General features: G+C 32.7%; 1 protein-coding gene and 1 long non-coding RNA gene across 2 annotated transcripts; both read right to left on the bottom strand.

The window, feature by feature from the left end:
* Positions 1-9,155: 9,155 nt before the first annotated feature.
* On the bottom strand, positions 9,156-12,543 carry LOC148284805 (uncharacterized). The gene is made up of 3 exons (XR_015823805.1): positions 12,477-12,543; positions 10,806-10,922; positions 9,156-9,877 (listed from the first exon to the last, which is right to left on the bottom strand). It is a non-coding gene; the product is annotated as an uncharacterized LOC148284805 (long non-coding RNA).
* Positions 12,544-12,902: 359 nt separating this feature from the next.
* Positions 12,903-36,923, bottom strand: LOC148284804 (uncharacterized). The gene is made up of 6 exons (XM_088234363.1): positions 36,872-36,923; positions 36,341-36,590; positions 33,128-33,438; positions 30,712-30,895; positions 23,958-24,096; positions 12,903-12,977 (listed from the first exon to the last, which is right to left on the bottom strand). Exons 1-6 carry the CDS (start codon positions 36,921-36,923, stop codon positions 12,903-12,905), a joined length of 1,011 nt encoding a protein of 336 aa, XP_088090489.1.
* Positions 36,924-50,930: the final 14,007 nt, after the last annotated feature.

Below are 50,930 nucleotides of genomic sequence, written 5' to 3'. Positions count from 1 at the left end.
CAAAATAAATGAAATAGAACAAATAATTAAGAAGTGTTACGTAATAATTTAAAGAATACATTTTATTAATTAACTTTTTTATAAAAAAAAAACGTATCTGTCAAATACAAAACGTATACTAACTTACTAACTACTAACTCTAACTCTTCACTGATGACATCACCTACAAGTAAAATTGACTAACTGTTACTTGGTCAATTTTTTGGATCTTAAATTTACTAATAAAAATGACTATGTGTGTTGGTCAGTTTGACTTGTCAAGAATCTGTGAGCTTCTATCAAATGGTCTCATATTTTACAAATTAATTTTCTTTTGGAGTGTCGGATCGACTTGGCATTTTTACCAGTTATTTTTTTTTTTTTATTTATTTACAATTTTAAAAAACCCGTTAGGGTAACATTAGAAATTTAATATTGTCTAGTCATTTTATGTCTCGTCTAGTCTAGTTAGTTCAGTCATCATGTGCTTTTTCAGATTGATTTTAAATTTGTCTCCATTAAAAGTTTTCAAGTAGTAAGGTAGGTCGTTGTAGTGTTTAAGTCCATTATGTAGTATTTTTGACTGTCCTGTGTTTGTCTTTGCTTTTTCAATATGATAGTGTTTTTGTTGTCTGGTGTTATATTTATGTATGTCAGCATTTTTGACTAATATTATGTCGTCATCTTGTATGTTTCCCAGTGTTATTTTGTGCACAATTTTTAAGGTCTCAATTTTAGTCAAGTAGTTTATGTCAAACTGGTGTGTTTTTTTGTACAGTTCAGTTATGCTATTACGATGTCAATAACCTCAATTACGTCATTTTTGCAAATGGTCACTTTTACTTGTATAACCACGAAATAATCAATAGTGCACACAACATTCAGGCTCACAAATCAAAAAATGATTTTGATGTTATTATGAATTAAACTGTGAACTTTAGCACTCGCCATAGATCATAGCTATTACGCCACAGCGGATGCGCTATGATTTTTGTGTACTCTTTGGAGGGATGCATTTTTCATTTGAAAAAAATGAAATTTTAAAGCATGTCAAAGAACAATATACGAAAGATTATCATCAGAAAAACAAATTAAAAAAAAACCTTTAAGGAGATACGGAAAGTAAGGGATACTGTTTTGGTACATTATAAAAAAAACATAATTCATAAAGAAGTATCGTACATTGAAACAATATTGTACATTGGAAGGTACGAAGTATCAAATGTAGAGTAGTACTGGTTGTTTTACTAAAGCTGGCGCGTTCGCAAAAATCACACAAACGCATCTAAAATCTACAGAATGTTGATTTAAAAAAAGGTCATATTTAATTTTAACCAAATATGTTATCTTTATTGTTTATTGATTAGTAAGTATACATATTTTCTCCAATATAATATGTACTGTGCATTTTAATTACACTGTATTAATTATAATTACAATGAACACAAAATATTAAATAAAAAACATGCATGTTTTTAAATTTAAATAAATAAATATATTACATTTTCTTAAGTGATTGTTTTTCGCTCTAATCCAAAAGAGATTTTTAAAAACATTTAATATGATATCAAAATTCTTAAAATCTTGCGAAAGCGCCCTAACTAGATAATCGACCTATACATTATACATGGTTTGATAAAATGAAAATATATATTTAAATATACATCGTATGCATATTATTATATTTTTACTATTAAGAATCACAGCGAAATTCTGACGAACTCAGAAGCATCCTGTGTATATTTTATTACCATATCATTAGCAACTAACAAAGCAATAGTTGCCTATGTCACGCACATCAGCGCGTCTGAGCGCGAGAGAGACGGAGATTATTTTCATAATGCGTATGCCGTGCGATGTCATACCATGAGCTTATTCACAGATACTACGCGATGCGTTTGTGTAAGTATTGCTAACGCGCCAGCTTTAAAAAAATCTACCAGTGTGCATCATATTGAAAATAATCGTACGTTAAGAAGTATTGTGCCTAGTACCATTACTCTGACCACTCTCCTGCTGTCGTGTCGATCGCCTACGGTGTCTTTATAAATAAAAAATATCCACTCTTCGGGAACTAAAATCTGCTCAAAAGGAACAAAAATTAGGATAGAACGGACAGTTTTCATCAAATGAATATGTCGAAATGCGACTGTTTGTCTTTAAATCAAATTTAACACGGCAGATATATCTGTGAAAAATACTTTCGCGGCCTCTTGGTGTAGTGGTCAGCGCGTTTGCCTACCATGCAAGAGGTCTCGGGTTCGATTCCCGACATGGTTGACGTGATACATTTAACTGGCAAGGTGTTTTTACACCGGAATATTTCATATTCCCTGAACTGGCACCTAAGGCCCAAGACTGATCGTCTTACCTTCATGTAACAGAAATGATCAAGAAACGCTGCGATTGGTGTACCAATGCAGTGCCCTATGCACCATGGTGCGGAAAGGGAATGATGATAAAGAAAAAATACTTCAGGACATTTATGCGAAACATTTGTTGAACGCATATTTTGTTTAACCCATTAAGTTGAAACCACGAAGTGGTAATTTGAGTTTTGTAAAAAGCGTGAAGTCGGAAGGGGACATCCGGCGAATAAGATCCATGCATCGAAGTTTTAAGCATTAGAATCATTTATGATCGCGCTTAAGTAGTATGTATTATGAGTTACAGAAACAACATTAATTAATTTTTCGAGTTCTATCAAAAGCTCAAGAGGGTACTACTTGCAAACCCGACCAAATCCACAATTTAAAAAAAGTGAGATATTAATTGAAACCTATTCAGAATACAATTTATACAATAATTTTAACATTGTCAGTTAATAATACGGTTTAATTTGTAAGATATGACTTTTAAATTATCGGCTTTGTTGCAAACATGGCAACCTCTACTTGAGTATTGCAAAGTTGGTAATTAATAAAACAATTATTTTTATTTTACTACTGTTTCTTGACATAATCATGCTTATGTCATCACTGCTTACGAATAAAATATTTACTGATTTTAATTAAAAAATTCAGTTAAAAAAAGTGGAAGTTAAGTATTGTATCAGTTTTTTGTGATTTGCTCAAAATAAAGAATGATGGATTTTGCCGAGCTTGCAAGTAGTACCCTCAAATCAGACATGTATAATAAGATGGATGTGAAATATTTTTTTCTTTAATTGACTGAATTTCTTAGTTTATAAATAAACTTTTACGGACATCATGAACGGTTTAAATAACAATAATAAGTCATTCGTTGTCAGCTTTTTTAGTTATTCTTATTCGTTATAAAAATAATATACACGGTTTTTCAGGGCCAGATCGCGAAACTTCAGAGGAACATTCCTCGTGGTAAGCTTTAAAAAAATCCCAATAAACTTTTTCCAAAAAGTCATTAAAAAAAAACAATGATCTAAAAATGTAGTAAATCCTTAATTTCTCGGACAAACAGTCCCTCCACAAACCTCCACCCCTTTCCTACCCAGCCGTTTCACTTGTCCGCGTCTGGTGCGTATCGCTTCCTTAGTCAAATACGTTTTGATCTCATTTTTTTTTGTTGAGGAGGGGTGGGGTTTGCGGAAGGAATGTTGGTATGAGAAATGAAAGATTTATTCCATTTTGAAATTACATTTTTTAAAAAAATTACTTTTTGGAAAATTTTATTAAGATTTTTTTAAAGCTTCCGTAAGGAATGATCCTCTGAAGTTTCGCTGTCTGGCCCTGAAAAACCGTGTACATATATATTATAAACGTCTTTATTTTCTTAATGGTAAATAAATAAAACGATTAATTTTCGTACGAGTATTTTACAAATAACATAGAACGAAAAGATAGACTTTCTGAAAAAACTGTTTAAAGTACCTAATACATTTATATAAAAAAGCTGTCCTAAATGAATACCTACAATATTTAATTACCTACGGATTCTTTTAAAGACGAATATAAAATAATAATAATAATAAATAAAATTTAAAAAATGTTTTTGGAGGAAATGATTATCACAAAAATTTCTAAAAATAACTTACGAACTAAAACTGCTGAAACGTTTATAGTGAAAATATTTATGATGGTATAATTTATTATTTTATCAATGAAAGGGAAGTTATTTTTTTGCACAATGTTGACAAAATAACATACCTAGTCGCTCGCGGTGTTTAATGCCTTATAAAGCCGCATTATAATATTTTTTCCAGAAAAGGGTCCCAGTTGAAAAAGATTTACATGAGAGCAATATTAGTGCTCTCATATACGACTCTAAAATATTTATCATAGATATAAATTGGATTGCGTTTTTAAAAAATGGTCAATGTATTTTAACAACTTTTCGAAGACTTTGTAATAAGTTTGTGTTTAATACACATATGTATGTATAATGATAAAAACTATGAAGCCTCACCGGAAACAATTATAACACATTTTTCACTCCATAAGATTTGATGAATATTTTTTTAAATAAATATTCACGTTCTTACATTCAAGTATTTTAATTTAATTTAACTGTAATTTATAAGATTACCAATGCTAAGGCTCCGACACCAGCTTTCCCTTACAGAGGAACTTTTATACATAGTGTCATTTCAATAAAATAATGTAATTATGTATTTGTATTATTAATATTTTGTATTATTAAACTTTATGGTCAAACATTTGACTAAATGTTATTTTACCACTTACCGACTTTTCTATGTCAACCGGTTTCGACGCGTACCCGTCTCTTTGTCAGGACACCAGTTAAACCAACATGCAAAACCCTTTATACACCTTCACCACAATTGTTGCACAAAAATATAAAACCAACACTGCATGCATTTTAATAAGCACATGTTATAACTATGGTGAAGGTGTATAGTGGGTTTTGCATGTTGGTTTGCATGTTGGTTTAATTGATGTCCTGACGAAGAGATGGGTACGTCTCGAAACCGGTAGACATAGAAAAGTCGGTAAGTGGTTATTTGCAAATATTTAATAATATTTAGTAATTATATGTATTCTGGAGCTGCTGATACGTCCCTAACAAAATTAGTCTGATTGGCAAAACAGTAAACTTTTTTTTTTTTTGCGATTCATCCTATGAAGGATGATTTCTGCCATCCACGTAAATGATTTGATGTAGACTGCGGTTTTCAATGTACTATTAACATTATGTACAAAAGGATAAATAATTTTTTTTAATGGAAGCCTCCTAAAAGTTCAAACCATTCTCACTCAGAAATCTTCCTATGAGATGAATCACTTCGGGGGTAAGCGAGGATAGAAGAGAAGCGACATTTATGGGAAAATTTATGTTTGTTAAATGTTTAAAACAATTCTTAAATCCTTCAGTTATTGGGCAACCAAAAAGTGTGTGGTCAGGCGTTTCCAAGTCTTGGCCGCACTCGCACCATGGATTCTGAACTACGTTAATTTTAAACAAGTGACAACAGTAAACTTCTTATTTATTTATAATTGTAGAACATATTTTTCAACTAAAATGAATAGATTGAAAATGCATAAAAAATGTTACTAACCATGCGAAAAATATATTTTAGTAGCTGCAAAGAATTTAATTTGATCTAATTTTGTTTTATTTTAATATCAGTTTGGAATAAAGCATATTTTTTTAAGATATGAAAATTTTCTTTTGATTTTTATGCAATATTCCGATTATGCATTCTTAATTAATATTATTATATATTATTCCAAAAACAGTTGGAAGTTAGACGTCATTATCCTAGGATAGCCCACAATCACAAACAAGTCATACGACCTAGAACAGTGGTCGGCGAACTTGTCAGTCAAAAGAGCCAACGATCAGCAGTACGACAATTAAGGTTTATTTTGAGAGCCAAATTCCTTTTCATTTTAAATTGTTTCCTCTTGATAGCCAACCGACCTTATTATGCAGCGAAGATTATCAACCTAGTATGTAGGTGAAAAAAATCAATTATGTAGATGAATCTCGCCCGCATAAATAAAGGTTTCAGCTCTTTAACTTCACAAACATCAACAAATGAACAAATTAAAGGAATATGGATGTTCAAATATGGGCGGAATGGTGAATAATACACAGTGTGTAAAGTGGCCCCTCAAACCATCTAATGACAGGTCATAAGCCCTGTAGATGCCTAGACTTCTATATTACCTTCTTTAAAATGTTCTTCATCTCTGTTGTAATATGTTAATGAATCGCGTCCTTGTCTTAAAAAATTTGGACAAACTCAAAATGTTGTTTATTATTATTGAATAAAAAAAATATTTTACGAAAACCTTTGATTCTTTACGACTGTAAAAGTCAAAACTACTGAATTGAAATATGTATATTTTGTTCAATATCACTAAGAATATAATATAGAAAAGAGATTTGAAAGTTGTAGGTACGCATGGTTTTGTTATTCGTGAATTAGATCGATTATCTATTGCATTTAAAAAAATGACGTAGGAAATATGAATTTTTATCTAGAACCCTAAAGAGAAACAAACATTTTATTGACTGACCATATTTCAGTGCATAGGAGCTCAGGTAAGTGTAATTGGTAATGGGTAACTACACCATAAATAATACTACCTAAGGAAATAATGTGGACAGTTCATCCACGTACCAATTTAACTGAAAAAAATCTTATAGCACGTTTTTATTTTTGAGCTCGATAAGGTAAAATCCAATTATTGTTTATCAAAAATACTTAGGTAGATAATAATATAAAAATTAATTGGGTTAAAAAAAATTAACTACCACGGTCTAAAAGCTTTTTTCTGTGTTTATGTAAAATTGAAATGAAGAATACTTAACTGCTTTTGATGTACGCCGATTTAGAAAAATACATGTTTATAAAAAATAATATCAAAGTTATTTATACCAATATCACTTATATACTCTACAATGCATTTCATTACAATAAACCAAGTAAAAATCATCGTGACAAAAGATTCTGATAGAATCTAGATCTATCTACTCGTATATTATATTATAAACCTGAAAATACATACATGCATGTGTATTTGTTAGTTTGTTTGCTCATCATAGGAACTCTCCAAAACAGAATGTTGACACGAAATTCGGACACGTCATTCTAAATACGATGTCTTGGTCAGCCCTGCAATTTTCAAGACAATTTTTTATTGGTACTCTTTGTAAAATTAAAGTTTTTAACTGTGAATCGAAGTGACGTGAAATTTGTACCCGTGCTGTTCTAAAGCCATATGTTTCCCGGTCTTCTTTGTTAAAACTATACTTGATAATATTAAGTCGTAACGAAGCGAAATATAAACATAACATTTAAAACGGAATTTAAAGATCAATCGTGCAGTTTTCCGGACAATTTTTTTTCTCCGCCTCTTCAGTACAAAATCAACCTTGCTTTTATCACAACATTTTTTTCAGGCTTCATCAGTATAAAATCAAATTCATTGACGGTAAGTTGTAACGTGCGCAACGTGAAATTTAGAAAGAAGACAAATATTAAAAATGCTTTTTTTACATCGATTGTGTTGCTTTCAAGTCGCATTTTTATTAGGTTTCTTTGGTGTAAAATTAAACTCACCAAGTTGTAACGTGCACGCGAAATTTCAGAAATTTTTACTACTATTCAGAGACTACAATGTACACAATTACAGGACAGTATATTTTGTTTATAACCAACGACGATTGAGTTAAAATCGATTCCGAGTAAAGCTAGATAAAATCTAGTTATAATACATATTCGAATGTTAATTCTGTTATATGATTCAAACCGAGACTCGGTGAATTGTTTTTATTACCAATTTCCATTATTTATTTTGAGCCTTCATCATGTATAGCATAATAGTCGATGTAAATTTTAAATGCCATGGGACAATTTTTCAGTCTACTTACAATTAAAATAAAATAAATGTACCAATTCAGTTTTCATTACTTCATAATACATTTCATACAAAATAAGTAGAGATATAAATTCGAAAATAAATCAAACGGCTAACGAAACATTGTAGGGTTGGGCGGGAGAAAAGTGGCGTGGGTAAGAAGTGCCACCTGGTGTATTATGGATTATATACACTTTCAAACCGCATGGACACTGCCACATGCGCGGAGGCTCACGTTTTGGTTATGTCGCCATTCGTCGGCCCTAGCGTATATTTTTTTTTAGCAAAAAGTATTTTTATCTGATTGCAAAGAATTTTGGATAGATTTAAACTTTGAAAATCCCATCAAGCAAGTTTATTCAAATAACTTATTTTATTATATTAGCCAGCACTGATATGAAGACTTCAAATTAAGACTGTTTTTTTTAAAAATCTTCAGAGTCCCCTTGGGGTGAAAAGTGGCATTAGCGAATTGGCGCACCAAAATTCCTTCAATAAAATTTTGTTGGACAAATTAATTTATTTTTAATAAATTTATGTCATAAATTAGTAAGTATAGGTATACATATTTAACACCCGGGAATCAATATGAAACTAGTGAATTAGAAAATGAATACGGAGCGTCCTCTGGTTAAGATAGTCTCCATTTAACATGGTTCAGCCTGTTCTAAGATGGAGATTTTTTTATGTTTTAAAGTGTAAGTAGTTTTATATTAATATAACAATAACAAAACAGCTAAAACAACATTATTTCAGTTTTTAGCACGCCACGTACATACTAGAGGAAGACCGAGAAAAATCGGATGGGAAAGAAAATCCCTCCCAGAATGAAAGCTTTTCGCCAGCGCAGAAGATGTAAAATACTTTTGCATGTCACGCTGAATCTTACAACGAGAGTTTTCTGGGAGAAAAACGGGTCCATGTAAACAATAGGCACATAAAAAATGCATTAAAAAGGGAACTTTTACTTTCGTTTATCAAAATTGTGATTTTAATGACGATTATACGTATAATTTTATTTTACCATCACATTATTATTTTTTTCATAAATAAAAGGATTATTTCTGTTCTTAATGCGAGTTGTTTATTTATTTGTGTGAATTGGTACTTTTCACCCCGCACCCTCGAGAAAGATGTCAATATATTTTTTTATCTCAGGGAGATAAATTACTCCTTGTAAATAAAAACTATACTGCAGTAATGTAATAAGTCAGAATTCCTCTAAACGCACATGCGCTCGAATTATTTAATTCAATGTAAAAATGGCACTTTTCTCCCAACCCAAATAAAACAAAAAAAAGAAAACGTGTTTTCTTGTCACGAAAAATATCCGAAAATCAATTTTTATTGCCAGCCTTAAAAGGTTAGGTGTTTTTTTTGTTTATTTATCTTTCAACCGTGATTAATAAATATGTGATAAGGAATTTAATATTTACTAAATAGTTCATTAAAAAAAATTCAGGTAAATCAAGTAAATGAAGTAAATTCAAGTAAATGACAGAAAAAGTAGTTTTAATATTCTATTTTTTTTAAATTCAAATACCTTATGTTTTATTTTTCTTTCCCAGAAATGATAAAGAATAATACCTTTATTTTACTATTGATTATACTAGTGATTTTTAAAGAAACTTGATTCTAAAAATCCCCGCCTTCGATTTTATATTTTCACCCAATTGTTTGAAATTTTTTAAAAATTTCCAGACGGGCCTTTGTGATTGCCGAACAAATTCGTTAAAAATGAAAATATTAGTGTATTAAGGTATTTATTTTGGGGAAATTTACCATACAATTAAATGTTTAAATAGCTCATCTTTTCATTCAAAATACTTTCCTTCCCGGCATTTAAAATTTCCATCGACAATATTATGCGGCTATATTTCTTTTAAAGATAATACCTAATTGACAACAAAATCCTAGTTTTTACCTAGAAAATGCGTTGAATTATTATATGTTTTGATTTGCTTATTTATCTCTTTAAATTATGTTAATCTAATTATTAGATACAATTAAAACGAATTTCATTCTTCACATGTATCCTTTAGGGTAGACGTAGGTTGTAGACATCGAACTCGTTGGTTCTTCTTTCACAATCACTAGAAGGAAAGAAACATTATTGTATTATATTTTATATAAATAACACTTATTATAATACAGTATACAAATGATATGCTAAAAACATGTTGCGCAGATTCACTAAGCGCAACCGATGTTGGGGCATTTATTCATACATTTTTTTATTTACCTAGTTCTAATATCTACTTCATTATTTAATTATTTATAAAATATTACTATTCATCGTCATCATTCCATGTCCAAGCAATACATAAAAAGTAAAAAAAAAAAAAATGTTTCAAAACTAAAACAGAAACGTAAAGTAAACGAAGGCAAAAAAATACATGTGTTATAATAAATCACATACCAAAGCGAATTTCATACAAAATAATCATATCAGTATATTATGAACTAAAATAAATTGTCTTTACATATGAGATAAGCATGATTTTAGCACTTTGTATCCCGGAGCCGTGTAAACACGTGATTATATAACCACGCGTTGTGTCCCGGTTCCGTATTTTCACGTGGTTTACCAGCTGTCTAAAAAAGTGCATTTTATTGACATCTGGTGACTTTTATTAGTGCTTTTTCGCTGCTGGTAAACTACGTGAAAACACGGGACCGGGACACAACGCATGTTTATTATAACCACGTGTTTACACGGCTCCGGGATACAAAGCACAAAAATAGGAGTGAGGCCCGGTATATGTGCGAACATTGCAATGCGCAATGTGGCTCTCCATAAAGGCCAATGTTGGCAAAACTATCACACAAAAATGACTTATTAAATTGTTTCAAATAAATGTGAGAAGTTTCAATTGATTTAATCCAGTCTTTTTATAATTATGACACTTTTAAGAAACCCTTCACAAAGCATGAGATTTCACAAAAATGGGCCGGGCACGCGGTAAATTCTATGTGTATTGTTATTGTGTTTTACCAATATTTAAGATCTGACATACATACCCTCGGGGCAATATGTGTAGCGGGCGACATTATCAGATGACGTAACGTTGTCATGTCGACGTCCGCAGGGAGAGAAGCTACTGCTTGTACCGTATCCATTGCCGATATTTCCACTACCTAGAATGTATAAACAGGTGTAATCAGTCAGTTAAAAAAAATCGGCCAATTAAGCTAATTAAAAAATGAAAAGTTCAGTAACAGACATCTAAAAAAAAAATTTGACTTTGACTATTTAGGAAGATATGAAATAAGTGAAGACTTTAGCAATTTTCAGTTACTGTCATGAAAGAGGGCGATACGGTCGGCTGAGCCGCGTACTGCGGATGCCTCCCGAGAGCCTACACAACGCTTTCCTACTTTACAAGGCATCGGGTTGTCGACGTCGACATACTGAGTCCAAATTACAGTGGCAAGTTTACTGAGTTATCTTCAATTTTCAATAAAGTAAAATCGTTTTATATTGTTTTTATTTAAAACATATCTATTACATGTTACCAACCGATGACATTTCAATTTTTTTCAAATATGTACATTTAAGTTTGAAAAAATCCTCTTCCTCTTCCTTTCGATCTAGACCAAGGTCGTATGACCCATTTTTGATAATGTGCTGCCCTGGGATGATGACATCCAGCTGTCCTTCCGCATTTTCGGCGGCCCTTTCTGGTAATCTCCTGCTGCTAGAGTTTTCTGTCTTAGCAATTTTCGCAAGTCTAGTATCTTCCATGCGGTCCACACGGTACTTCCAGAAGCGCCTTCCGCTTCTTCCCCACATCACAACGTCTATAATATCACAGACAGACCCTATCGTTTCATTTCTGATATGATCTCCAAGAGTTCTGCCTGCGATGGAGCGTAGGGTTCTCATTGCCGCCACATTGAGGAGGATTTTTGACGATTTGTTCGATTAGCATGTGTTCGTTTCTCCGTATAGTGTCCCGCAAGCGGCCAGCCGCAGCTGTCGCTTTATTGTTTTTGCTCGTATTTAGGTAATAAATTACATCGCCGCTTCAGTTCGTTTTTGTCCAACAGACCAAAACACAAATCTGCAGAAATAGAGTTTAAAAGTTTTTTTTACAAAATAGGAATAAATAATGACCACAACTTAAGAAAAAATTCGTTAAAAACCCTCTTGAACAATTTTAAAAATACATTTTTTTCATTTGAATTTTATAAATAAAGGCTTAGTCAGAACTTCTGTACTCATAGCTCAATAAAGTTAAAAATGGTATGTTGGACAAAAACGAACTAAAGCAACGACACGACTTGCTCAATAGGTAGGCTATCATGATCAGTTTGCATCTGAGTGTCTCTTTTGATAAGCACTTTGTTTTATTGATAGGAAATTTTCTTGGGAAAGTCTAAATGAATGTAAAGTGTCCTCGGCACTGGTTTCCTCGGTGAGGACACATTATTTTAGATTTGTATTTTTAAATAAATTAATAAAGCAAGTTGTGGCGCGTCGTAATACCGCGGACTCTGGATTAGAATCTGGATCGCTCTATTACAGTTTGTTTCCCATTTTTCCAACACTGCTAGTGATGACTAACAGATAATGGCTCCAAAATTGAAATATTCTGTAAATCATTAAAACGCAGTATTTCTTCTTAAAAAGCATCTTATTATTTTGACCTTATTCAATATTGTATCAGTTTTATAAAAATATGTATTCACCTATAGAAGAAGCCAGTGGACTATAAGACGACATCTGTAACGATTGGATCGGTTGAGGGCCGGACTGAAGCTAAACAAAAAGAAAAAAAAACACATTGTTAGAGTCAGTTATAACGTGTGTTAATTATTATAAATAAAATAAATAATTGTTGTTTCGTTTACGAATTTGTTTAAACAACTCCTTTAATTTACAGTTATACGTCGACCATTTTTAAGGTAAATACCACATTGTCAGGACTTACACCAACTTAAAATTACAAATTGAAAGAGAGAATGACAGAGAGACTGATTCTCGGACCAAGCAGTTTTCTCATAAGTCGCTTGAAGAAATATGGAACGTGTTATGCCTGGAATAAGATTAAAAGATAGAAAAAGAAACTATTGGATCTGCGTCTAAAACCAAAGTATGCGATGTGGTGGAAAGGATTAGATGGCTGAAGTAGAAATGGACAGGCCATGGCGCTCGAATGTCTGATGAGATGGACCGGGGAACATGATGGCCTAAGGACGCCTACCGATGAGACGATCGGATGATATTCGGAGGTTTGCCGGAGGTCAATGGACGAGGATGGCGCAGAACCGGGAGGAGTGGAGGAGACAGGGAGAGACTTATGGCCTACAGCGGACCTACATAAGCTGGTTATGATGATAATAAGTAGATTATATATGTATATTTTAGGATAATTTATAAAGCGCCATTTTTGTGAAAATCATCTCAAGGGCGCTGTACACTAAATAAATATCCCAGCACGTCTTGCAGCTACAGAGCGCATGGACGGTTGGGATTCTAGTTCCTCGTCTCCAATTATGTCTTGCAACTACAGAGCGCATGGACAGTAAGAAATTTAGCCCCTATTTACATTTTTTAATTATTTTTTTATTTGACAGTGAAGTTTAAAGTTTAAGTGATATTTAAAAATGAAATAAAAAGTAAATTTACAGTAATAGAAGTTAGAAAACAACAAGTCTTGCAGCTACTGAGCGCATGGACGGTTGAAATTCTAGACCCCATTTACTAAATTTAGATATTTGATAGTTGATAACATTTACAAAATATGATAAATATAATATGACAGCTAACATCACAAAAAGTCCTGTAGCTTCAAAACGCATTGACAAGTGGAATTTTAACAACATAAGAATGATTTTAAAAAGTTAACAATAAAAATAATTAAAAAAACACAATTTTAAAACATCGATCAAAGAACTAGTAAGTATGGCAATTAAGTGAACATCTAACAGCACAAAAAGTAAATGATAAAAAACTAAACAAAGACAGCATTCCTTAACTTATTATTAAGGTTAACAAGATGATAGACGCTACTCGAACTCGAAGATTACTGACGAAAAGGTAGTAACATCGAAACTGGTCGTCGTATAACTGTAAATTATTATTTCAAATATTAAATGTGTTATTTACATTAAACATACATTAGTTGATTACAGAGACACAGTTTATAGTGACACAACCAGGGATTAAAGTGGTTTAAATATAATATGACTAAGTACGTATTTAGTTTGTTTAAAATAACTTTAAAAAATAATTCAATGTGCCAATCGGTTTTAGAATATGACTTTTTAAAATCACGTCAAATAACAAGTAGATACCTTAAATGCATAATCTGCTAATATATTGAGAAAATCAGATGATGGGCCTAGGGGAAAAGTAGCACGGAGGACCGTTTTTTTTTCAAGGAATATTTAAATAAAATATTTTCCCAATAATAGATTGTGCTCGAGATTACAAAAAAGGTTTTTCTATTTTTATTTTTTACTTTCAAAAAACGTTTAAATTTGGTCCTTTTATAATCATAATAATGAAAGAGCCACATGAAATATTGAAGGGGACAAGGAGGTGATATATGTAAATGATACACGACGTATGTATTTTTTTTGTATGTAACTATTTTTTACTAGTTGTGAGATATTGCACTTTTAAACATAGAACCTCCCCCAAATTGAAAATTCCAATAAAATCGCAAATTGAAATGATAAAATATCAGTTTTTGTTTTTGTCAACAAAGATTATTTGATGCCATCTCATTTTTCCAAAATTTGTAGTTACCGACTTATGCCAGAAACCCAAGGAAAAACTCATTATTTTAACGGAACGCATTAAAACACACAACATAAAAAAATGAACAAAAAAATAGTCCCATAAGTTCGGAATAAGAATTTGTGATCTTTTTATAAAAAATATTTTACCAAGGTATGTTCTAGATTTTAGATGCATTAAAAGCCAAAGCAACAGATCTGATACTTTATGTTTATTCTAATACCTTTTTTACAATGATTCAAATATGGCACTCTGTAGGTTATCCAATAATGGGCTATTTGAACTTGTAAACAAAACAATATTCTTAACTACATTGCAGCAATAAATTAAATTCACTTCAGGTTGCGTTAGAAATCAATAAAGTAACAGTAAAAAGGCTACTCTTTAGCAGCGAAAACTTAAAATGGAAATTTTTATCTAAATTTTAAGCAACAGAGAGGGAAAACATTTTTGAGAAGGGAATATGGAAGTCTAGGCATTTACAGGGCTTATGACATGTCACTGGCTGGTTTATGTGGTCACTTTACACACTGTGTAACATTCACCATTCTGCCTAAGTTTAAACATCTACATTTGCTGAACTTTTTCATCTGTTGACTTTTGTGAAGTAAATTTAGATCTAAATAGCTCCCTAGGGAGGAAATCTAGCCAGTCTGCAAACATTTGAACATACTCAAAACATTATTGAATTAGACATTTTTGTGTTTGGAATACGGCGCATCCGCTCCGTCATGATTTGTCAGAATCTGACAGCAATATGATTACTGGAGATGATTTATGGACAGTATTGCTACGGCAAAGATACGAATCCGTAGTCATAAGTCGTACTATTAAGATTATTTGGTTTAGCAACCAAACCGGCTTCTTTATTATCATAATTCTTCATGCAACTTCTCCTCTACTTGGTAAGATTTAAAATATTTAGTAGACATAAGTTTCTTTTAAGCCTTGATAAAATAACATTTGTGTTCCGAAACAGGTCAGCATTAAAAAAGTATTTTTAGTGATTTTACACGAACTTAATATTATTTAACCAGGAAAATCACCAATCAAGTGCTTCAAAAATTAATTTAATGGTTTATGTTTATTTAAGGCGTTGGTTTTACGAAACATTGGTTTTAATGATATATCCTTATTTGTAAGCATAAAAATGTAGCCTTGAAAATACCACATAGAGATTTTTTAAAATTAATATTTTTTTAATCACTCTTCATCTTTCTACCTAATTATTATATGTAAACATTATTTTTTTGTACACTCTCAATACTAAGCATACTAAACTATAGTCACTCTAAATTAAACCGCAAATATTGAAAGTGGAAAAGCGAGTATATTTATTAGGTAAAGTTGATATAATGATAATGGACAAAAAAAATTAGCACCCTATGTCAAACTTTTTATGTAACGAACATTTTATTTCGGAACAAAACTCTGCCTGTGTTTGGATGAATGAAAAATATATTTTTTTAGAGTAATTGTTGATGCATTCGTCTATCACGCTTGAGATCCACATTTCGATTCCAAGCAGTGTCAATGTGAAATATTTATTTGAAAGGTGGTTTTACACTGTAACATTTCAATATTTCGGGACTGGTACTTGGAGCGTAAGATTGATCTGCTCACATTCACGTAATAGATAATCGAGATAGGTACGCTGCATTTGGTGTTATATTGCGGCGTCCTATGCACCACTGGACGTAAATAGAGGATGGTGATTCATTTGTCATTGATTTGAACAACAGAAAAGTAAGCACACATCCTAAAAATTTAAGGCGATTTATGACATGGCATAACTATTATTTATTTATTTGTAAATAAATTTGTAACTTTATTACTGTTAATTGCGCTTTTGTACAATAAATCTGTTTTTTTGCTTCTATACTTAATGTAGGTACATTTAACATGTACTTACAAACAAAACTATTGCTATCTTGAAAAAAAAAATATCTTTGTTAACTCTTGTGTGGCGATTGTATACAAGACTTTATATATCTGTTTTAATTATTTAAATTATGAAGTTGTTACAACAACAACAAACCATCACGCCGTTTCGCCGTAGGGGTAGGCAGAGAGGATAGAACGCCATATCACTCTATCTTTGCATACAGACATCGCTTCCTCTACATTCATACATTTTCTCATGTACGCACGCCGAGTATTCCTACTCTTGACATGTCCATCTTCAAGTATTTGATGGACTTGATCGTGCCATGTCTTTCTCGTTCTTCCTCGTTTTCTGCATCCATCAACATTCGCATCGTAGATCCCTTGAGCCGTTCTTTTGCTCTCCATTCGCTCTACATGTCCAAACTAACGCAGCACCCCTTTCTTGATTCTGTCGATAATGCATGTGCACAGTTTACGGATCTCGACATTTGTGCACCTATCATACATCGTTTTACCACACATTCGCCTGAGGGATAGCCTTTCATCATTATTTTTTTCTATTCAATACTTCGCTCTCAAACATTATAGTTGGCACTAGAACTTTATTGTGAACTGCTAGTTTAGCCCCCTGCGATAAACATTTGTTTGCCAAAGTAGATTTCAGTGCACCGTTCACCCTGTTCCCGGCACTCACCCTCCTTTTAATATCTTTCTCGGTCTTTCCATCCTTGGTAAACATACTTCCCAGATACACAAATTCTTCCAACTGATTCAGAATATCTCCGTTTACACTGATCTCACATTTAGTTATATTTTCATCCCTTTCAAAAACCATCATTTTCGATTTATTAACATCCATACACTCATACACTCGTAAGCAAATCGCCTTTCTTGCATACATCATAGATTGTATTTTTTTTAAATCTTTAAATGGAGATTTTGACGTCGAATTTGGAAAGTAAAATTTGTACAAATATGCTGGAATTTAATTTTTCAAATATTAATCATTACTATGCGAAGAATAATTATACGAATGAAACTGATACCACAATAAATCTGTTTTACTGTTTAAGAAAAAGCACGAAAATAGAACTTATGACAAATAAACAGAGATGTTGTTCTGTGGCCGGTGTTTATGTTAAAGAGACAAAAAAGAAGAAATTCGTTCAATCTGTCGGTTATTGGCAGTAGGCGACAGTGCACGTTAGTTATATGATCGGCGTATTTTTTTGCTACAATAGGCCTAAATTATGGAAAAGGGATTATATAATAAAATTAAAATAAAAGTGTAAAAAAAACTACAAACTATTGCATTTATTAATTTCACATGGTAAAACCGATAATTCAGTCACTCATTATTCCCTTTCTGCTACGTAGGTACATAAGGCACCGCATTGGTACGCTAACCGCAGTGTACCTTGATCATTTTTGTTTTATGATGGTAAGATGCTCAGACTTACGCTTCAGGCGCCAGTCAAGAGACTATAACATATTATAGTGTAAAAATACATTTTAAAATACTAAATGTTATATTTGTATATAATCACTTACCGACTTTTCTGCCTATCGGTTTTGAGACGTACCTGTAGCTCAATTACAAATAACTATCGACGTGCTAATAAGCGACGTGATAACAATTTCTCACCACGGTTGTTTATCGTATTTGCGATGATAATACAACATCCGTGAACACCTATTATTAAATGTCAAAATATTTACGTTTCGCTGCGTATAATCCAGCTGCGCAATCACATATTTGAATTTCACCGGTGTAAATATGGAAAACATTTCAAAACTGCTACTTTTTTTTTCCATGCTATTTATTGCATTTAGCTGGCGGCGACGGTTAGCAAGCCAAATGTCAAGAAAAGCCGTCGCCTTAGTAATTGTTTTTTAATTTTTACTTTTTGTATTAGATACTCCTTACTATTTTGCAAATGCCATAAATTGTATTATTTTTTATATCAAACGCTGATTTTTTGCCAGTAAACTGTATTTAATTGCGAGGAAAACAAAAACAAACCGACACGAGCGTTGACTTAGAGATTACACACGCGTTGACTTATGACCGCGAAAACCTTAGCATGTTCATTGTGATCGCTCAAATGCTTGGCATGTTTTTAAGCAAGTCGGTAATTATTTGTGATTGAGCTACTGCCTCTTCGCCAGGATACCAATTAGTACACGGTAAGTGGTATATAAATATTTAATAAAATATTTGACCAAAAGTTAATGCTTTGAATATTAGTAATATTTCGAAATAAATATTTAATGTTGACACGTTGGGAATCGAACTCGACAACCTTTGTGTCTATGATTTAAAGCAAACAGGCGGCTTTTCGATGAAAATCACAAAATGGATTAAAGATTAAGTAACGTTCTATAAAAAAAATGGAACTATTTGATGTTAAGTAAAAAGTAGTACAAAAGTTTAGTACGATAAACGACAACGTTTTTTCAGTTTTTTAAACAATAACACAGTACCTAGAGATTCAAGATCAAAAACGCAGTGCACCGATGACACATTTACTGTTTTGAAATATTTGCCTAATGTTGATAAATACTTTAAAGTGTCATATCTCAAAACACGACTTTTGCAAATAGTGGTCTTTTTGGTTATGAGGGCAGTATTGACTCAGTATCAAAACTTGATATTCGACGAAATAGTTTATTTGTTCCAATTAAATATAGTCGCTAAAGCACCCCATGAACTTTTGTTAAATGAGCTATAATTCAAGTGGATGCAATTGTATGTACTAATATTGATTTAGATAATTCATATGTTTACACATTTTTTTTACTCAGACTTGCGATAGTAATAATAATCGGGTTGTGGTCCCGTGGCTAGTGTTGCGGAATCGCGGATCAGAGGTCCAAGGTTCGAAGCCCACTCTACCTCAACTTGATTTCCATTTTCTACAACTCGTTGAAAATGGTCATCAAAATTTGAAAAAAAATGAAAAAATATTTAGGTAAATTATAAGAACGCTAATATTTATTTTTTTACTTAAAAAAAATTAAATTAAAACACACATATTATAATACCTTAGTAAAATAAATTATAAGTACAGTCCGGTTATTAACATTTAGTTAAAATGATTAAAATTTGAATAAAAATACTGCTACTTTAGATTCAAATTATAAAAGGATCTATTTTTCAACAAAATTATTGTATATTTTTCATTGTTAAATGCAGATACATTGTGTTTATTTTTGTGTAATATTTTAAGGTTGTGAAAAAGAAAATATAAATTTGCAAAATTTTACAAACTAACATCGAAATTTCCATGCAATTAATTAAAATAAGTTTCAATTCGTATCTATGTACATAATGTATAATCGGAAAACATCACGTAGGTACTACGAATACCGATAAAATATATGCAATTGATTTAGAATAATTGATTGCATTTTCGAAATCAATATGGATATTGAGGAGAAATGTTTCCATGTATAACTTCAAAAAAGAAACAATACAAAAATATGCCACTAGAAAAACGCGACATGTTTGGCATTGATAGTTGTGACTTCAAGATTCGTGACGATGTTCTACTAAAAATTGAATAGTTTGAAACAAAGTTGATAATGAACATGAATCGTGACGTATTAGAGGTGTGGCCAATGCAATGACCGTAACATCAAAATTACAAATTGAAAAATATTTTTTACGCTACTAATAAGTACTTCGCAAAAAATTTTTTTTTTACTGGACAGTATTCCATAGACTCTTTTTACTGAAAAAATGTTTAAAAAAGGTATATTTCCCTCTTATATTAATTTGACGCCTTTCTTAATTTTATGTATTAATTATTAAATAAACTATTTTTAAAAAACTTGCCTGTTTTCATTAAATTTATAAATAACTGATAGGTACCATAATAATGGATATTAGAAGAGTTTGCATGATTATCGCACAGTTTATCGCTTTTTACATAAATAGTAAATACAATATAATAAAAACTAAGGCAAATATAACACAAATTGAAATGCATTTATAGAACGCAATCAGAGTGAAAAAAACAATAATAATATCAAATACTAAAGTATCAACAAAAACACAATATAATAATTATTTTGAGTTCATTCAAAATTTTTCAGTTGGGTAACAGCTAATAGCCGGTCATAAGTCACAAATCTAGTATATAAAATTTCCTATTCAAAATGTTCGCCAATCTCCGTTGCATTCGTAACTCATTCTACATGTAAATGTATCTACATATAAACATTTCAGATACAATATAATACGAATCCAAGGAGTATACCTACTTTGTTTTTTATATTGACTTCAAATCCTTACCACGTGGATTTTCATTTAAAAATGTTAACTGATTCCGTGGCCTAATTCTGTTACTAATTCGTTTCGTAAATTCGTTCGTATCGTATAAGAGGGAACGAGAACGAAATATAATTTTAAGTGCGTTAGAGTGAGATGGTTATGTGACGAACGAACGAACTAACGAAACATAATTGTGACAGATAAAGCCTGTGGTAGGATTGTTAAAACAGTAATCTTTCCGAATCGGTTTATAGCAGCTACTAGGTTGTTGTTTCCTCAAGTGCAGAAAATTAATTTGCCCAAAATAATTTACACAAGAAAACGACAATTTAAAGAAATGAGTATCTAAATAATATATGATAATATCGAGACTTAACGGACTGAATGCATTGTCATTAAAACGAGTTCCGAAATAATCGAATTTAAAGCTTTTTTATTCTTTCAACGCATTATTCGTCCTTATCTTATTTATTGTTTCAGCATTTACTTTGTGGAAAAACATATTGAATTTATTAAAAATGAAACACTGTGTAATTTTTACCATACAAGAGTTTAATATATTATAACACAACTAGTTTCGGGTATTTCAGTCAGAATACCTGAAACTAGTTGTGTTGTAATTCTGACTGAAATACCTAAAACTAGTTGTGTTATATATATAAATCTTACGTGGTAAAAATTATAAAGTGTTTCATTTGAAATATATTCATTATTTCTCTCATAATTTTCTTTTCCTTTTTAAAAAAAAAAGGTTTGAAAGAGTAATTTCTTGTCTAGGTATGGCATAAAATTTGAAATAAACATCTTGCACCTATATTTATAATATATAAAGACTGTTGACTTAATGCATTATATCAGTATGGCCTCGATATTATCAACTCACTCTTTGATGCGCCTGAACTACTGAGCTCAATAAAATTAAATATCCCAACTAGAAACCTCAAACAAAACTTACTCTTTCATGCCGATAACCATGGAACTAACTATGGTTTTCATTCCCCTATGCCCAGAATTCTAAAGCCTGTTAACAAACATACCAGTCTTGATTTCTTTGATAACAAGTTGTCTTCTTTCAAACGAACACTGAATCAAATTCAATTATAAACACCTCTCTACTCCTCCACTATGTACCGTTGTGTCTTTCTACTTTCCTTTATAATAATTTTCTATGCATAAATATGTCCTTAAAAATACCCACTAGGCGTATATATAAATAAATATACACTTTTCCATACTGTGAAAATCTATGCAAATCAGATAACACTTCAAAATAATATAGGTACATACTTATAATACCTCCTTTTTCACACAAAATAATAAAAGCAATGCAAGTATAATTATACTATGAATATAAACAATATGTAATAAATTTAATATTACCTATGTCATGATTTTCGCGACGTTTTTTAAGGTGAATACCAACTTACTTGAGGTTTTCTTATGTGTATTTAAATATAACGCAATAATACGCCTATAAAGATACCTTGAAAGCGCAATTCAAACATAAAAATTATATAAACCTACATTCGATTTTCTACTGGAACAAACGGAAAAATCTTTTAGAGTAAAATAAAAAAAAAACACGTAATATTTATTTGGAGAATTCTTAAGATAAATTTAAGAAAACTGTGGCGTTTTCATTTGAAAATAAAGGTACTGAAAAACAATAACTATTTAACATATTAAAATAAAATAAAATCACTTTGTTTTTATGTACCACTTATATTTTTATAATTTGACAACTAGTTTCGGCAATACTGATACGAGTATATGACTTTGTGTACCTCGGCTCGCTTATCTCCAACAACGGCAGTTGCAGACCAGAGATTGGTCGCAGGATTCAAATGGCCAAAGAAGCATTAAACCGTTCGAAGAAGATTTGGCGAGATCGAGAGAGAGAAAAAAGCGGTTGATGGAAGCCCTGGTATTCTCCGTTTTCCCATATGGGGCTGAAACGTGGACAATGCGTGCCTACGACAGGAAGAGGATCGATGCATTCGAGATGTGGTGTTGGAGAAGGCTGCTGCGAGTGCCTTGGACAGCCAGAAGGACGAATGCATCGATACTGGAAGAGCTCCATATTACAACTCGTCTGTCAGTGGTGTGTTTAAGAAGGATACTGTCTTTCTTTGGACATATTGCTAGACGTGAGCCAGACAACCTAGAAAAGGCAATAATGCCTGGCCGAGTTAAGGGTAGGAGAAGCCGGGGTAGAATACCATATAGATGGACTAACCACATAAAGGTGGCCACGGGGCTAAAATTTGATGAGTCAGTACGTCGGGCTGAGGACAGACTAGAGAGGAACAGACTAATCAGAAGTGTTCATGGTGATCACGATTCTCAGCATTGAGGGACCGACTTGGAAGAAAAAGAAGATAACTATTATTAGAACAAAATTAATCATTATAATAGTCCATTTATAAGACAATAAAAAGAAGGAGCGTTTCTAATTTCCTAGCGAGTGCGTCGCGGCTATTCGTAATTGGATTTTTGTTAGACCATTTTCATTTCATTAAATCACTTATTTTAAACGTCATTTGTATCATAAATTAAACATACCAGAGTACATTTTTAGCATGTTTTTGAGTCATTTTCTTTAATTTTTATCAAAATGCCTTTGTGGATCAGAAAATATTTTTACTACACATTTTTGCTGAAAAATTTAAATAAAACAAAACATGAATTGGGAAAAAAAACATGTGTATAAAATAAATCAATAGCGAAAGCAGAACTAAAATAAATCATAACAGCTATAAAATAATAGTATATATTTAATACCTATTAAAATGATTGTTTCAAAACAAGTATGCAAGTCAAAACTGAAATATTTTCCCTTCCGGGCAGTGGAGTGTGAGTTTTAATAATATCGCATCATTATACGAGCATATTCAAAGTTATGATGAAACACCAAACAAAATTATTCGAAACACTACCAATATTCAAACAAAACAATAATCTCGCTCATTTGGGGCTATTTGGAACATTAATCTAATTAATTTTCTGTTTATTCAAAAACTTTGAGTATTATTTCCATCTAAATGTTTTTATTTACATTACGCGGAAAATCTTCTAGATATTCCATTATATATTTATTGCCAATAAATCGCTTAAAATTAAGAATAATTAAATGCTTACATGATATTCAGTAATTTACAAGTTTTTTTTAGTAGTTTTGCTGTAACTGTTAGGTATGCAAATATGGAGCACGTGAATGGGGGATTAGTTCTAAGACAATAGGGTCGCTAGGGAGGATACTTGCCCCTGTCCCGAAGATCCGTGCGGAGTCTCCGCCCTGAAGCTGTCCCGCCCCATAGTGGGCCAGCCCGCCCTGGCCGTAAGGAGGCCCCACGCGGACCGACGCCTGGCAACTTCCGCTGTAGTTTTGGGGGATCCACGGGCTGAAACAATACAAGAGTTTTAATTTGTTGCAAACATCGTTCATAGGCCTATTTCACAGTAACAAAAATCCGCAAGTCACGACAAAATAACATAGGTAGATTATATTGTAATTCGTTGTGATTGTAGAACGACGGATGTGCGAAAAATGTGACATTATATTTTATTTGTATTAAAAGGGTTAAATAAAGGCTTCATATTCCAGGTTTGAAAAAATAAATTATATTTAACTACTTAAGTTTAATATAGGTACCTAAGTTTTTTTTTTATTTTTTATAAAATACATAAGAGGTAAAACAGAGTATTCAAAAAATAAAGGATAATTACATAGCAATGAAATACATATTAATAGTAAAAATAGTAAACAAAAAATCCCACAAAGGCATGGCCTGTTCGTAGGTATACAAGAAAATGTCAATAAATTTTTGCTCTTATCATAAATAGACAGTTATAATATGTTTGTGTTACATGAGAAAGAGAAAATAAAATGTTCTGTAAAAGATCATAAGGTATTTTTTTTTTAGTTATTAAAAAAGGAAAGAAAAAATATTTAATAAAACATAAAAATATTCCTTATTATTAAAGGGCAACAAAATATATCATAGAAAAAAAAAGTTCGTATTTTTGTACTTATTAAGTTGTGATATAAAGTGCAAAAAAAACCGCTCTCATGGAAAGTTCAAAAAAATCACATGCGTCGTTGTTCTACGATTATGACGAATATTTTTTTAATTTCATTTAGGTATTTATTTAATGCTGGAATAATTTCCACTCGATTTCCTTTTGCAGAATTTTCATCTAATATTAGCCCTCTGAATAAAGTTTATATAAATACAAAATTTCTATGTGTAAGCCGATAAAAAATATAACCCTCTGTGTGAAAGAAAAAAAGAACTCTGGACGAGGGCTTTCGACTCGATGGCTGCTCTCAGGTAAAAATCCTAACTAATGAAATCAAATGGAGATAAGTTGTCCCGTGTAGTGGTTGGCGTGCTCGCCTACCAATGTTGAGATCCTGGGTTCGATTCCTGGCAGGGTGAACGTGAAATATTGATAGTAAAGGTTTTATGAACTGCAATATTTAATTGTGCATGAAGCGTAAGACTCATCACTGAACAGATTATTTAATATATTGCCCTATGCACAACTGGTTGCGGAAGCGCGAATGATGATTTATCAAAAATCAATGATGAATCTACAGTCGCTTAAAATATTTCTATCATAGTAAAATTGTGATAAAATCAATTTAAATTTTTGATCTCTTAACCACCACGTGACCCAATTTAAATAACGAATCATGAATAGACATTGTAAAAATAACGCTACTATTTAATACTCCGGACCAATCAGTGAAATGTTTACAGTTCGATCGGCCAATCGGAGAGGTCCGCCATACCTGTGTTGAGCGCATAATAACGTAGGTAGATCGTTTATCTCGTCAGGTACGGTACCTGTAGACAGGTACATAAGGCTGTTTATATAGTTTGGTGTGTCTATGTATCTCCCGGCTGCTCATCCGAGTCAAGTATGGGCGGAGCCAAGACACACTTACAGAGAGTAAATTTATTGCTTTTTTACTAAATACGAATTAAGCCGAACGAAGATCGTTAATGCGGAGGACATTTGTTGGTGCTAATATTCATTGACTGGTTTTCAATTTCGTGTAGTCAAACAAAATTCTTATATTCTATCATCATGATCATTCTCCCTTTCGTGCCTAATGGTCAATAGGACGCAGTGGCGAATGGTGATTTTATTTACAGGTAAGCTATAAAAAAATATCATATATTTGTACCTACATAAGAGGTTCATAATATAATGTAAGTAATCTAAACTATAAATATATATTTTTCTGGGATTCTGTGTGATACAACAACTCTCATCCATGAAATCAACTCAAGCGATGTAACTTCGTGATATATAATATTACATAGATATATTATCCATTACTTTAGTATATAATTTATTAAAAATAAATCAAAAATACCACTATGAATTCAGTCGATATTAGGTATTCAATTGAAATGTCAACCGGCCGAATTGTTCTAGTAATTAATAGTGCTAAAAGCGGCCGCGTGGAGCCCCATATGTCCTGCAATATGACGCATGAAAGTAATTATAGTCTTATGTCAAAAGTACCATCTCAAAGAAAAATAGTCCTTAAAAAATAATGTTTGAAATACTGTTTTCCAAATCAAGAATCTTCAAATAATTAGAAATAATTGAAAATTAAAATTCGTTAGTTTTAATTCTAAAAAGTCACTTTTAAAAAATGCGATTTTTCGACAAATTTATGAATTAAACTGCCTGATACTTTTGTGGCGTTTAGTTTACCTATTAGATAATATTGTACATGTGTAAAAAATAAAGTATTTAATGTAATTTTTTTGTAAGAAATTATTTTCGCAACCCCTATGAATGAGGATATGAATCTACCAAATATGATCTATTATAGAATAGTGTTTATACCGAAAAAATAAAATAACGTTCAAAAAGTACGATATTTTTTTACCTTTCTAAAAATATATACCGACGCGGAAAAGGAAAAAGTTACCAAGCGACCTGTAGCAACTTTACAAAAGAGCCAATTAAAGTTTTTTCGTTTTTTTTCATTGAAAATAAAAATATCATGCACACGTTTTATTAAGACAATAAATAATGCTACATAATTTGAATAAAAAATAAATACGAGATTATTTCAACAAAAATCTTAAATTGGCTCTTCCGTAAAATTGCTATATGTCGCTTGGTAACTTTTTCCGTTTCAGCGTCGATATTATGACATGTGAGTACAGTGCGTTTGAATGTTTAATAAGCCCATGTCTCAGTTGCCTGTCGGTGAACCAAGTAAACATGCTATTTTTAATTGTGTAAGCGCGCACATTCGAATGATTCATGTAAAAACTTTTTGTTACGCACACATAAGGAAATGTTATCACACATTTTAATGCACTGTAGGTACTTGCCTATTAATCGTAACAATTAATTAAATAAAAGATCGTAAGCGCATTGAATTTTACATTTTCCGTTCTTCAAAAAAATATTTTTTTGTGTCGTAAATTGTAACTCTATTTTATCGAAGGTGCGACATGTTGTGGTGAAGGGAGGTTCGAATCTCGGACCTTAGAGTTCGCGACACCACTACGTGACCATAGCTCGCCACAAATGTAAATAAATTGTTAAAAAAAAACAATATGGTCATGGCATCAACTTACGTTGATTTGCGTATTTTTGTTACATTTATAAATGACCAATGAGCTCGTTGGTTCTCAAACTTACTTCACCTAGCGAGCACTTTAAGAACGAAAAAAATTCTAGAGCCTAAATCTAAATCTAAATCTGTTGCGCATATTAAAAACAGCTAATGCGATTAATTTATATTTTCTTAATTTCTCTTTTTTTTCTTTTTTTTTGCACCACAACAGGCCAGAAGGCCAATTACAGTAGTGAATTACCGCACAGAACACCCAGGCTTGAGAAAAATTACATTAAATTTTCGTGTTCTCACTGGGAATCGAACCCGGAATCTTCCGTCAAGCGTCTTAACCACTACACCACCATGCTATATCCTATTTCTTAGTTAAAAAACATTTATTTTTTTTAAAAACAAAGTATTTCTAGCCTTATCTAACTCGTGTTAAAAATATCAATAATAATCCCTTTTTTTTTTGCAATAATCGCAACCTATTAACTTTTGTGATGTCACACTAGTCGACATAGGACACAAGGCTTAATATATCTCTCTTATTTTTTAAAATTATGAATTCGTATTTTTTGTAATCTTCAAATGGACATTTTCACACCCGATTTGTAAAGTAAAATTTGTATAACTTTGCTAAATGTTGATGCAAAAAATATTTATCCTTGCTATGCGAAGAATTAATGTCCGCTAATTTAACAAAACATCTATACAGATGCTTTATACAAGAGAGCACGAATATAAAAGTCATAACAAGGAAGACAGAGATGCTGTTCTGCGGCCGGTGTTGTCTAAAACAGATTTAGTCTTCAGTCGGTTGATGGCAATAATGGGGGACGCACGCGCGTAGCATGAGCGTATTTGTGATTTTTAATTTAATTTGATATAAGAGAGTCAAATAATATGTTGATTCGCATCCATTGTGGAAAAGGAATTATAAAACAGCATGTCTCTATGTTTTTCATTTTTTTCAAATGTCTGAACTTTAGAATATTCCATCTTTTACTAGTGGTAACACGATGTTACATCACCGCGCGCAAAGGGATTATTTACCACAGTCTTTTAAGAGTTAAAAACGTTTTGACGTCGGTTCGGCAGTTTTCTACCAGAAATAACATTTGTTGCCTTGTACGTCTCTGTGGTACATGAAACCTTATTAATTATACAATTTCTGGGCTATCAAATAAATAGTTGGTTATTTTATACAGTAAACATTTTTCTTCTGTCAAACAACGAAGAAAGTTTTAGTTCTGCTTGTTAGGAAAATATCACGGTTTTTTTCAACATTTTTAAAGTAATAAAGGTTTATGAAATAATGTAATGTAAAAATTTTTTTTTTTGCTTATAATACAAATATGTAGCAAAAAAAAAACTTTTAAATGTGTAATTTTGAATTCCCGCAAAACGGTCATTCCATTGGCCGCGCCCCTAATATGTCACGATTCATGTTTATTTGTTCCTGCCATTGGACTTAGTGTAAAACAATTTCATGAATCTTGACGTCACAACAACCAAGGCCAAACATGTCGCATTTTTCTACTAACATATTTTTATTGAATTTCTTTTTACATTTATGTATAAAAACATTTCTCCACAATATTCGTTTTGATTTTAAAAATCCAATTAATTATTCTAAATCCATTTCATATATTTTTATCGGTAATTGTAGTATGTGATATTTCCCCATTCTTTCTAAAAAACTGTTTTTATTCAAATTAAAACAAAGCATTTCAAACCTTATCTAACGTAAAGGATAAATCTGATGAACTTCAACAAGTTTGTTAGTATCATTAAGTTTAGGAAAAACTTGTTAGAACTTCATCGCTACAAACAAGGCTCATGAGCTCAGAATGCCGTGATAAATTGAGCTAAAACAGGGTAGCAAAAATAACGAAATTAATTTCAGTTTGAAATATCAACAAAACTTAAATTTTCGCCTTCTTAAAAAATCAGCTATAATCCCCCTAGGCTGCCTTAATGTCCTCCAATTTTCTTCTCTGGGCCATCTACCGTCCCCCTGAAGGCCTTCAGCGCCCACAAGGGGGCGTTATCTCCCACGTTATATTTTATGTGGTAAAAATAGACGTTATTCTATTAAAAATAAACCTGATGCAGCGAAGTTAGTAAAAAATATCTAAATATGTTTAATTTTTCACAATTAATAATACCTACACTGGATTTAACTCCCTGGGGAGCTGTTAACATTAAAATATTACAACAGAGATGAAGAACATTTTAGAGAAGGTGATATAGAAGTCTAGGCATCTACAGGGCTTATGACCTGTCAATGGCTGGTTTAAGTGGCCACTTTACACACTGTGTAACATTCACCATTCTGCCCATATTTGAACATCTGTATTCCTTCAATTCTTTCATCTGTTGATGTTTGTGAAGTTAAAGAGCTGAAACCTTTATTTATGCGGGTGAGTTTTATCTAATTGAATTATTTCACCTACATACTAGGCAACGCATGAAAATTTTATTTTTTCAATTTCTATACTTCTTCATGGACCAGGTGGATTTATCAACAATATTTTGAGTTTGTCCAAATTTTTGTAGACAAGGACTGGATTCAACTCCCTGGGGAGCTGTTAACATTAACATATTACAACAGAGATGAAGAACGTTTTAGAGAAGGTAATATAGAAGTCTAGGCATTTTGATGTCATGTCAAATTAATCTTAGAGAATTATATAATCAAATTACTCACTTCGTGCTGTAGTTGTTAGCGCGTTAGGCCCCCATGTACGAGTTCCATTGAGAATCAATGTAAAAAAAAGTTTTTTTCGAAAAACTAAAATTTCGTAGTCAATTGATCTAGAATGAATCCGTGGTATACCTTAATTTATTTGTTTTAATATAATTCACGTTCTTTATACCTACTGCAGATCCTTCCAAGAGCATTAGCCACGTTTTGCTGAATTTTGAAGATTAGTAATTAAACAAGCAGTTTTCTTTTAAGTGTGGTCCCTAGACGCGCCAATCGTGGTCTTTATTTTGAGAACTCGCTGTTTCGCCTGCTGAGAACTTTAAATTTATGTTGACTAAATTCGGGAATCGTCAAAAAATGAGTTAAGCGCGCCAAAAGGATTGTGAGGTGATTGTTATCCTTGGAAAAAGGCCTGCGTAAAGGGAAGAAACAAAACGAAACCTTCGTTAAGAGGATTTGCATAGAGAAAGACTAACATATTATTAAGTAGGTATCATAATGTTATGACCGTGATTTGAACCATTATTGCTGACTTGGGTTTTGATCTTCCTCGTTTTTCCCTTCCATCTCATACCATGTGTACCACCTTAACTAATTTTTAAGTTCATTTTTGAGATTTTTACAAAATTAGATCTGCAACTTTCATTATAACATGTATTTTTTACTGTTTACGATGCGACATGAGCTAAAAAAATATATACCGCTTACCTGGAGTCATATCTTGGATAAGGCGACGAGTATGGGTTTGGAGAGCCGAAGAGAGGAATATGTTGAGGCATGTGGTGATAACCTTCGTAAAGCTTAGAGAAGCCAGTCGCAGTTCTGTAGGGCCTCTTCATGCGGCGTCTTCTGCGATAGTTTCCGTTTTCAAACATGTCACCATAATGGGGGTCTGAAACAAATAAACGTGTGAGACATGAGTTTGTTACATTAAAATACCCATCGTCGTCTTTCTACCCGAATGCCTAGGACATTAATCCACGTTTTTGGCATTTGTAAATAAATTATTGATTTTTTCAATATTTGAGTTTAAAAAAAGGACTACAAAAATGATATTTTTTTATGCAGGCAAAACTCGAACAGATTGCGTGCAGAAGAAGAACACCAAAATAGTAGTGATATGTTGGCCTGAGGACGTCGCAAGATAAAGTAGACAGGTACGGTCATATCCAAAGAATGTATACGACCAGACTCCCTTATATTGCATGACATAATCAGCCTCGTGGGACTTATGGAAACTTCCCAAAGGATGGAAGGACAGCTAAGAATCCAATTTAGAGGAGGTGCGAACCTCTAGAGCAGCGGTTTTTAAAAAGCGTTCTACGGAACCGTGGGGTTTCATGGAAGGGTCACAGGGGTTCCGAGAGTTATAGCCGTACTGTCATTAGAACTGTAAAAAAATCATTCTTCACATTAAATTCGTGCAGTAAAGATTTTTTTGGAAGATTTAGTTGCAGCAATCTGTAAAATGAAGTCTAAGAGCAGGCTAAGAAATCAGCAGTTATCTCTGGATGCCAGACAGAGGGACACCGTTCGGGGCAATGAGCGTATGCTAGTGGGAAGCAGTCAGAATACATAAGACATACATCAGACCCAGATTGATTTACGGAATCGAAGCGAGAGCAGATACCGTTGGAACGAAATGTCTCCTTCGAACTTCAGAAATTAAAATGTCGCGAATTATCGTAGGTCGAGCCTTCAGACATAGGATAACTAACGATGAGATTCGCAGAACCTGCAACATGTTTTATTTATATATTTAATTATTATTAACGTACAATATTACATTTTTATTATTTTTTATTTCCAGGACTCACCAAGCCAATTAATATGGCTTGTCGGTAAAGATCCTATACATTAAAACATATGATAACACTACATAGTTGTATAATAATAATTACTACTAACTTAAATATAAGGAGCGAAAAAAAAGTACGTATTTCGAAAAATGTAAAAAAAAACAAAAAAATAAGTAAATGATATCGTATTTAAATTTATTTCAACAGAGAGGGAAAAAGTTTTCGAGAAGGGAATATGGAAGTCTAGGCATTTACAGGGCTTATGAACGGTCATTGGCTGGTTTAAGTGGCCACTTTACACACTGTGTAACATTCACCATTCTGCCCATGTTTGACTTTTGTGAAGTAAAAGAGCTGAAACCTTTATCACGTGGGTGAGATTCATCCGGCTGAACCAAATCACCTACTAGGCAACGCCTGAAAACAATTTTCCAAGTCTTCAGTCTGGCCAGTCTGCCAGTCTGCAGGCATTTGGACATAATCAAACATTGTTGAATTACTACCTGGTAAAAGAAGAAGTATAAAAATTGGAAAATTGTTTTCAGGCGTTGCCTAGTAGGTGATTTGGTTCAGCCGGATGAATCTCACCCACGTGATAAAGGTTTCAGCTCTTTTACTTCACAAAAGTCAACAGATGGAAGAGTTGAGGAAATGTGGATGTTCAAACATGGGCAGAATGGTGAATGTTACACAGTGTGTAAAGTGGCCACTTAAACCAGCCAATGACAGGTCATAAGCCCTGTAAATGCCTAGACTTCCATATTCCCTTCTCGAAAACGTTTTCCCTCTCTGTTGAAATAAATTTAAATACGAACAACTCCCTAGGGAGGAAATCCAGCCAGTCTGCAGGCATTTGGACATAATCAAACATTGTTAAATGATATCGTTATTATAAGAAAAATAATTAATACAAAACCGTAGAGAACATTGTGAAATGAACTAGGCAGAAAAGACAATTCTGAGGAGACTATGTTGAGAGGATGGATCAGCGAGGATTCCTAAGATTGTGATACACAAAACCCCAGAGGAACGTCGACCACCAGGACGACCACCAAAAAGGTGGAGGGAAAATTGCCTATCTGCATCACAGGACAAAGACAGTTTTGATAGGATATTACAAAAAAGGTTATTTCTTATTGTACCTTTTCACAACAAACTAATCTTTTAAAAATCAGTTTATTCTCATTAGTATGTTTGTAGTGTGTATAAGCGTGATTTGATGGCAACTTATTTTTTATATGTAACTCAAAATCAGTTTTTTTGTTACGACTCTATTTTACCATATGGATTTGGAATGTGATATTGTATGAACAAAGAATTCTCACCTAGAGTCCAGAAATTCCCCTTTTTCTCTGCGCCTCCATCTCTCGGTTGCTTCACGAAGCATTCGTTGAGAGAAAGGTTGTGTCGGATGGAGTTCTGCCAGCCTTTCTTGTTCTTCTCGAAGTAGGGGAAGCGGGCGGTGATGAATGAATATATCTCACTCAGCGTTGCCCTTTTCTGGTCGCTGTTCTGGATGGCCATGGCTATGAGCGCCACGTAGGAGTATGGCGGCTTGGCCTGACTGTTGGACGGCTGCGAAATGAGGTCGGTGTTGGATGGGGTCGGAGGGTTTGTGTTAGATGTCGATGATCCACTAAAAAAAAAACATTACATTCAAAATACATTATTTTTCATCATTTTTTTTCCGCACCTAATGGTGCATGGAAGCACTGCTTGCCGTCCGCAGCCAATCTTGATCATTTTTGTTGCATGAAGGTAAAATGATCAGTCTGATACCTCAGGAACTATAAAGTATTCTAGTTAAAAACACATTTTAAATGAATATATCATATTGCACACTGAGTAGAAAACTGTTGTAACTCAAAACTTATTGATTTTGAGTTATGAACACAGTCAGAACGTGAGTTCCGTTTTGCATATTTGACTAAAACAGCCGTAATTCTATCACAAATACCCGAGAAGTTATACCAATTACCTCACTTTTCTTAATTTAATTTGTTCATTGTATATTTTTATGTATTCTATATGTAATAAAAAATAATTACAATCTCATTTAATCCTGATGTACCTACTACGAATACATTTTTTTTAAATACTGCAAAACCTATCACTTTTTCTTAGAAGTATGATTTTAAGTAGAGTGAAACTGAAGTTTTGCTCTCTTGTAAAATCAGTAATTTTGAGTTACAATACGCTTCTACTCAGTGTGCGATGTCAACCACGTCGGGAATCGAACCCGAGACCTTTTGCATGGTATGCAAATGCGCTGATTATTACACCGCGAGCCTGAATGATTTTTGGTAGGGTAGGCTAAGGGTAGTACATCCCATGGGTTCTTGGAAAATGGAAGATGGCAGCTGCGAGCCTGAAATCAAAAGAAGAACTGGGATGGAAAAAAAGCAATGGCAAGTTTGGAAAAGATATGGAAGGACGGCAGTATACGAAAGCGACAAATATGAGATTGACCAGAGCTTGGGCAATTGGGCAATGAGAGCAAAAGAACACAACATAATATATGCCTTTGTGATGTAGTGCTGGAGGCGTATACTAGACGCATCAACGCCTCCATTCTTCGGGAACTGAAGCTGACTGACAGACTCTCGACCATATGCCTCAGAAGAGTTCTCCGATATTTTGAAGATTGCCTGGAGAAGCTTGTTGCGGCCGGCAGCGTAGAAGGAAGAAGAGGGCGAGGGAGGTCTCCCATGCGCTGGCCTGACCAGATAAGGACTGCAATAGGCTCTCATTTGTGACATCTCTAAGAAATGCGCGGTATCGAGACGAGTGGAGGACTAGTTTCGAGATGACCACAAACCACACTCTAAACTCACGCAACAATAATAACACCTACCCAAATAATTAATGACTGACTGAAACAAGATTTTCAGCCAAAACCTAAACCAAATTTCGGCTTCAGTTTTATTTACTACCGAAACCAAAAACCGCAACTGAAACTGATTTAAATAAACTAAATGCCTAAAATTCATCATCATCATTACCTTTTTGCAGCTAATGGTGCATAGGGCACTGTATTGGTACACCAATTGCAGCTTACCTTGATATTTTTTTGTAACATGAAGGTAATGATCAGTCTTACGCTTCAGGTACCAGTTTGTGTAAAAACACCCTTCTAAAGGACCGTGGTTCGAATCCCACTCTACCCCAACTTGATTCCCATTTTCTAATAGTGAGTTATTTACAACTCGTTGAATATGGCCCTCAAAATTAAATATTTGGGTAAATTATAAGAACGCAAGTATTTCTTTTACTATAAAAAAATAAATAAAATATTTCAACAATGTCGGGAATCGAACCCGGGATCTCTCGCATGGTGGGTAAACGCGCTGACCATTACACCTCGAGGCCGACCCCGAGGCTCAAAATTAGGCGTTTTTATTGTTGAATCTTATGAGTTCATTAAAATAAGTGTTAAATAAAGATATAAATTTAATGATCAAATGTATTTATTTTCATCGCCTTTTGTTCGTTGTTATTTCAAAAACATGTTTCATATGTTACAGTTCTGCAATTACGCTTAAGGAACTTTAACTTATTAACTATACAGAAATGACAAAAACATAAATATAAAAGATCTTAGCACTGCTAACTATAGTCAAGAAATCACAAATTCAGTTGTCCGAGCGTACTCCGACATATCGCGACCGCAGTTTTCGGCTTAGCCGAAATTCCGGCCAATTTTTATCCGAAACCGCGGCCGAAACCCGTACCATTGACACTGGCCTAAACCGAAACATCAGTTAGTCTCTACAGAATACATTATATTGTCTGTGAATTTGATTCAGTGATCGCATAAAAGATTGCGCAGACGTAGGAAGGCGGAGTGAAAACTATGTCGAATATTTTCATTTCACAGCGATTTCGATTGAATTTAACTCTTCTGATTTCATTCCCCATTTCACTGTGAGTTTGCCAAATTACATAAAATACTTTTGTCGGATATATTCTTTAAATATAAAATTATCTTGTTTCTATTTACTTTATTTTTTTAACTGTATATAAATATATGTATTTTTATTTTATTTGCAACTTCTAAGTGCCTAACATTTCTTAATTGTTAAATTGCTTTTATTTTGATACCGATAGTGTTGTTTTGTTGTTTTTTTCCCAAATAAAAATAAATAAATATTGTCATTATTCCTCATGACCATATTGCACACACGAATGGTAGCAAAAACTATGTTTACTTGAATCAAATTCCCTATTTTAATTATTCCTCATGACCATATTGCAAACAATGAATTATAGCAAAAACTGTGTTTACTTGTATTAAATTTAGTTTCAAAAGTATATGTCCATTATATGATATTGGTATTTTTGTAAATTTAATAACATCGATTTGGATTATTACTATCGTTTTTTAAACATTTTTAACTCCGACTATATTATTGACTACATCAATTAAATCAAGTCACAGTGAATGTATTGTTAGTAGGACTGCGTTTGACAATTTTAACACCGTGGGTTAGAAGAGGCAGCACTACTTTAATTTGATGAGAAAGGACATTCGAGCTGACCTGTTGGAGCTGTCGCGGTCATTGGGCTGGTGGTGCGGGTCGGCGCCGAGCGGCGCGAGCTGCCCGTCCGGGCACAGGCTCCTGCCCGCCACGAACGTGTCCCGCGTCAACAGCTGGCTCAGCTGCGAGTGCTGCAGGCTGAGCTGCGACGGGGGCGGGAGCGGGAGCGGGGGGAGCGTGGGCTGGTGGTGGAGGGACGCCGTGTCCAGGTCGTCCTTGTGCTGTTGGAGCGGAGAACGGTACGATAAACCTGCAAACCAACGAATTTCTTTATTTTTATTTAAAATCTTAAAATAATGAACACATAAACATATTCGGACGCGCACCCCCTCCCCCGTCAAGTTTCCGTGCAATAAGTCAAGAAAACTGTATTTTGAGTAAACTAAATTTAATATAAGTTACAATATCCAAATCTGTCGCAACAGAGAGGGAAAATATTTCTAAGAACGGAATATGCTACAAATTCATATCTAAATAACTCCCTAGAGAGGTAATCTAGTCTGTCCACAAACATTTCGACTTACTCTGCACATTGTTGAATTCGGAATGTATTAGCAAAAACAAAATGGATAAGGTTGGTCATGGTCCAGAACGCCTATAAAGGTCCCAAGGTACAACAGACAGGAGACAAGACTTTTCTCATCAACATAAAAGGAAAATGCAAATACGAGTACATCTCGACCCACATATTGAAACCTGCCTTCACTACTGTGATGGAGAAGTCCATCGATACCAAACCTACAGCAGTACCCACTTTGATCTCCTCCAGGAAGCAGACCAACCAACCAGACCCTCCTGCGGGAAGAAAGACGAGAACAGACAGATACCGACCATAAAAACAAAAATCTACTAATAAAAATGAGCAAACTATTTTTACCCGGATGCTAAAATAACCCTTATGAATATTCACATTATTGTAATTCCATTCTTGGTAATTGTTAAAAGTAGTATACAGTATACAAATCATGTTCAAGCGAGCATTTTTTGCTTGTATTGAGATTTTATTGAGTTTATAATGGCTTTAAAGTGGCCACTTTTCATCACAGAAGCCTATTTAAAATATAAATGACAACTTTTTAAAATTTCGATTTAGTAAGGAACGCGGACCAAATTTTCGGGGTCATTTATTGGTTGGAAATGATGTCGAGATGACAAGTCGGTAGAACATACCAAGGTAGATGGAGATAGAACAGATGTTAAGTGTACCATCTCAATATGTACAAATGAAGATAGCGGCACAGGTTTAAGGGTTTGATGATGATAACGAAGTATATGCTTACAATCAATTATGGTTGCCGACCTATAAACAAACATCATTAACAAGTGTAAAATTTTCCTTTTCCAGAAGTTAACGCGGGTTACCATTTTATTGAATGCATTATCGTGTTTACTATTACTGAATGATCCATAAGTCGCCGAAGTCGCCGAAGTAATGTTTTTTGTTATTCGAATTCACAAGTACAGAAGGTGTTGTTTTATAAACACGCGCATTGTGTTATAGTTAACAATGGCAACGGATATTGCTCGCTGCCTTTCTGGCCAGCTTACGCTAGGCTCTTAAATCTGATAACAATAACATGCAATCCATAATTTGCATTATTAACTCGACCGTGTCGTGTAAATCATTCACCGATTCGGGGTGCCTGGGCCGGGCCCTTATGCTGGAAAGGTGCGACATTTTGTCACCCCCCCGACTAAAGTCAACTTGGCGTTGTCGGTCGTCTAGATTGCTTTCCCTGATCAAAAACCGACAATAAATTGATTCATTACAAAAAATGAGTCCGTCTTAATTAGTTACATAATTTTTTTTTTTTTATTTTTATTAAAAAAAAAATTATCCCTTTCCGCACCTAATGGTGCATAGGGTACTGCGTTGGTACACCAATCGCAGCGTATCTTGATCATTTTTGTTACATTCAGGTAAGATGATCAGTCTTACGCTTTAGGTACCAGTCCAGGGACTATGAAATATTCTATTGTAAAAACACCCATTTAAATAAATATTTCACATCAACCATGTCGGGAATCGAACCCGAGACCTCTTGCATGGCAGGCTTACACGCTGACCATTACACCACGAGGCCAAATATACATAAATTTACCATAACTGAATTAAATTGTAAAGGATGTAAACTGAAATCCAAAAATTATACAATATATAAATATGCATCGTAAAATTGCGTTACTTCTCGATGAAAATTGAATTTAATATAAATAGACAGAGCATTTGACATGATTTTTTCTGAAACAGCGCTATGTAAATCATGATAAATAATATTGAAATGAACAAAATGCATTTATAGGACAATACTATCTTGTCCCAGCTCCGTGAATAGCCTCAACCGCACAATACCGGACAGTGGAACAATACAACAATTCGACCGAAGTTCAAAAGCAGAGCTCTGCGAAAATGAAAAGGGGTTAAGCCATTATCCTGCGGAGACAGCCTTCCCGTGTATCTTGCTCCATCGTCCTGTCCTCCAAATTTCTGTTCACACTACGATAATAGGTCCGAAGCGACAAGACAGTATTATCGTGTCCTCGTGTAAACCGTTAAGGGCCGGTTGCATCAAAGTTGGTATAAATTTAGTTTAAAGTTAAATATTTTAACTTAGTTAAGGCTCAAAATCTAGTAACTGAAAAATTCCGTTGCATCAACATTATTTAAGTTAGGTTAAAGTTAAGAATGTTGCCTCTGTAAAGATTCAAGTTTCACCCTAAAAATTGTTGGGATTTTTTTCAACACTGCGCATTCGGAGAAGAAAAGAACAAAAGGGACATCATCCTTTTTGTTCTAGATAAAAAATTAAAAGATCAAAAGCTAAAACAAAATGAAGAACTTTTTACTCTAGAAATAGAGCAAAAAAACGACATTTTTCGGGCAACTATGGCAGCCTTAAATGCCCAGAAAGAGTTAGCTGAGCTCAATCTAGCTCTATTTAAAAATAAATAAACAGCATTTCAATAGAGTGATAATTTAGATTTATTTTACACCACGCCGCTGATGATCAAGTCCCGTGTTTTGAAAAATAATTAACAATTAAAAATTCAAATAATTATTAGTTCTTCACTTTTTTGACATTCGAAATCTTGCGATAAAGTCGGACTCTTCCCACAAAAAATGGTCCGTTCGTGGTTTGAACAGTTTTTTTTTCGTTTTAGAATATACTCTATAATAAATTCGTCATCGGAAGACGAAAAATCAGACAAAATTGTCATTTTGTGCAACTTTTCACAGATCGATCAATAGATTTCAACACTCACGACGCTTTTTTGATAGATGGCAGATCGCATTTAACTTTAAACTTAAACTTTAAACGGTCCCCTGGCGGCCGGTCAAATAAAAGTAACTTTTTTGTTAATATTTAGTTAAATTTTTTTGATGCAACGAATTTTGACATAATAGTAATTTTTATTTGACTTTAGCCCTGACTTTAAATTAACTTTTGTCGGTGCAACCGGCCTTAAGAGGATATATGGTGAAAGAGCAGTTTAACGAATAGGTATTTGAATATAGTTTTTCTGTCACTTTCTCGCAGAAACCTTCCCGAATACTGGGCAAAAAAACAACTGCATGTCTAACTTATTATGCCCAACGAAATTGACAAAATCGAGATCTAGCATTTTCATTTTTCCTACCAGAAACATAAACGATTTTTTTTTAAGATAGAGATAAAACTAAATACTTTCAAAGGTTTTTTAATATTTCTACCTCTTATAAAAGACAACAAAAAAACAACGATAGAGACTCGTCAATAGTAAATCAATTATGGTGTGTAAATAAAAGCACTAGTGCCATAATCCAGGGAGAAAATACGGGAATACGTTTGTATGAATTCTGTTATATTGTTTATAGGAACTCTGTTTTTTTTAACACCTTTAGTCGAGTTTTCAAGGGCTTTCCTAAACACGTTATTAGAGTAAAGAGTAATTTATAATTGAAATCATTCATATTACAATAAGAAAGTTAAGTGTTTTTTTATTTTTTATTTCTCAATAGATTATCAAACAAAGCCAAATTATTATTTTTTTAATGAAGTAACTTTTTTCCCCACATGCTAACTTTCATAATAATTACCTACATAAATCAATTAGGGTGTATTTAATGTTAATTAATTTCGCATTAATTATTGTTCTCTCTCTATGTAGATCATATATATTCTTCGAATATTGTAAAATATACGGAAAACCAAATAGTCGCAAAAATGAGGAAGTTCAGATGTTTTTAAAAATATTTATATTTGTCGATAGACTATTAAACCATGTAAAAAAAAAGATGTTTTCATGTACCGTATTATCAGCGCTATGATTTTTAAATTTTGAAATTATTTCGCTAGTGACGTCACAAGTCCTCGTAGGTATTTTCTGTTGATTGGCGAGTTGGCTTCCCGGGAACCGAAATCTTCCACAGCACTATCATTTGTTGATTCGGAAGAACTTGTCACGTAGTTTAAAGAAGTTATTTTTTAAAATTATTTTTTTATACATTTTCGAAGAACTTCGCTGTACAATTAAACGCTTTAAATTTTACCGTGTGTATAAAATTATTTTTGTATCTAATGTCCCGTAGCACTTAAATTTCTACTATGATTATTGTTATTATTTATTTTAGGATAAAATGAACATTTGCATTCTTGCAATTTATCGAGTTTCTTCACTTTTTGGTTTTTTTAACTTAACTAGCCTATGCCATGAACCAGGAATCAAGTTGTGATAGGGCCTGGGTTTGAAACTTTGCCTCTTTCACAGGACCCTTATGGTTTATAATTGACCTCTATGTATTTAAATATCTAATGGAGTTTCTCCTTCCTATGCTTTCTAGGCTTTTATCCAAAATTTCAATGCCTATAAAAGATTTTGTAATCATTTCGGAGAATTGATTGAATACCCGTCAGTGAAAAATTTAGGTACATTGACCATTTCCTCAATACAGTTAAATAAAATTATTTATCCTTTCTTCGTATTGATGGCAAAGTATTAAATTGCTAAGAAGTTAGTTGTCTTTATCGTTCGACAACGATAAAATGTATATGGGCGGTTTTTAAAACAGTAAGGGAAAGGTTAAACGACGTTACATTGAAGAGTTATCACATTTCAATTTTTTTATTTTACTAATAAAATTACAAAATAATTCTAGTGTACAAGAACAGTTATTTTATAAGCCTAAAAGCACCTTAAGGTAGTACTATTACAAAACCAGTTTATCAAAGAAGGTACAGATGTGTTAGGTTCCCTACTTGGACCGCTCAGAAAAACTGTAGAATTGAATTAATGTATGTAAGTATTTAATGACTAGCTTTTCAATACCAAATTAATTCATAAAGTATAAAGATAGTAACTGACCTATAACCGTTACACATATACATTTTTACAGTTTTAACACCTCATTTTTTATATTTTTAATAAAACTAAAATCCCACTAAGCCACTTTCTGAAGCTTGTTGGTGGAGATTATATTTATACTAACTTATATAATATTATCTACATTTGTAAAAAAAAAAATAACATTTATAATTAACAGCCAGAAAGATAAAAATATACATGAATATAGAAATATTTTTTTTTTTTTTAAATACTAGAAAATATATGAAAAATTAAAATATTTACACATAAGCTACTATTCAAATATAAACTTTTGATCGAGAAGCCACTCTCTTATTTTGCTCTTGTTATACTGTGTGTTAAATTTAAGTTCTTTAGGCAATAAATTAAAAACGCTAGGTACAAAATCTTTGAGAGTTCTGTTATCTTACTTATTACAAAACAATGTAATCCTGATTATTAAGCAATAATCCAATTCCGATAAGTATGGAGAAAAAAGGATATTCTTTCAACGTTAGATTTGATTTCTGCAATGTTTGAGACACAAAAAGCTGTTTCCTGAAAAGTAAGGCATTTTGACTTATGTGGTTGTTCTCCCCGCCCATAGATTTTATTTGTGTGTGGGCACCGCCCAGAAATTTTATGACGCTTTTGCGTTCAAAATACCACCCAGAATTGACTTTTATGTAAATAAAATTTCGAAGCCACCACGTATCGAATTATTAATGTAGATTGTCAGTAGTCAGTGATAAAATGTGCTTGAACAAAAGGCCACCGCCTCAAATAAATAAATGAAATAACAAATTACAACAGGGATGGAGAATACCTTAAATAAGGGAATATGGAAGTCTAGGCATTTACAGGGCTTATGACCTGTCATTGGCTGGTTTAAGTGGCCACTTTACACACTGTGTAACATTCACCATTCCAATTAAACCAGCCAATGACAGCCAATACAGTAAATGCCCAGACTTCCACATTCCATATTTAGAAGGTTCTACAGGGCCCCGATTACAATGGGAAGTTAACGTTTACCTGCAATTTCAACAACAAAGTAAAATTAAGTTTTCTGATTAAAAAATAAAAGATGTATTTTTTTGTAAGCATGTTCAATTACAGCTAATCGACAAAGATAAATTAAATTTTAATATAAATATCCAATTTTTTGTATATAAATATCGATTTTGCTTTATAGACAGTCGAAGATAAATCTGTTAACTTCCGATTGTAATTGCCCCTCAAATGTCAAATTTATATTATGCAAATGTGTATATTTGCATGAAAAATTAAGTATCTTCGTCAGTAACCTGTAATTGAAGATGATTCAAACAAATAATCATACGAATCAACGATGTTTTGAATATGTCCAAATGTTTGTAGATAGGCTGGAGCTCACTCTTAAACCAGTTAATATCAGGTTATAAGCCCCGTAAATGCCAAGACTTCTTTTTACCTTTAAAACTAATTATTTTATTCATTTATTTTTATTTTTATTTTTTATTAAAAGAAAACAACATTTATAAGGAAAAAAAAATATTTACAAATAAACCAAAATTTTAGGCTAATTATAGTATTTTATGCATCACTAAATACAATGTCAAAAAAAGAAGAAATAAAGCATATATTGAAATAGCCACTCCGCATCAATTCACACGTAAAAAATAAATGAAATATTACAGTAATAATAAAATGATAAAAAAATTTTAAAAAAGTTTTTGTTTACTCGGACTTAAAAATCCTTTCGCCGGCGGATCTATACGGAGTAATATACAGAGCTATCGGTCCTCCCTTATTTGGAAATTTTTAAATATCTTCATCGGTAACATGTAATTGAACATGCTTAGGAAAAAAATATTTTCACATTCTATTTTTCACACAAAAAACTAAATTTTACTTTGTAGATAAAATTAAAGATAACTAACTGTTAACTTCCTATTATAATCGGGGCCCTGGCCAGTTGAAGTGCAAAAAAAATGAAATCACTTATTGAAAATGGTCCTAAAAATTTGAATATTACTTACGTCAACTAATATATTTTAATGTAATGTTTTTTGTTCATAAAATGATTAATGGTTATACCTCAAAAGAGTTGACTTAAAAGGTTTTTTCTAATCAATGTGAACATGTATATAAAACAAGAAATAAACATGAAGTAAGACTACCATTTCGTAGGAAAACAACTACACAGAACTCATTGATGCACCGAGCTGTACAGTTGTATTATAAGGAAATACCATTAGAAATAAGAGAGCAAAAAATATTATTTAATTTAAATGTCAATTAAAAAAACATGTGTTTGGCAGATAAGTTTTAAAAAAGTTATCTTATTCGTGTTAGCTTTATAGAAGTTTTCTTTTTAAGTATACGTATATCTTATAATTAGAAATCAAACACTGATTTGAGTCTACTGAACACTTTATTTTATTTTTACAAATATAAACATATAAAAATAAAAACTTCGTGACAATTGACATTCGTTTGAAAATGCCCTAATAAGGCGAAACAATTGTCACGAAGTTTTTATTTTTATATGTTTATATTTGTAAAAATAAAATAAAGTGTTCAGTAGACTCAAATCAGTGTTTGATTTCTAATTATAAGTTTAAATATGGAGTTCTACAAAATAAACACCAAATCAATCAATATACGTATATCGTTTGAAAAATGTTAATAATTAGTATATGTTTTAATAATAATTAGATATACGTTAATATTGGACATTCATTTATTATGTTTGTACTATTTAAAGACAAAATAAAAAATAAAAAAAATAAAAAATATTTGGGTTAATCATAAGAACGCAGATATGTTTTTTTAATTTTTTAAAAAAAAGTCCTATTTTTGGAATTCAACTACGAGCTTTTAACCGACTGAAAAACTAATTTATGTAAGAATGTTCTGTATCGTTAGTAAAGAATTAAATATTTATTTAATTGACATCCAATTCAAAATGGTTATTAAAAAAACGTTACTACCAACGTAGCGTACATCCTCGTGCTAGTTAGTAAAAATATTATATTTTAATGTATGTATTATGTAGTAGGTATGCACTGTACGTGTCTATTCGTTTTAAATTTTTGTTTCCTCGGGAAGCTACTTACCATTCCGATACAAATCAAAGAATGTTGACAAATTAAATATTTGTCAAACAACTCTGTTTGGTGTAAATGTTTAGCTAATATAATGAACAACGCGACTTCACTGGGGGCATTTTAATCCGTTGTTATTACTCCTTTTCAACATTACAAATGCCTGAAAAACGCGTGTTTGTAAATATCGAACATTAGAGTAGATTCACGGTTGCAATCTAAATGATAATTATGTTGGGATATATGGAAAATGTAAAAACTGTGGTAATTAAAAGAGACACATTCGCATGAGGGATAGGACAAATTTTCCAAAGCAACCCCTTTCATATGTGCTCATTTTAAAAGCAGAAAATTATAAATGAAAACTTGTTTTGAATACATTGATAGTTACATCAATATAATTGTAAAAATGCTGCCCTTAGAGTAGTTATTGGAAATGTGAGAGGTAGCATCTATTATTTATTTACTAAAAAAAAAAACAGCCATTGTAACAATAAAAAAAACAATATTTACCAATAAACCAAAATTATCGGTTTTCATAAATAAAGTGCATTTTTTTAAAAATAGGTATACGTGAAAAGCCACTCCGTATAATTCCACTTGTAAAAAAGTAAAATATAACAATATATATATTTTTTTTTTTGCTCTATCTTACAAAAAATACTTCTTCAGTGGATGCACACAGAGTTACCCCTGGGATGAAAATACTTTCATCTCGCGTATTTTGTATGTAAATACACGAGATAGAAGTGTTTTCTACGGCCGCGAGAGCGGTTCAGAATTCATACCGTCGCGTCAGGGAGCAAAGGATTAACCGAACCGTTATGTTTGCTAATTCTGAAATGCTCTACTTAGATTTATTGAATAAAATAAGTAATCAAATGCTACGACAGAAAACATTATTGATAAGAAAACAAAACTGCTTTGATAGTGAATTAATTTCTAAGCTGCTAGAACTCTAGGTTGTAAAACACTTCAATTTTCACTCGAGTAGTAAAAAATAATTCTAGATTATGCTATTGTAATGGCCCGCGTCCTCGTCGATTAAACTCGTAATTATTGTCACGGTTACAAATTAAAACAATTCTTTTATGCTCGTAAATATTGAAAAGCATTTATGCGTTCCGTTTCACATGAGCGCATCGAGGGAATAGCAATACCAAGCGTCAAATTAAATCTGCGATTTGATTTTCCTTACCGCGTAACCACGATCAAGCTAACGTCAATAACTTCAGACGCATTTTCAAATGAGGCCAGATTTTCTAGACCAGCGGTTCCCAAAAGGTGTTCTGCGGAACCATGGGGTCCCGCGGAAGGGCAACATGGGTTCCGAGGGTCAGGGCGTATGGTCGTAGAAAACGTTGTATAACGAACCTGTTCTTCCCTCTCCTCGGTGGTCTTCCGGGCAACAGCAACAGACGGCGAACAGATGGGATTTCGTGAGCTACGGCATAGATTCTGGAGCTGTCCATCTATTGACATAATCTTTCCAGAATCTATCAACTATGCCTTGGGTATCGCAAGTCCATATAACTTCTTGACCCTGGATTCTGCGCCTTAGGGGATTCCCTTAGGGGAAAGGTTCTGAGTAGTTTTTTAATTTAGTTTTTCAATTAAAAAAAAATTATTTACCTATCCTCGCCTCTATTGCATACACCATGATTGGTCTGACACACATTTCGTATATCTGAATCTTGCTTCCAATCCACATGTGTTTCACCATACCATATGACATTTTTTGGGCATCAAGATGTTTTACTAACTGAGATAGATATGTTCTAATAATTACTGCCACTATGGTTGCATCGTCTACGTGGCATGTGATATTAACGACCTTATCTCCCTTAGTTCTAGATTGACCACTTCCTTAATTCTTGAAAGCATTTTGAAATATATTTATTTTGGTTGTGTTATTAAAGAGTTAAATTATTAAAGAGTTAAAATTAATTAAATTAAAGAGTTAAAATTTAACTTCACGAACATCAACAGATGAAAAAATCGAAGGAATATAGATGTTCAAATATAGGCAGAATGGTGAATGTTACACAGTGTGTAAAGTGGCCACTTAGACCAGCCATTGACAGGTCATAAGCCCTGTAGATGCCTAGACTTCTATATTACCTTTTCTTAAATGTTCTTAATCTCTGTTGTAATATGTTAGTTTTAAGTATGTTTTTAATGAGAAATCTAAAAATGATATTTATTAATTGCGCAATTTTGAAAAATAATGCCTTCTTTAAATAGTAGCTATTTCGTATTTACTTATTTTTTATGTGAATACAGCCTTAAATTCACTATTTATTTTCATAAAATTATTTTTTATAAAAACGAATCATAGTTTGTTGAAAAAAACACTAGTTTATTGAATTTTTTACCTCGATTAAAAATATGACCATCGTCTCATATAAGTTAAGGGTAGGTATAATATAACGTTTTGAAAGGCAAGATGATCCGCTTTGCGCTTCAGGTGTTATTCCCGAGTTATTAAAAACTTTTTAATCAATATTTCATTTTATGACCATAATTATTCCCCTTTACGCATCAAGTGGTGCATAGGGCACTGCATTTGAAAATCAAATGCAGCGTATTTCGCTCATCTGTTACATTTTCGTCCACCTTGCCTGAAATCGAACACAGGACCTCAAGAATGGTAGGCGAACGCGCCAACCACTACAAAACGAGGTGGGCTTATCTGCACTTGATTTCCTCATTCAGGATTTTTACCTGAGAGCAGCCACCTAGTCGAAAACACGCGTCCGGGTACTACTAAACTACATCCGCCTGGACACAGAGTACATGTTTATCATATTAACTGAGTCATGTGAGTAAATGCTAAATATTTTTATTTTCCGTACCCATATGGGATTCACCAAAAAAACACGATTCACCATGCGTGTTATTTTAAATTAATAATTTTGGTTCATATTATATTAAGTCGTTTTATCACAAATATAAATTAATCATAATATTGTTAATGGGAGATTTCGTTTATTTGTTTATAAAATTATCAAATAACAAAACATAACATACATCAGGGCCCTGATTACAGTGGGAAGTTGACAATTATCTTCAATTTTATCTACAAAGTAAAATTAAGTTTTCCGTATGAAAATCAGAATATGCATCCATTTTTTTTCTTTTAAACATGTTTAATTATAGATTACCGATCAAGACACTTTAAATGCTGATGCAAATATACTAATTTTCGTACACAAATATCATTTTTTCTTTATAGACAGCCGAAGATAACTCTGTTAACTTCCCATTGTAATCGGGGCCCAGCTCTACAGATTTTATTTATTTGTCCGTCTCGTGGTCTAATGGTCAGCGCGTTTACCTACCATTCGACATTGTTGACATGAAATAATTACAAAAGTGTTTTCCTCATAAAAGTTTATCGTCCCTGGACTTACACCTGAAGCGTAAGACTGATCATCATATCTTCGTATAGCAAAAATATTTTAAGAAACGCTGTCATTTATATGAAAAAAAAAAAAACGGCAAAACTTATTTACACCTAATATTGTAATATATAATATTTTTACTGTATTGTTTTATTTTTTATTGAATTAATTTATATTTTTCGAAATAATTTCTCCTGCTCTACAAGAGATTATGTTTGCTTTTACGTTACATTTATTATTTTCTTTGATTATGAGCCTTCAAAACGGAAAGTCAAGTAGACGAAAGTGAGCATTTTCGACACCTTCTGTTCTAGTTCAATCGAGGAAATAAAGCTGCTAGAGATGCTCGCAATATTTGCGGAGTGAAGATGCTATAAATTAGTTACTAATTATTTGCATTTTTTTGTTGTGTCCATAGCATTTAGAAAAAATCGACACATTATGTCTCTACTCTATATTCCTTCAATACTTTCACATGCTGATGTTTGTGAAGTTTAAGAGCTGAAACCGTTATTTATGCGGGTGAAATTCATCTAATTGAATTATTATTAAGAACATAAATAAAGGTTTCAGCTCTTTAATTTCACAAACATAAACAGATGAAAGAATTGAAGGAATATAGATGTTCAAATATGGGCAGAATGGTGAATGTTTCACAGTGTGTAAAGTGGCCACTTAAACCAGCCAACGACAGGTCATCAGTCCTGTAGATGTCTAGACCGCCTTGTTGCCTATATTGCCTTCTCTTAAGTGTTCTTCATCTTTGTTGTAATATGCTAAAAATATGTAATAAAATGTACAGTATAAACAAAACCACCTATGTAATTTTATCGTGACATTGTCTAAAACTACCAACTTCTTGACTATCCTGGAAGATCTCATAGACACTGAGCATTATTTCTCGTTTGAATCTAAAACCTTATTGCTATGGATGCCTAATTGCCAATTACTTCAAAAAAACTATCTGCTTTGTCATAACAACAAATCAAACAAAATAAAATACAATTTTCTCTACTGACTCCATGTTTTGTCTGGGTCAGCAAACAAGAACTGTTTAATCAGTGGATTTATTTTGTCTACAAAACGAATAAGTTTACATAAAAAAAACTTACTCAAATATGCGAGCTAATGAAATTGGAATAAATCAAGTTTTGAAATTCGATTCATCAAACGCTTAATCATTTCAATCGGAAATCAAGTTTACGGTTGGAGCAAATCATTAAATCCAAAATTCACGCTTTGGTCGTTTACGTATTCGTCTAATACTAGCTAATGTGGAAAGGTCTTTTTGTAATTGAAAAAAAAAATGTATCAAAAATATATTTTATCGTAATTATATATTTTTAAAATTTAAAGTAATTAAAAGGCGTTTAGGAATATTAGGTATTAAAGCAAACATGTACCTACTTACTAAAGTTGAAAATACACCGACACGTTATTCCTTTAGCACCTCATATTTACCAAGTATTGCCTTACTTAAGCAATTTAAAATAAAGACACAACAAAAATACATGTAAATCATTCATATGAGAAAAGGATATGGACATTTTGTTCTTCATAAGCTTTAAAATCTGTGAAAAGTGTGCATCAAAATGTAACCAGTAGTCTAATTATTTAATAAATTGTATTTCACTAACGAACGAAACAATAAATGCAGTAGCAAGGCTTATTACGGGAGTAAAAAAATATTCTCACATCTCACAACATCTTCGAGATTTCCACTGGTTAAAAAGCTCAGAGAGAATAAAATACAAGCTTCTCTGGACAGTATTCAAATCCCTTCATGAAATTGATTTAAGATACCTATAGGGCCTTTGTATGAGGGAAAACACATGTCGAAGAAAATCTACTATTAGGTCAGCATTCGATTCAGGCAGAGGAAAACTTGTCGAAATCCGGCGCTCCCCAAACACTAGATTCGGAGATCGTGCTTTTGCCGTTGCCGGCCCCTCTGCCTGGAACCAATTGCCTTCAAACTTATGAATCATCAACAGTCCCAGTCAGTTCAGATCCCAACTAAAATCTCACTTCTTTAGATTATCATACCCTCAATTTAAAATCACAAAAATATAAAATGTCACATTAGCTTAGTTAGAATGTAAATTTAAGTATACAATTGCAAAGCGCCCTCGAGGTGATTTTTCACAAAAATGGCGCTTTATAAATCAGACAAATATTATTATTATTATAAAGGTTGGGTTCTATAGAAATTGGACATACTATAGTAATTAGAGACTAAATCTAATGGCCAAAAACGAGTCAACGTTAGTTTTTATCTACACCATAAAATAGACACGTTGTGTTTTTTTCTTAAAATGGGTTAATTTAATTTATTTTTTACCATAAAATTTAGAACATCTCATTTCTGTAGCATGTTTAATTATAATAGCACCCGCCATATCTGTTCTGTTTTTTGGTAGTAAAGCATTATCTTATCACACAAAACGGCATTTTTGCCTAGCGTCAAGTCCGATCGTGACTTATTACGAAAGTTCGTTAGAGGATGATAAAAAGGATAGCGAATTTACCCGCGGATTATAATGCCATCGACTTTGCGCTATTTAATTATCGAAGGATATAAACTATGTTGTAATCACTAAATAATAAAAACTGAGGGAAAATTCGTCAAAACGAAAACAGATATTTTATAAATCGGTAGATATAAGAAAATGCATCTTTAATATTGACCCCCCCCCCCGTCGCGTCGGCGTCGCTAACGATTAGTATGGAATTCAAGTAGGTGTATTAAGCCTGTGTTATATACATATGTAAAAT

The sequence above is a fragment of the Micrasema longulum genome, unplaced genomic scaffold (genome assembly GCF_059751315.1).
Source record: "Micrasema longulum isolate JH-2025_06_02 unplaced genomic scaffold, ASM5975131v1 h1tg000087l, whole genome shotgun sequence".
Taxonomy (NCBI): domain Eukaryota; kingdom Metazoa; phylum Arthropoda; class Insecta; order Trichoptera; family Brachycentridae; genus Micrasema; species Micrasema longulum.
This window is presented reverse-complemented; position numbering and strand designations above follow the sequence as displayed.

Bases quoted from the DNA above. Each gene is read 5' to 3' on its own strand.
- LOC148284804 (XM_088234363.1), bottom strand. From the start codon at position 36,923: ATGACCAACCTTATCCATTTTGTTTTTGCTAATACATTCCGAATTCAA. The intron at 33,439-36,340 runs GTCAGCTCGAAT...TTTTTTTTTTAG, and splicing joins GACCGCGACAGCTCCAACAG to TGGATCATCGACATCTAACA. The intron at 12,978-23,957 runs GCAAGTATCCTC...AGGCGTCCTTAG, and splicing joins CACGGATCTTCGGGACAGGG to GCCATCATGTTCCCCGGTCC.